Here is a 72089-nt window from a genome sequence, read left to right on the forward strand (position 1 = left end):
TCTAATCCTGACACTGACCTGCCCCAGGTCACTGCCTCACTGTCCAGCCAGCTGCCTGTCCCCAGACCCATCCCTCACCTCTCTCCCATCACCTCCCATGAGAAGGCTTGGGTGAAGAAGACTAAGAAAAAGAGGAAGAAGAGGCAGAGGAATCAGGAGAGTCAGGAAGGTCCTGAAGACAGGCCTCCAGAGTTGCAAAAAGTCAGAACACAGGTGCTGAGACACCTAGAGGACCCTGTAGCTCCTGTGATTCTAGGAGAGATGAGGAGTGAACCTTTACTGTAGTGTCCAGTCAGTGTGTCTGTATTAACCCCTCTCTCTCAGTGCAGTGTTAATGTACTGGAGTGTCCAGTCAGTGTGTCTATATTAACTCCTCTCTCTCAAAGCAGGTCAGCTCCTCCCATTCCTTCACCAAGATGCTGTGCTGTTCCGGGGTCGATGAAGATAAGAGCAACACTACAGAGCTGAAGAGATGGAAGGAGCCGCAAGGGGGCAAAAGGACAGTGGCACCAGTGGAGAAAGTCAGGAATGTCCGGGTTGGGAGGCACCGGTCCCTGAACACCCAGGAGCGGGATAAGGAGAGGAGGCGGAAGCTGGAAAGGTGGTTGATGGATCGGAGAAAGGAGGTGCAGGAGGAGAAGGAGAAGAGGAAGCTGGAGGAGGACAGGATGAAGGTGGAGGAGAAGAGGAGGAAGGAGAGAAGATGGGAGAAGGAGGGAGAGGACAGGAGGAAGATGCTGGAGAAGGAGAAGAGGAAACGGGAGAAGGAGGAGGAGCAGAGGAGGAAGACGCACCAAGGCAGCAGATGCAATTAGGAGGACCATGAACAAGGAGGAGCGGAGACGTGCCCAGAAGGCGGAGGAGAACAGGAGGGAGCAGCAGAAGCAGGAGGTGAGATGGGAGAAGAAGGAGCAGAAGAGGTGGAAGGCCTACGCTCGGGGGCTGGAGAAACGCCTGCAGCAGGAGGAGGAGAGGAGGCAGAAGGAGAAGGAGAAATGGAGGTGAGCTCAGGAGGAGAAGAGGAGGAAGCAGCTGAAGGAGGAGAATAAGAAACGAGCAAAGGAGGAAAAGGAGAGAAGGAGATTTTGGGAAGAGGAGGAGAGGCAACAAGCAAAGGAGAAGAAGGAGAGGAGGAAACTGTTGGAGAAGCAGGAGAAGAAAAAAGCAAAAGAGGAGAAGGAGAGGAGGAGAGTTTGTGAAAAGGAGGTAAAGCAAAGCTGAAGAAGGAGGAGGAAAGGAGGAGAGTTTTGGAAAAGCAACAATTGAAGGAGAAGATGGAGAGGTGGAGAGTTTTGGAAAAAGAGTGTGCCCCAGAGTCCAGATGCTGTCAGGTGAGTTATTATAAATAAGATGCAGGAGTACACCCTGTACCAACCTGGACTAACCTTTGTCATTAGTTTCAACCTAATTTCACACCAGCAAATAAATACTGACTGGGAGAGAAGAGGTATCTGACAGGCCAATCTGTGTCAGAGCCATTACTGACCTGCTCGTCTGTTCACAGGGAGAGTCCTCTCTGATGAGACGCCCTATGGATACAGAGATCCAGTGGACATTGAGGGAGACCCCACTTCAGGTAAAGGGGACTACAGACAGGGGACTCAGTGTGGGTGAGGTTGTTCAGGGATGGGATCCACACTGACACTGTGACCTGAGTCCACTTCACTCCACTGTTTCCACACTGACACTGTGACCTGAGTCCACTTCACTCCACACTCTCCTCAATGTCTGTACCTGCAGCTTGTGTTTTACAAAAGTTAGGCTTGAACATCCCATTTCTTTCTTCTTTCTACAATTTGATGTTTCAGAAATAAGAAATTAAACCATTCCTTGATGTAAATTCTGAATGTAACACTTTTGATGGGAACAATTTTTTATTAATTTTAATAGGTTTTTTGCAAGAAACTTTTTAGAACCATTTTATGTGCTTATAATGTCTAATTTATGATAATAAAACTATCAATTAAAAATGAAGGAGCTCTTGGCAACTCACAATGAAAATATCAACCCCAGCGGAAAGGGAAACTTAAATGTTTGTTATCAATATGTATACATTGGACCACACAAAGGAGAAAAGCCACTGTGGACAAATCCAGACACAACATGAGACATCCTGACTGTTATTTACATTTCCCTACAAATCAAGAGAAATTAAGGGTCCTCGTCCTGCAAGAAGGGATGGCTCGTTGAAATATACAGCATAGCTACCTCACTTAAAACTGCAGAAATATTAACTACAGATTGTTACAAAGGCGTCTGGGTTCAAATGACAGGAAAGATGAAAGTTCAAACAATTCACACTTTGACAGGTGTGACAAAATGACATTAGAAAACTTATGATAATGAAATTCACTTCCTAAAATGATATCATAAAGTTTTTGGACTGTGGGAGGAAACTGAAGCACCTGGCGGAAACTCCAAACAAACATGGGGAGAACATACAAACTCCACACAGATAGAACAACAGGTCAGGAAATAAACACAGAGCTCCAGCACTGCGTGGCAGCAATGTTAACCACAGTTGCACCTGTAAAATAAGTATACTTCCAAAACAGCAGCATATAGTGTATAACAATATTTTATAAACTTTCAGTCTGGATCTTTAAAAATTCATATAATTTTTGTCAGCTGAAAATGTTAGGCTGCCTGCTTTTAGGGGGGGAAATAATTTTTCAAATTTACATGTCGATATTAAAATAACATATTTCCACATATAAATACAATTATAATAAAATATACAAAAAAAGCCTTATTTTCTTTAATGATATGAGTTCTACAGTACTGATACAGTATTGTACAAAATGGTATGATCTGAAGAATCGCCAGAGCACAATGTATCAATTTGGATGATACTAACAAAAGAGGGACACAACATAGAAATCCACAAGGTTTATTTTCAACAACAAAAAATGTGCTTGAAAATAATTTGACAAGGAGGAAACCTTACATGCATGGATACCAGCATTTCCCCAGTAGGTTAAAATGCAGCAGGGAACAGTATAACAGAAGGTCAGTGTCACTTGATATTGCATCACAGAGGCTGATCTCTTCATCATCATATCCACCATTTCCAGAAACCAGTACACATAACTGTGAGGGTTTAAATTCAGAGGGAAAAATAATTCTCTAAATTAAATTTTATGCTGCACAGAGAGCCTCACGTGTATGTGGTCAGGAAGATCAGTTGGATCGAATGTCATTCTAATAACTCCACGGTTGTGGGTTTGATCCCTTACAGGCCAGGAGATCTCCTAATCTTTTGCCAAAACCATTTGATCTTTCAGTCCATGGTGAAATATATTGTGTTGAAAAGATGCCACAAATGCCACTGTAGACAAATGCTAGTGCTGCAGGTGAAGAGGAAAGCATTCAAAGATTTATGAGTTTCTTATGTGGAGCGAAAATAAAGTGTCACCATTTGCATATGTGAGGCTTCTAAATCAGCTGTCTGTAAAGATGCTCAAATCCAGCCTGTTAAGTAAAAAATATTTTAGCTGGGGATCCTCAAATCAGGCGTGTAGAAAAGAGCACCGCTAAACACCATCGGGAGTGCAGAACATGTGATAAAAGTGTTCTTTAAACAAAAAGTGAAAATAGTGAATTTGTCTTTCACTTAGACGTTCTTCGAAAGCTCAGTAAACGATAAAGCGTGTTTACTGAGCAAGAGACTCGTGTTCTGAATTCTCATCAGATTAACCGGTAATACAGCTACTAATAAAGGTTTACATTAATCTTAATTATTAATAAATAACACTTTTATTAATAAAGACATGTATTGATCAAATTCATTGTGAATAGTTGTGGTGTCTAGAAAACAATTTTAGCTAAATATTTCAAGCGAGTGGTGAATACTGTATGTTCGTTACTTTGTGACCATATTATTACCACTACAGAACAGTTCAAAAGCGATCGACTGTTCCACTACTGAGCTACTTAAACCCTGTGAAGAGGTGGTTTAAGTTAGTCTCCTACATCAGTAAGATCTAATGGTCAGCAGATGTTATTTTAGGTTTGTTGCAATTGAGAACAGGTTTAGTACAGAGCTGCTGACAAATTTCAGCAGCCAGGTTTGTAGCAATGACCCGTTGTATGGACATTGCCAATCAGCCACAAGAAAAAAAAAACATCATTTGTGCCTTTATTAAAAAAAAAGAAAAACAGAGTAGTAGTTTATGTGGTAATTTCAGGTACAATGTAAGAACTTAAGTTAACTAGTCCCACAGTAATGTGTGGGGTCCTCTCAATAGAAAAAAAAATACTTGTAACCCGAAAACACAACAACCACAATGCGAGAAGCCTTCCGGGAACCTCGGTAAATCACTGTAGTAGTCTAACGACTACAAAAAATACCATTAAAAAATACTTAACGGAACAACTTCAAAACAAAAATAACATTCAAAACAAATCTGGGAAACAACAAAAACAGAATCTAATGCGAGAGCTTTTTCAAGTCTTCGGTACCCCATTGAACTTGAACTTGAACTTTATTGCCATATGTAACCGGTACTGGTACAATGGAATTCTTACTTACAGAAAGTCTCTCGATTGTAAAACAAGTGTAAAAAACAAGACAAAGTGCAAACAGTGCATCAAGACAATGTACAAACAAACAATAGACAATGTGCAAGTAAACATGTAGACAGTTTGAATGTAAACAATACAGACGTGTAAACAATGACTGGAGATGTGCAATAGATAAGAAATCATAAAGAGGTAGATGGTGATGGTGTACAGTAGGTGTGGTCCGAGGAAATGGCTAAATGTGTTTGCCAGTCTCACTGCTTGTGGATAGAAGCTATTGAAGAATCTAGTGGTAAGTGTCCATATGCTCTTATATCTCTAGCCTGAGGGCAGTGGGGTGAAGAGCTCATGCCCGGGGTGGTGACTGTCCTCTGTGATGGCCAGAATTCTACCACGGCAGCGGTCCTCATAGAGCTGTTTAATCTCGGTGAGACCCCAGCCGATGATCTTCTGGGCCATATTGACCATTCTCTGCAGTGCCTTTTCTTTCTCGCGAAGAGGTGTTGCCATACCACACGGTGATCCCGTTGTTGAGGACGCTCTCGATGGTGCAGCGGTAGAAGTTCACCAACACATGTATTGGCATCCCCCATCGCTTGAGACACCTCCAGAAATAAAGGCGCTGCTGAGCCTTCTTCATGATAGAGTCAGTGTTCACAGTCCAGGTTTGAACTTTAGAGATGTAAATTGCCACACACCGAACAAACACCGGAGCCTTTTCAGCAATTTCAAAAAAACGGGCCTGCTCGCCTGCCCACAAGGCTCCGTCTCTTACCCGCTCTCCAGAGCCTGCTGCCTTCTGTGCTGTTCTCTCGGCAGCGCACACAACTCCTGCAGCGCGGTGATAAAGTTTCCACGCTCCGCCGCAGGGAAGGCTCGCTCCGTGCGCACACGTCCTTTCAATGCCAGTTCAACAAGTGCTCCGCATTAGCAGCGTCGGGGCTCCGGCGTGTCGCACCTCACCTCACCTCGCACAGCCCCCTCCTTGAATGTCTGGTGCTGGGCATGCCCCGCTCTCCTCCACCTTATCTTATCGCGTGTGACCACCGACAATGGCCACAATGCCGGGGAATGGCACCTGTAAAGTGTTAATTGGGGCACAGGAACAGCCCGTCTCGTCTCGGGGGCCGGCTTCAAAGACAATACAGCAAACACAGCAGGGCAGGGGAAGAAGACGACACGATACATGCAGGTACAGTCAGCTCTGGCGGGAACGAGTCATTTGTCGGTCTTTTTCAAGTGCTGGGAGCCGAGTAATCCTTCGCTTGTATCGTTTCTCCCCGCTGACTAGATCTCACCCTGCGACTCTCGACTGGGCTCACCCACGGCAGCCCAGCAGGTGTGAGCCTAGCCGGCACCCGGATGAGAGATTCCCCCCGGAAAAGCTCAGGTTGCTGCTGCTCCTGCAAGAGGTGTGACTGGGACCAGTAGGGAGCTTCTTATGCCCCAGCATCCTGATGGCGACACTCTGCTGCACAAACAGGCGCCGTCCTTCGGGGGGAGGTGGAAAACCGAGGTCCCTACCCTCCTTGTGTCAGTGTCTCAGGGAGAGGATGGGCAATGTGAGACTGACAGTGCTGTCTGGGAGAAGCTCCTCCTACAGGACTAGGCACATTAGAGCTTCACCAACAGAGTCACACAGCGAACGTGATAACCGCTACACTACGGCAACCTGCAGGGGAACGATGGGAACTCGTGTCCAGTGGCCCAGCGCTCCTCAGCCAGTTTGATGATTTAATTAACTGTATAACTGTTATCACAATCTGTTTAACTGTATATTTATAAGACTGTCTGTGAGAGATGTGTGGGAGATGCTGAATCCCAGGGCTGGTGTGGAATCACACACTGACAGATCTTCTGTGTGATCTGAGTCCCACTGCTCAGAGCTAAAGACTGGTCAACTGGTCACTATTGTAGACACAACCATTGGTCTGCTGCTGCTGAGAATCATGATACACTGGTAAGAGTGGCAATACTCACAACCAATTAATTCAACTGAAGAACCTTAGAATAATCGATTAACTTCACTGATTGGTGAGAACAAATTATTTTCCCATTTTGACCCTGTTTTTAATATGTAGAATACAATTCAACTGAAGAACTCAGATTGTCAGGATAAAGAGAAGGATGGAGATGAGCTTCTGTCTGTTCAGGAGGTAGGAGTTTTGGTAAAGTACTGAGGGATCCAATGCTCTGTGTGTGAGTCTGAGCTGTGAATCTGTGAATTTTTTTATTCTGCCTGTGAGAAGTCTTTTCCTTTGCCGATCAATGTTCCATCCAATTCAGATACTCTGCACAGACTGTCAGAGTGAGAGAAAAGGAGAGAGAGATGGACAGATAAGAGCACACACAGCGAGAGAGACAGGAAGTGGGAGAGAGAGGAGAAGGAGCATGAAGACAGCGCAGGTGTTCAACCACACTGTGACCACAGGAGACAGAAGGCTTTTCTCAGCTGCTGAGGAGCTCAGGGCTCATGGCCACTCAGGCTCAGAGGCTCTGGCAGCAGTCAGGTCTGGGAGCTTCTCCTCATACTGACTCTGGAGCTCTGAGAGTCAGCCTCCATTCTGACAGGAATAGCCCCTCCTGTTCAGCCCCTGAAAGACACACTGAGAGAGCTGTTAGAGCCCTGAGACAGCTGTGTGGGTAGAAGACCTGTCACCCTGTAGAGCTCTGAACACTGGGCTCCCCTGTGTGCCTCACTGTACAGGAACAGAGCTCTGACTGGACTCCCTGTGTGTCTCTGTACAGCACTAGAGCTCTGAGCACTGGGCTCCACTGTGTGTCTCACTGTACAGCAATAGAGCTCTGACTAGACTCCCTGTGTGTCTCTGTACAGCGCTAGAGATCTGAACACTGGGCTCCCCCATGTGTCTTCCTGTATACCTCATCACACTGCACTGCACAAACCACAAACTCACTGCACAGTCTGACCTGCAGTTCCAGTAAAGCTCTGTCGAAACAGGCCCATTTCCTAAAGACAGGGGAGTGAAGAGATAGTGCAGTTTTACTGAAGATAATATGTCCCTCTCTAAAAATATGCTGTCATATCATTATATGACATTTTTTCATGCTAGCCCAGCAGGAATTGTGGCCTTAAATCACAGCTGTTCAGCTGTATTAACAAGAACTGATTGTTTCTAGTTAATCATTTTATTGTTTGTATTAATATTAAAACTACCAGTTGTACTCTCACTAATATTAACAGGAATACACTAGCATTAGTATTAGTAGCTGTCCATGACATCACGATAAGTGATCAATAACTCTCCGCAGTGCGCTCCGCGCGCCTCCCGCGGTCTCGCTCTCTGATCCCGGTGCTCTGGCTGGTGTCTCTGACGTCACAGTGCTCTTTCTAAAATATATAACATCTCCAAAAAAAAAAACACACCGGGCTTTGAAGAGAGCGATTCATAACAGCTGGAGAAGGTGTAATATTTGTGTGTGTCAGCAGTGAAACTGCATGTTGATTGATGGAGGGCTGAGCGGGGAATAACGGTTGCTCAGGGTCACAGGCCATAGTGAATTTAGGAGCTAGCTGGTTCGGAGTTACAGGTTAAATAATAAAGAGTTTGTTCGAGTGTCACATCTTCGTCCTGGGTTCTTAATTTTTACACTATACGTGTACGAGAAACAAGACAGTGTGTGTGTGTGCCCTGGTGATTCTGGGAGACAGATCGAACCTGGGCTAAAAGAGAGGGGACTTAGCCCTCTTCCATTTGCTAGTTCAAAGTTGTACAACCCATTTGTATCTGCTAGGCGGCGCAGTCGTCGTGCATAAAGAACGCTTTGAAAAGTATCAAAAGCAAGTCATTCCGAGTTGGTCGTTTGTGTTTTCGAAATGCTGAATTGCTGCGAAATGCTGAAATGATCTCTCGGCTCCTCGGTTGTCATTTCTGCTCCGTAAAGGAATCACAGCACGCGTCGGCTTCCAGCACGGTGGGTCGGGACACGATGCCGGGGGTTGACAAGAGCAATGTCTTCCTCGTTAGTATAGTGGCAAGTATCCACGCCTGTCACGCGGGAGACCGGGGTTTGATTCCCCGATGGGGAGTCACTCTTCTTCTACCTCCTTAGAGAAAGGACTGCCTTTCACTTCTCTGTGTCTTCTTTCACAGCACCGTGCACCTTTTCATTGCTCTCGCTTTCAGAGCCTCTGCACGGCACACGACTCGACATAAGGACGCGCATTGAAGTGAAAGCAGGAAGCGCTCACAAGTGACTCTGGACCTCAACACCTGTTGATGGGTCACCTTTGTCAGACACAGCAGTGGAGCCCAAGCCCACCTATACAAATACTCACACACACTGACAGATATATGCACACACACTCACACATTATCACACACTGAAAGACCCACATCCAAATATTCACACACAGACACTACACACACTCACAGACACACACATAGACACTACGAATACTTATAGACACACATCCACAAACTCACAAACACACACTCACACACTGACGGACACCACACACTCCTCACAAACACCACACACAAACAGACACATACACTCATAACTACAAATACACTATAAATAACACTAATTCAAATACCACTAATATTGCAACAGTAACACTATCACTAAGACTTACACTATCATCCTAACACTGACACTGCTACACTAATAATACTAATAATAACAGTAATGCTATTACTAAAACTAACATGACTACTAGTGTAAATAATCTAACCTTTTCTCTGTAATTATCACTAATATTAACAGGAATACTAGCATTAAAACAATCAATAGCACTATCATCATTAATACTCACATGAAAACTATCATTAATATTAAAACTACCGATTGCACTCACACTAATATTAACATGAAGACACTAATATTAGTATTAGTTGCTGTCCGTGACGTCACACCGCTCTTTGTGACGAAGGCGAGACACCTAGCCGTGGACAGTGACGTGGCGCCTGTTGCTGTGGTTACCATACTGATGATTTGTAAACAGCGGAAAAATGCATTTAAACTGTTACCTATACAAATTTTTAAGCTCTAGCATACAATTGATGAACGACAGAGGCCACTCCGACCTCTTCTCGGTTTTCTTCAATGACTTACTAAGGATCTTCTTCACATTCGCCCATGCAGGGGAAGCCAGTTACACCAAAGCAAACGCAGGAAAGTGCATTTCAAGCAGAGACCAGGAGGCACTTGTTTACACCGAGAGTGGTCGGAGAATGGAACAATGCGCTCAGCCCTGTTGCCGGAGCCGATTCTTGATGAGATCTTGGGCTCACTAAGAGGCCCCCGCTGGATGCTAATCTTTCTGTTGTTCTTGCAGGTCTTGGTACAAGAGTGCATGAAGGCACCAGAAATACACTGGGAACAAATGACCGGTCGCTCAAGACCTCTGTGAACTCAAAAAGAGGCTGTTTCCGCCTGGTTTTGAACCAGGGACCTTTCACACGTTAGGCAAACATGATAGACGCTACACTACGGAAACCTGCACACACCCCTTCTGGTGTCTCGCTTGCGTTTCGGGCTGAGAAAGCTTTCCAAAAAGGGTGAACTATATTGACAATACTACTGACAGCAGGAGGATTAAAATATTCTTTTCTCAGCAGCTTATTAAAAACAGCTCCCATGATGTTCAAACCATCTTTATACACAGAACACTGACACAGCTTTGTGTTCTGAATCTCTTTTTCTCGTGCTTTTATTTAATGTGGCACAATGCACTGGTATAGGGGTATTCTGTTCACAAAATAATAGCATTTAAACCACAGCACCCACAATGCTGCAAGTAAGTGTTTTGCACACTAAGCAGGTCCTCTGACTTTTCCCAGCTTTGTTTTGGGTTGTGGAACCTTTATTTTTTATGATTTTTTGAAGATAACACTACAGGTAATACACTGGGATAGGTGGGTCGTCTTCATGGCTCAATAGCATTTCAAATACAACAGCCACACTGCTGAAACCAAGTGTTTTACACACCAGACAGCCCCCCGAACCTTATACAACCTTGCTGTGGCTGTGGCCCCTTTCTTTATTTTGTAGCACAACAGCCACAGTGCTGCAACCAGGTGTTTTACACCAGACATTTCACCTAACCTTATACAACCTCGCTTTGAGTTGTGGAACATTTCTTTATTTTTTAATGATTTTTTTTACTGTAATCAAGTGATGTGCTCACTAGGCAGGCCTCCTGACCTTTCACAGTCATGCTTTGTTGTGTGCAACTTTAATTATCTTTTTAGGATTTTTTGAACATGGCAACTTCCACCGGGATGGGTGGGGGGTGTGGGGGTGCTCTTCAATAGCTTTTTCATCTATACACACACAAACGGATGTAACCAAGACACTCAGAACCTGTCACGCAGGGGCTGACTGCTGAGGATAGGGATCCAATGCGGTGCCCTTGGTAGGGTTGGCACGAGACGCAGGCGTAGTCGGAGTAAACAGGCAGGGGTCCGAGTCCGGGAAGGCGTAGTACAGGCGTAGGCAAAGAATCGACAGGCGAAGGCGTAGTCGAGGGACTGGCAGGGGTCGGAGTCCGGGAAGGCGTAGAAGTTGCGTCGGTAGACAGAGGCATAAAAGAAGAGACAGGCTTGGGTCAGGATCCGAGAAAGCATAAAACGGGCGAAGGTACAAAATCGAGTGGCTAAAGCGGTAGTCGGAAAAGCGGGGTCGAGGTCCAGGGGAGAAGTCGTAGTAAGGCAAAGGCGTAGTTAGTAGGTAAGCTTCGGGAGAGAATCTCAATTGTGAGCAATGACCGGGGGGCAGATGAGGGTTTAAGTAGAGGACTGATTGACGCGTGCACGTTTGGTATGGGGAGAGCTCGAGGGAATGCGGGAACGCTTGCCTGCGTGAGGGAGATTCGTGACAGAACCAACAAAATCAACCTGAACTCATAGAAAAACAAGAATGCCCCCGAGACACCTGCACCCCCCTCCTGGACCACTCTGGTATCAACACCCCCAAACCCATCCATACCAGCTAACAAGACCCAGAATCGGTGCAACCCTCCAACCTGGACCAAGAGCAGGATTGGACAAGAACCTGCACCACACTACGTACACAGGTTTGTATTTTTGGCTGAAGATGAAAATGTCTAACATAGATTGTTTTGGTTCTAGCAAACAATAATAATAGTTGTTAAAATCCAAACACACATAATGAGATCACTCTCTGTCAGTATGTGTAACATTCTGGGTCTGAGCTCCTCTGTATTTGGGCTAAAGAGAGTTCAACAACATTATTAAATGCACTGACATCATAATCTGACAAGAGACATTGTTTAGGGGAGACTTGACCACCCACTGTCCCCCTGGTATCGTGAAGTTCATTGTCCTTTAGCTTTCCAAAACCAGAATCACTTGGGACTCCGGGGAGATCAGTGTATGCAAAATATGAATTCCTTATGCAAGAAATTGTATATGGTCAATATAGTGATCATATCTTATCAGCAGATGGTAATCTCCAAGGAACAATCTCTGGCCATCACAGAGGACAGTCACCACCCCGGGCAGGAGCGCTTCACCCCACTGCCCTCGGGCAAGAGATATAAGAGCATACAGACACTTATCACAAGATTCTTCAATAGCTTCTATCCACAAGCAGTGAGACTGGCGAACACATTTAGCCATCCCCCTCGGACCACACCTACACCATGACCATCTACCTCTTTATGATTTCTTATCAATTGCACATCTCCAGTCATTGTTTACACATCTGTGTTGTTTACATTCAAACTGTCTACATGTTTACTTGCACATTGTCTATTGTTTGTTTGTACATTGTCTTGATGCACTGTTTGCACTTTGTTTTGTTTTTACACTTGTTTTACAATCGAGAGACTTTCTGTAAGAATTCCATTGTACCAGTACCGGTTACATATGGCAATAAAGTTCAAGTTCAAGTTCAAGTTCACAAGTAATAGGTTTATTCCATGCTGAAAAATGATCAAATGATTGATGAACCCAAGTGATTTGAAAGAAATGTTCCACAACTCAAAGCGAGGTTGTATAAGGTTAGGGGAGCTGTCTGGTGTGTAAAACACTTGATTTCAACAGTGTGGCTGTTGTATTTGAAATGCTATTGAGCCATGAAGAAGACCCACCTATCGCACTGTATTTACCTGTGGTGTTATCTTCCGAAAATCATTACAAAATAAAGAAAGGGGCCACAATCACAGCAAGGTTGTATAAGGTTAGGGGGCCTGTCTGGTGTGTAAAACACTTGGTTTCAGCAGTGTGGCTGTTGTATTTGAATGCTATTGAGCCTTGAAGTCAACCCACCTATCCCAGTGTATTACCTGTAGTGTTATCTTCAGAAAATCATAAAAAAAATAAAGGTTCCACAACCCAAAACAAAGCTGGGAAAAGTCAGAGGACCTGCTTAGTGTGCAAAACACTTACTTTCAGCATTGTGGGTGCTTTGGTTTAAATGCTATTGGTTTGTGAACAGAATACCCCTATACCAGCGCATTGTGCCACATAAAATAAAAGCATAAGAAAAAGAGATTCAGAACACAAAGCTGTGTCAGTGTTCTGTGTAAAAAGTCGGTATGAACATCATGGGAGCTGTTTTTAATAAGCCGCTGAGTAAAGAATATTTTAATCTTGCTGCTGTCAGTAGTATTGTGAATATAGTTGACCCTTACCTGAATGAAAACAGGACGTAAAGGAAGGGTTTCAGAAATCAAACAAAGCTTTAATCCCATGCTTACAGTCTGGGTAATTGGAGACTGCGCTGTTCTGCTTCCTATGGTCATATATGGGTTTTTCGCACGAAGCCGTATTGAACAGTATTTCTCATGTTGTGAACGTGTGCACACAGCGGTCCCCCGGGTTCCAGTTCGTGCGTAATTACGCATCGATGAAAAACCGGAGGTTTAAAAAAAGATAATTAGCTCACTGATAGTTTGATGTAAAGGCTGTGGAAATATCCACAAGGCGTGGTCTTTAAAATGAATTTGGTTTGAAGGCGTTCTGTGCTTCCATTGCGGAGATATGGACAAAAGAATATTCATGCTTGGTAAAAAAATGTCATAAAAACGAAAAAGTAAAGGCTGAGAAAGCATTCACAATGTATTTTTTACACAAAGGAAGTATTCTCGCAACTCTAAGAGGTTTCGTGTAAACGCTACAGGCGTGCCAACATCTTTTTCGAACTTCAAGCTGTTTACCCCGGTTGGCTCTTCTCTCTTGCAGGGTGATGGCAAACTTCTTGAGAGAGGGAGTCTCCTACGTAAGGCTGCTCTTTGTCAAGAGTGGAGACAACAGAAACAGACTTCAAACCGACATTAATTACTGAGAGCAGGCGAAAATGTCTTTGGAAAAGAGAAAATGACTGCTGACCGTAAACAGAGCTCACGCTCAGCTCCGGACAAGTGCTCCTCGTTAGTATAGTGCTGAGTACCCCTGCTTGTTGCGCGGGTGACTGGGGTACGTTTCTGTGACAGGGCGCTGGTTTAATTTTTTTTAATTGTTGAATTATATTTAAATGTTAAACAACTGAACAGCATCTAGCTGTAGACCAGGATGGCCGAGTGGTTAAGGCGTTGGACTTAAGATCCAATGGACAAATGTCCACGTGGGGTCAATCCCCACTCCTAGTAGTGTTGCAATAAGTTTTAAGTTACAGAACACTTTGATGATTTACACTCTATTTAAATATGAATTTACTAAATTTCAGTTCAGTTCTCTTCACTCCCACTCCCTGGCATAACTGAACTCTCACTATCGCATACTGAAGGCTTTACATGCATTAGCTGTGATACAGCTCCCAATAAAGCCGGAATCAAACAGTTTGTTCTGTTTCTCATGGTGATCCTCTTCTCGATCCAAATGAAACGAAATCAGGGCTTGATTTAATATGATGCCTCGAGAAAAAAAAAGGAGTGAATTTCCGCCTGGAATGATTGATGCCCCATCAAACATTTTGTAACATCCCCGGAAGATTATACAGTAGAATCCTGGTTTGTGGCTTAAATTCAAGGTAAACAAGACTAAGGAAACGAGTTGGAAACTTGATGTCGAACTGGAATTTAAGTACCCGGAATATTTCACTACATTTGGCAATATGTGCCAGAGAGGAGCCCTTTAGATCCCTTCAATAGCTCAGTTGGTAGTGCAGCTGACTGTATTAGAAACATTTAGGAATCCTTAAGTCACTGTTTCGACTCCAGCTCGAAGGAAGGTGCTTTTGTGAACTTTAATCAAATAGTTAAAATAGCGAATCTTTTTCACTCAGAAGTTGATCAAAAGCTCAATAAACGATGAAGCAGAGGCTGTTGTTCCGAATTCAGCTAACATCTGGTTGTCTTGTTTTGGCCATGATCTGATCTTTGAATTAAGGGACTACGCTGTCTGATTTGTAATTCAAAAGTAGATACAAATGTCACTGTTTTCAAAGGATAGGTACTTAATTGGCTTTATGATTTGGTATTGTATTTTGTATCATTATATTATTACGTTTGTGCTTTCTGTGTTTTTTACCGTATTCTGAATTTATTTTTTAAACAAATGCTAACAAAGACAAATACAGCACACATCTGTTTATACCAGCGGTGAATTGTACATTTTTATTAAGTACAATCTACTGTATTTTTAGAAAAAAATGGCATACTGTGCACGATATGTTGCAGAAACACAACCTGATATATTATTTTAATCATTTGACAAGTATGAGGTCCCAGATCCAAATCTTCAGTTCTGATTTTTTTTAAAGTGATATCTTCTCTTCCTCTCATGGAAATCACAAGATGTGAGCAAATGTTTTTTGTACTTTTTTTTTCACGTTGCGATCCAAAGAGCCTCAGACGCACAGTCTGACAGTAACCAAACCAGAATGGATTCTGCTGGGAGCCGGACTGAGCTCATTCTCACTCCCTGTGCTGAAAACAGAATCTCTCTTCCCCGAACATCGTCTACAGCTGCTAGATATTGCTCTGCGTCCTACTGCTCCAGCAATTCCTTTGACCAAAGACAGATCACTTGTGTGCTTTTAAACTTCTTGCTGCTACAGGCTCTTTGATGGCTCATGCTGATCATCCTGTGGATCTGAAAGAAAATGTTAAAGCTGGTAAATGTTTGATTGTAATTTGCATCTAGCTACAACGTCCCTGGAAAAGATAATTTATTAGTTGCGTGCAATCGGAATCTTTTACTTCACGTATGGTAGTGGAAATAGTTTTAAAAATGTTTTCTAAAGAAGATTGTATTGCCAGGACCTGCCTTTAGCGCTCAGTAGCAATGATGCTGTTGATATAGATGGACAAGAATTTAAGATGAATTGATGATGTAAGCTAAAATAGCCCTAACACGCTTCCTGTAACAGTGTTTGTATTTATAGCAAGTAATATTCTTTTTCAAACCCGAACGTTGCTTTTGCATTAAGTGTTATGTAACCATTAGCGGTTTCGTAGCTTCTGAAGAGCGCACTTTTCCAAACTGAAGCCTATAAGAACATTATTCAAGATGCACCATGGCCCAGAATCATGCATCGGGACAAGGATTAACATCCATTGAAAGTACTCCCAAATAAAAGATTTGACCGAAAAATTAAAAGAGTAGGCAAGTATTAAAACAACACCATAACTTCTTGACTTCCAATCTCTTTCCTGGTTCAGGCCATGTAAAATGACATATTCAGTGGAGTCATGCCGAAGTTGTGAGTTTAAGCCTCACCTGGAGCAGCCTGGTTTTCTGTCTTTCAGGTAAACAGTGTTTTGTGTTATTTGCTAAATGGAGAGAGGATTCTGTGTTAATTGTGCTCCTCCTGGGAAAGGTCAAGATGAGAAGTTCACGAGGCTGGTGGTAAATATCCTGTCCAGGAATATCGGGGCTGTAGGGGGTCAGATCTATAGATGTAGTAAACACATTAGTGGAGACGATGTGTCTGCTCTCCGTGAGAGAGCCGGGCGGGAAGAATAATCTGTGGTCTGGGAAGAAGAGACCCTCGTTGGAAGAGCGGCGCTCCTCACAGGAGAGAATGAAAACAATCTTTTTCAGGGACGCTGATTTTTCTCTTTGGGTGAATTAAAAACACTAGCCATGAGTGACCTTGTGGTGCAATGGTAGCGTATCTGACTCTTGATCAAACGGTTGTGTGTTCAAATCATGTTGAGGTCAGCTGATGTGGTTGCTTTTGCTGAACCCGGAATTTACACCACGCAGTTGGGTTTTAGCTGTACACCACCTAGGTAATCTGAACAAAATAACAGAGCAGTACAGAACACCCAGTCAGGAGCTTATGCAGCGTTTCATCTTGAACACGACAAGAGAAAAGGCACACTGCACGTCCGCGAAACATCACGTCTGACTTTAGAGACAGTGACATCAGAGAATGGAAGTTTCAGACTGCTTTTTTGTTACAGGTTCAAGCAAACCTGAAAGTTAGGGAGTGTTTGGTCACTTTTGTATGAAAAAGTGTCTGAAGCCTGTAATTATAATTTGCCCTTTTTTAATTGTGGTTGAAATCCACTCCCATGTACCAAGACCTTACAGTATATTCATGTTTACTTAAATTACTAACTATTGGACTATTGGACATTAGTTGGTGTTTTTTTTTTGTAACGATTTGCTATTTCATGCAGGAAAGAAAGGAACCCAGACCCAACGTTTGCTTTCAGGTGCGGTTCATTTACATAATGGACATCTATTTCTGAGGAGCCTGATTTAAATCACACAACCCCGGTAGAAGTCGAATCGACAATCTTATAAACCGAAATCAGACGCGTTATCCATTAAACCACTAGCCCGTCACGTAAATGAATTGCACCATGGTGAGTTCAGCGCTGCTACTAGTAATACCCCACCCCCATCTTAAATTTCTAAGTGAGAACCGTGTTTTCTACATTTTTATCAGTTTTAAAAAATCAGTACTTTTAAGCAGACAAAGCCTTTATGTGTCGCTCTGAATTTCTAATTGATTTAGAATTCCAAGAAAAAAGCGTTTTGTTCCACAACGGCGTGAAATGATCACGTCTTTCACTCTACTTCTCTCTAGTAGTAAAGCTTATCTTGCTAGGTGAGCATTTGCTCCGGTAAATTAGGTCACTTTTCATGTTAACTCACTTCTTCTAAACACAACATTTCCTGGTGCATGTTTTCTCCATGAAAAAATACATTTTCCCTTAGATGATTTCTCATTTAGTTTCATCAAAGAGTACAGAAAGAAGAAAGAAAGGAAAAGTGTCATAAATGAACTCTGTCACCCTTGGGAGATGTCAAGCGCATTGGACATGAAAAGTGCCCAATAAAAGCCATTTCTCTTACAGGGCTCCTGTTCCGTGTAAAGGAGGCAGCTTGCTCAGCCGGCAGACTCAGGGCTTACTGACCGCAGATGGCTCAGAGCGGTGTGTCCAAGCTGCTGTAAAAGAGGAGAATTCTGCCGGCACCGTAGCTGAGTCGGTTTAAGTACCTGTCTCGTTAACTGGAGATCCTGGCTCCACATCCCAGCTGTGACTTTCTTCCTGTCTTTTTGTGCAGAAACTACCATCTTGGACAACCGCACAGGGCTTGATTTAGTTTAATGCATGAATGTATTTCCTTTCTGCAACAACTTGTTTTTCAAGAAATTCATGCAGCTTGTGAAAAATGAAATTTAATTCTTGGCTATCAAAGCAGAAGGAATATTGCCGACTGGCAAGAAAATGCAAGCTATGTTTATTTTTTGACTGGAAAGGTGCGAATGGAGTAGAGCCTTTCTCGTCAGTCTCTGTGGTGCAATCGGTGAGCACGTTCAGCTGTTAACTGAAAGGTTGGTGGTTCAAGCCCACCCAGGGATGTTCTTCTTATTATTGTCAATGTAAACACTGCCTCCGCTAAAGCCGAAACCTTAACCCTCTTTATATTTACCGAAAATGCGAGCCTTTTGCCCGTGTCCAAGAACAACACTTGAGACCGGGGAAGTCCAATAGTGATCAACACCGCAACTCCCCAGACAACCATATTCACCCATGGAAATGTATCTTTGAAGGGCTGGCGGGAGATATCATTTACAGTACAGTAAAGAAAGTAATACTGAAGGGCTGGAAGTCCTGGAAAGGGTTAATAGAAGCTTCTTGCTTCTGCCCTGGAACAGAGCCCACAGCTGCCAGATCAGTGACCCCTGAGCCCAGTTCACAGAGAGGAGAACCACGTGCTCTTTTATGTCTCTAAGAGGGCTGGGAGAAAGGAGAAAAGGGGGAGATGTGACTTGAGTCCAGGCTGTTCTGTCTGATATTGTTCATGTAGCAGCACTGATTGTCTGAATATCTTCTGGTTTTGGATTGTGAGGATAGAGAGCAGAACGGAGATGAGCTTCTGTCTGAGTGTGTCTAAGCTGTGAATCTGACTGAGAAGAGAATAATGTTTTTTTTTTATTCTGCCTCAGAATTTTTCTTCTTTGCCAAGTGGTGTTACATCCCCTTCAGAAACTCTGCACAGACTGCCAGAGAGAAGAGGAGAGAGAGATGGACAGATAAGAGCACACGCAGCGAGAGAGACATATGTATTGATTTACTTTGAAGCAAGTGTTCATTTCCCTTCTGGAACAAGTTGTTTCTGAACTTCAAGAAATTCAAACAACTTATGAAAGATAAAATACAAGTCTTGCTTATCAGGACAGAAGAAATACCGCAGGAAAATGACAGTGATTTTTCTCCTTTAAACGAAAAGTGGAGAAAAACAACGGCAGGTCATTTCCGTCGGCTTGATTTAGCTTAATACAAGTATTCACTTCCTTTTTTGTAGATTACAGCCTGCAAAAGATGAAATAAAGTTATTGGTTATTCATGGTCACTGCAGGAGAAATACTGCTGGCTGGCAGGAAAATGTCAGTATTTTATTTTAACTACAAACGTGCGAATGGCAAGAAGCAATGTGAGTTTGTTTCTGCCCAGTTGTTAAACAAAGGGCTGGTGGTTCAAACCCACTCAGGGATGTGCTTCAGATTGTTCTGCTATTACCATAATCTCTTCTTAAACTTGATGGGATTTCTTTGTAAACCCTCTTGATCTTTGCAGGAAATGTGCATTTTACTCGTGTGAAACTACATGTAAACAATTAAGTACTTAAGTCAATGTTCAAGAGAACCATTTTCACGTGTGGAATTTTATCTTCAACTGGCTGTCAGGAGAATTCATTTATACACCCGTTGTATCCTTAGCAAAAATATTTTAAAATTAGATCACAGATTTGTTGGAGTACTTGGCAATCCTTGACAATCATTAAATGAGCATTATACAAATGTGTATAATGCTCGCTGTATCATGTAGTGGAAATCTAATGAGTTAATTGATTCTTAAAAATGTAGAGAGCTTTACAAAAAATATATTGGTGCTTTTAGATAATATTTCAAGGATATAACTGCTATGCTACAGTACGTGCAGAATTTTAGAAAACAGTTCGTCAACAAAGTACACTGTTTAGGTTAGTTTAGAAGACAATGTACCAAAACAATATATGCTGTCTGGGTCATTAGAATTAGCTGAAAGTAACTGATAAGCTTTGAATAACAAATCTAGTTTTTCTTCTCTCGCTCTATGATGTAATCTGTTTTCTCTTAGAGAAAGGGGAAGTTTTAGAAGGGACCAAGTGCTGAACTTTTTTACAGCGCAACGTCTTATAAAAACCCTGTACTGCTTGTAACAAATTGAGTCTCTGGTTGCACTTGGCGAAGTGGCAGCAGGGCTCCCAATATTGCAATATTGAAATAAAGACCTTACTCAGGTGAGAACTCTCTCTTGTGGCTTCCTTGATAGTTATATTTCCATGACAATCACCTGCAAGTACACAGCCACCACCACACTCATTCAACGCCCCTCAGGACAATTCCGGATCACCCAGACAGCATCTTGTACCTCCAGCAACCTTATTTACTGTATCTCTTGCAGTAAATGCCCAGCCATCTACATTGGAGAAACAGGAAGGAGACTCGGAGACCGCTTCAGAGAACACGTCAGGGCTGTGAAGATTAAAGATCTCTCCAAGCCCATTGTTTCTCATTTCACCTCTGACGGCCACGACCACACTAATCTCTCCGTCTGTGTTCTCAAAGACGGTTTTCCGAACTCATACATCAGAAAGACCACCGAAACTAAAATTATTCTGCAGTTAGGATCACACATTCTCCCTTCCCTTAACGACAGATTACTGTTCTTTTAAATTTTCTCCATTCATTGGAAGTTTAATTTCACACCTCTCTGCACCCATTCTGACTTCACACCTCTTGATTGGCCTCTCTTCCTGTCCCCTGCTCCCGCCTCTCACTCCTCCTCCCTCCCAACCTTTGTTCTCCCGCTACTTTACCTTTGCCTACTGCCCTGTCTCTCTCACACCTGAAGAAGGCTCCACGGCCGAAACTTTGTGTTCTCTTTCTTCTTTTTTCCAGCATGGAATAAACCTATTACTTGTTCCTTTGCAGCCTACGCATGCTGACGCAGCTACCCACCTGAACTACAAGATTATACAAATGTGCATTGATATTTTGTATATGTACCTTAATTGTAATAAATATAAACATAATTGCTTTGATATGGATGTTCATTTGAAGGATTTGAGGAAACTATCAAGGATCTCAGAACAACCAAAGATACATTTGGGCATCTGCTATTGGTAAAGATTAACGAATACAGTAAGTGTGAAGCTTGCACACACACGAGAGAAAAAAATCAGTTTTATTTCACTTCATTAAACTGACGGTGTGTATAGCAGAGGATGGTTTCGATCCATCAACTTCTGGGTTATGGGCCCAGCACACTTCCACTGCACCACTCTGTTGACAGCTGTCATAGTGTGATTCAACACAACTGCTCTATCTTTGCTTTCTAAAAGTGCGCCCGAGATGAAAAGTCTAAACGGTAAACGCAGACGTCACTTTGAGCACTTGGTCTTTCATAGTACAAATATCACACGCTGCACTACATGGGCGCGTCTTCAAGATCGTTGTGAACCAAAGCTTCTGCTTTCCGAGGCAACTGATTCTTTCGTCGTTAATTCCCAAATCTTCAATGACAATCAGTGAAACGAAAACCAAACACATGTACACACTCGCGTCCTAGCCTGAAAGAAAAATTATGGAAGCATTTGAGGAATAACAAGAGTAGTCTGAACAGCTCCAACCTATCAACTGTTCAACAGTGATCGCTCCCTCTACACCCAGTTTATAACACTGAAAATGATTCAGGAAGCACAGCAAGGTTCTAAAACCAGCGGTTGAAAAGCGTCTAGATACATAAGATGACAATTTCTCAAAAGTAAAATCTTAATCTTTTAAATATTGTCATCCATATATTTTCGTTTTTCTCTTTTTTACATAACACGCTTTCGAGAAATAGACTGTCTTGTAATGAAGGCTGCATTAGAAAATGTTTACCTAAATTAAAATCGGCAACATGTATTTTGCGTTATTCAGCTTTCTTAGCGCTTGGGTCTCGATTCAGATATTGCAATGAAAGCAACAGGGGAGTAAGTTTTCCTTTTCTAAATAAAGGTGATCTGCTCACAAGGAAGTATAAAAACTTCAGCGTTTACTTTTTGAAGACCGCAAATTGTCGAAACACTGTTGCTTCATAAGCTAATAAGTAAGGTTTCTGAGCACGCATTGTATTACTAATGCTATTATTAATTAAAAAAAAGCTTAAATTCACATAATGGAATTTGGATGGCTCAAAGTAGTCTATTCCTTGTATAACTTTACTTGCCCGCTGAGTAGAGTTGAAAGCAACGGCAGCAGATGTAGCAGTAATAGCAACAGCGTAGAGCGTCACAATACACTCTATGAAAGAATTGCGGCTTCAGATCGTTTTGTTCTGTTGAAGCTGCCTACAGGCTCTGAACTGTTGACATTGGCTGTGATCTTCTTTTCTCAGGTTTCATGAAATTCTTCACATATTTGAAATATTTCATTCGGGTTCGCCTAATACACGGTGCAACCCGTACCTGCAGCAGAATGCTGTGGCACATGAAGCCGTTTAGTTTAGCGGTTGTAAGGATTGAGGAGCGTACTACAAATCGAGCAAGCGAAAAGAAAATTAAACAGGAGTCACTTTTTGGAGTCACTCAGGAGTCACTGAGTTATGTAGTTTTGAGACTAAATATCTGACTTTCAGTTTGAAGCGGTACAATGGATTCCAGGTCACATTCGTTCTTGATTCAGGATATATATGAGTGTGCTAATGGTTAAAACTATGTTTACATGAGGTACAAGCGGTAACATTTTCATTGCGAGAAGAAAGTCAGTCCGTGCGCATTTCTCAGCGTGCACATTGTCAGGAACACTAAACCCACAGTGCCAGCAAACCTTTCGATAGTCTGTAGGTACTGCCATTGCAAATGTAACAGGTTGTTCATACACACATATGATATCGTTGCTATCTCGAAATTAGGTGATAATTTGGTATTTCTTAATTAGGAGAATTCAAGATTTTTTTCCTTGGTGGCAACAATGCGCTTCCGCAATAAATCATAGACTCTGCTTTTAAAATAGCTGCACCAGGCACATGGACACAGATAAACACTGATTTAAAATTCAGGAATATGAATGGTCAATTGCTTACAGTTGGGTTTTTTACGTTTCATATTTTGCGATTTGTGTATCAATCTTTTAACAATTCATTAAAATGCTAACAATATGTAAAATAAAAATAACAGCACCGTTAAATGCTGGGGAGACGGGTAGTTTTTTTAACAATCAGATTCCAATCTCTAATGCTGTGTGTGAGAGCTTACGTAACTTTCCTTTTCTCACATTTTCTTACAACTATTCCAAAGGGGCACTCTGTCAACTCCTAACACTTTTACAAAATCTGCCTGCGTTTCATTTTTGTCGTTTTATTTTTTTTTAAAGTTCAATATTGATCGTAACTAAAGAAAATAATGATCACGAACAAAAAAAAGGGCTGAAGATGCGAGTCGCTCTTGAATCGGAGCTGGGTGACACGGGCTTCTGTTCTGATATGGTTGTACGAGAAGCAGGAGGAATCGCTTCACTCGTATGGAGGATGAACTGAATCAGCAGCGAGACATGTCAATCAGGCAGGAGTTGAACCTACAATCTCCTGATGAAAAAGCGTTATCCATTAAGCTACTGGCCCTGGTCTTATGACTTAACTTCACCATAGAGAACTCAGCGTCACTACTAGTAATACATCACCTCCAGTCCAAAATTTCTAAGCAAAAAAATATAATATATATATAATTATACGTATATATAATATCTTTAAAAATGTCGCGCTAAAATTCCGCTTAATTTTGAATGCAAATAAAAACCATTTTCTTCCAAGAAATCATATTTTTTTCTCATCCTTCATACTATACGTGTCTCTTGTAGTCGTAAAGCATTTTGATTTAAAGCAGAGCCTGATACACGATACCGTCTGGTTTCAGCCTCGCAAACACGTCCGGACCTCCGCTGAACGATCACCAATCAATAACATTCGAACGCTGATCCTGCGCTCCCGTTCATTTGTGAGAGGAGAAGACACTGAAATAGTCGTGTGAAAGTGGATTGTGCACCTGCGCCACATACAAACGCTCATACTAATCCACCACACGCTGGAAGCTCTGGAAGGCAACGTAAATATTGCTCTGCCAGTTGGATGATTAGGTATACACGCTATATTTTAATTTAAATATAAATTGAACCTATCAAAAAATCGATTTTAGATTCTAAATCGATTAATGTTAAAACTAATAAAGCTAATGTTTTTTTTTCAGGACTATATCTACTTTATTTAAAAGAAGTCTATCGCGATTGTAAAAATTAGATAAGGTGTACCAGCACAGGGAATGAGAATGAGCTCATTCCAGCCCCCAGCAGAATCCGTTCTAGTTTGGTCAGTGTCAGTGTTTGGATCGCAATGTGAAAAAAAATCGCTCTCATCGTGTGACTTCAACTAGAGGAAGGGAAGATATCATGTTTAAAAAAATCAGGACTGAAGATAATGGGAACAGAATCCGGGGCCTCACACTTGTCAAATTATAAAATAATAATAATTAAAATATCAGGTTGTTTTATGCAGCAATTTGTGCATAGTACGTTTATTTTTCTTACAATAAAACAACAGCCTACTGTAGGTCATGCATTGACATATGCACGAACATGCGAAATGTCTCACTCCTGATTCAGCTCATGCTCTGTAGGAGTGAAGAGATTCCTCCTGTTTCTTGTACAGCCATATCAGAACAGAAGCCTGTGTCACCCAGCTCTGATTCAAGAGTGCATCTTCAGCTTTTTTTCTGTTATTTTCTTTAGTTATGATCAATATTGAACATTTTCGAAGAAAAAGAAAAATAATCAAACACACAGGCAGGGTTTCGAAAAGTATTAGGAGTTGACAGGGTGCCCCTTCGGAATAGTCATCAGAAAATGTGAGAAAATGAAAGTTACGCGAACTCTCACACACAGCATTAGAGATTGAAATCTGATTATAAGAAAGTTACCTGTCTCCCCGTCGGTAATCAAACCCCAGTTTCCCGTGTGATAGGCAGGGATACACACCACTTTACTAACTAGGAGCGCTTGCTAGCTAGGCATTTACTCTTAAGGCTGCTACTGTTTCGGATTTCGACTTTTATTTTCATTCCTTCCAGAGGAGCACATGAAAACGAGTTTCCAGCTGCGCCATCCACACTCCTGCTCCGCTATTGTCACAGCTCCTCCTTGTGCACGACCAACACCCATGGAGTCGGTTGTTTCATCTTTACTAATTAGGTTTTCAAAGGCTGGAAGTAGGGCACAAGACACGCGAACCCTATAAGCATCCTTATCTGCTTCCAGCTGCGAAATGTCATTTGTGGATGCTGAATAATTTATTTCCAAGGCAGCAGTTTCAAGCAACTTAGCATTTTAAAAGTAGAGCAGTGCGTTTCCATGTTTATGCAGGCACACGATGACGTAAGGAGATTCCCGTACTCGGCAGGACTTGAACCTACACAGGGAGACCCTGATGGACTTCAAGTCTATCGCCTTAACCACAAAAATACAGCAGAACTCTTCAAACCAGATAAAACTGGCGACTTAAGTGTTCCCATCTGTTTCCACTACAGGCTTCCGCTTTACTAACTGATCGGAGAAGCGAAAGCTTATTTTACAGATACAGCCCAATCTCAAGGTTGTGAATTCGAGCTCCACACTGGCGAGAAATTCCATAGGTAATGATAAAATTTACTTGCATGCTAATCAATAGAAATATTAATAAACTATTCCCGATACCAGTTTCACAGTGACTTTGTAGGTGACGTATTCTTATGAGAATAAGGTTTCGTATGCGATCAATAACAGCACCGGAAAGAAAAGACCTTCCACTAAGGGAATTCACTAAGTGAAGCCGAGACGTAATCAGAAAATAGACATTTAATCACTTTGCATGTTCTTTAGTGTTTTTATATATACATACCGATAGACGTTCAAGGCGTTCTAGTCGCTGTACTCTTCCTAGATTATCTAAACGAAATCACAGTACAGTACAGGACTCACAGTGAGGAGCTCACACAACGACTACTCTTGAACACAACAAAAGTAAAGGCACACGGCACATCTGTGGCACATCACGTCCGAGTTTAGTGACAACTACCTCAGAGATTGTAAGATGGGAAATTTTAGATCACTTTTTTAAAAGTTCAAGCAGACCCGAAGAGACATTTCAGAATCCCAGTCAAATCCAGTACGATTGCTGGATCCTACGAATTCGACTGAACTATAGCACAGATCTGCAGTCCACCATTAGAATACTGTGGGTGTGTTGTATAAGCCATACCGCCCAAAATAGTTCTAAAACAGGAGATGCATCCTCGTTTAGCAACGTGGTATAAAGTGAAATGGTCTGGGAAGAGTCCTTCGTTTGAACAGTTCAAAATAGACGTAAAGGGGTATTTACGGACTCTTTCGAAATGTAAGAACAAGCTGTGTGGACCTTATCTTTATTTACCTTGTGTAATCGTTTTCCAAAAAGTGTAATTGTATTATATCATGTGCCCCTGATGATTTTCTTGATACCTTATATGTGCTCTTGTTTGTATTGTATGTAGTTTTGTTGTTCAAAATAAAAAGTAAAAGACACAACTTTCCGGATGCGGCTGCTGTAAAAATAAAATGACATCAAGGGTAATGTACACAGAGGTCTGAAACCTGCTTCGCAGAAGATCTTTATCCAGAGGTGTTAAAGAAGTCGAGATCTCGCCATGAGAGGGGAAGCATCTCAGAAAAAGCAGGTGCAGTCGATTCCATGGTCATAACGCCACTAAGTCGGGTGACAAGAGCAAAACCCAACCGGCTTCCTCCAGGCAAGTAGTGAGACAAAGAGAGAGGGCACAGTGGGTAGCGTGGCTGAGTGGTCTAAGGTGCTGGATTAAGGCTCCAGTCTCTGCGGGGGCGTGGGTTCGAATCCCACCGCTGCCAGGTGCTTCTGTTGAGACCTCCTTTCAGCTGACTTCAGACGAAAGGGAGGGAGCTGCTTTTTGGCAGTCTCTCGAGAAACTAAGCAAAGTGTTTAAAGATACTTTCTCAGCTTGACATCAAGGCACAAACCAAAATCCTTCTTGCGTCCTCTCAACCTAAATGCGTTTTGCCACTTTTTGCGTTATGCAGGGAACGATTATTAAATTATTATTAAAGGTTCAAACAAACCCGAATACCTTTGCAAGAGAAATTTCAGAATCCCAGTCAAACCCAGTACGTTTGCTGGATCCCTCAAATTCAGCTGAACTACAGCACAGATCTGCAGTCCATGGTTAGAATACTGTGGGTGCGTTGCATAAGCCATACTGCCCAAAATAGTTCTAAAACAGGAGATGCATTCTCGTTTAGGAATGTGAGATAAAGTGAAATGGTCTGGGAAGAGTCCTTCGTTTGAACAGTTCAAAATAGACGTAAAGGGGTATTTACGGACTCTTTCGAAATGTAAGAACAAGCTGTGCGGACCTTTTCTTTATTTACCTTGTGTAATCTTTTTTCATAAAGTGTAATTGTATTATAGCATGTTCCCCTGCCGATGTTATTGATATTTTATATGTGCTCTTGTTTGTATTGTATGTAGTTTTGTTGTTTTCAGCTGACTTCATATGAAAGGGAATGAATTGCTTTTTCACAGTCTCTCGAGAAACTCAGTTTTAATGCCCTCCATTTTAATGTTGGTTGTGCTTGCGTGCTGCTTCTGTCTGTGAAACTTGAATGTTCTGCTTCTTCACACCGAATCGTTGGCAGGGGTTGAGCTTATATAATAATTATAATAAATAACTTTATTTTATATTGCACCTTTAAAGGTGGCAAGCTATATGAGAGCGCATGTAACAGCACAGGACACCCAGTTAGGAGCTCACACAGCTTTCAGCTCAGTGTGCAGCGCTCTCTTGCCTTCCTGAAGATGACGTTAAATTAGTTAAAATCATGTGATAGTTAACAAAGCTTAATAGTGAAACAGCCAGCACAAATGATTGCGTTTGTGATTATGTCACTTCTCTACTACAGCAGTGTCAATAAAAGAAACTCTGAAACCACTAAAGCACTGCACAACTGAATTCGGGAGAATAATATTAGGGATTCTGAGCGATGTCTGCATACAAGCAATCCAATACAGATGCTGAAGTCTTTAAATATTGACTCTCCCTGTTGTGCTGCCTTTTCCTTGAAGGAAAACTATTCAACTGGAAGAATGTTTATCGCAGGTTTAAAACTTGCTGTTGCTATTTGGAGAAATCCACAAACTCGTGTTTTTCTTGTGTTTTAAAAGACAGCCATACCCACTGACAAAATAACGACACTGCTGCTGAGTTTTTCCGGAGCCGAATCACAGTTGACCTTTGTGAGCCAATTGATGAAGCCGACCCAGTGAATACTATGGCAGAAGGTGGAAGAGCGTTCAACTTTATAACTACCGCAACCACAGGAACAACAGCAAGAAGCAGAATCAATTTCCCATTGAATGGTGCTGTTGTTTGAGGTATGCGTTGTGAACGCATGCAGAGAATCCCACAATTTCTTCTAAACTTGATAAAGTATTCCTGATGGAGCGCTGTGTGCAAAGATTTCATAAACTGTACTCCTGCTGACAATTCGGTGTGAAAAAGCAGAGCATTCGAGTTTCACTGACAAAAGCTGAATGCAAGCCAAAAGCAATATTAAATGGAATTGACAGCACACTATGATTCGCACTGACTGAAAAGTTATCTCGGCAGCTGTTGTTCCCTGCATGAAGCTGAAAGGGTCAATGAGCATTTCTGTTGAGAAGACAAATTAAAGCTTTTTTTTGCCTTGATGTTGAGCTGACAAAGACTATCTTGAAAGATATCCCAATCTCTCGACAGACTGTCGAATAAATTCTTAACTGATCATATTCTCATCGGAAGCAAGGTCTTAACATAGAAGAAACTGGCAGCAGCGGAATTTGAACCCATGACTCCAAAAAGACTGTAGCCTAAAACCCAACACCTTAGACCGCTCAGCCACACTACCTTCTGCAGCACATGCCTTCCTCACATTACTCAATTAAAGAACACTGGGCTTTAGCTCTTGTCCAACATGGAAATGACTGTACCTTCGTTTTATGAGATATTTCCTGTCACTTGGTGAAATCTCAACTTCTTTGGCAGCTCTGAATATAGTTCTTCTTTGGAGCAGACTTCAGACCTTTTATTTAATTTATAAAGGAGGGCGCATTCCAAAATGTGTAATTCCTGTTTTAGAAAAGCTCTGGGCGGTGTGTCTTCTTTTAACGCACAAACAGTGTTCTAACTGTATACTGTAGATCAGTGCAGCTATCGTACTGGATTTAGCTGGGATTCTCAAATTGTTCTTAAGAAGGTATTCAGGGTTGCTTAAAACTTGAATAAAAAAGTGATCTGAAACTACCTACTGTACCTTCCAATCTCTAATGTTGCTGTAACTAAACTCGGATGTGGTATTTTGCAGATGTGCAGTGTGCCTTTACTCTTGTCATATTAAACATTACCTCTGTTGTTGGGCCGAGTTGAAGGGGAACAAACTGCACAGAAAATTACGGAACAATAAAATGTTTCTTCACTTCAAAATGTCCCTTTAAAACCCTCCTCACACACGTCGGTGTGGGGAGTGGGCAGGTAGAGAAGTTTTACAGATGCTCATGATATTTCTCATGGGGTGTTACCTGTCGTAGTATCTCTCTCTGCGCCTCTGCGGCTGAAGTGTGAGGTAACGTTTTGAACAGCCTCTTTGTCTTACAAAACAAGAAATGAAAATCAACTGGTAAATTGAACAGTGCAGTAATCAGCACAGTATACATTAGGAAGCAATTAAACAAAAGATTAGCAAAAATTGAAGTTGAGTAGATTGGAGTAAGAAATTAATTCTATTTGTAAGCAAACGAGAACCCACACTGGGCATGAATCACACCAATCTTTCCGCATTTCTGAAACGTTTGATTGAATTGACAAAGAAATCCTCTCCCGATCTTCATCTTTGAAAAGGTTAACCTTTTGAGCCAGCAGGTGTAACACTGCAAAGCTGCCTGTTTCTCACAGATGTTTGAAGCTGTAGATAACATTTCGCATGTTTGGTGCCATGGCTTAGCTGGTTAGTGTGCCTGACTAAAAAACAAGAGATCCTGGGTGTGAATCCCAGTGGTATCTATTCATAAACAGCAGGCCAATCACTGCCAATATTTATGGAGCTCAATTTAAGGATGAAAGGATATGCATATGTTACAGCTTTCTGCAGGTGTTTTATGTTTTAGCACAAGTGTTTGCTCTGTGGCACAATGGAGGGAGTGTTGGACTTCTAGATGTTAATAGAATTAAGTCATTCAAAGGTTGTGGGTTGGAGTCCACCCAGAGTCACATGTTATTTTGATTCAGCCTTTCAAAATCCTCTAGGGATTGGTGTTGATCAAGTCAAATAGAGGACTTCTTCTGAGTCGACAGTCGAAAATGAACAAGCGGCCACAAGGGAGAAATTAGCACTGGACCTGGTCGGTGATCACATTATTCCTATCCTGTAGTCCTTGCACTGGTTCCCTGTCAAGTTTCATGTCGACTTTAAAATCCTCATGCTCACCTATGAGCCTCTCCATGGCTTGGCACCTCAGTACCTGTCTGAGCTCTTATTTCCCTACTCCCCTAATCGCAACCTTGGCTCTTCTAATTCTGGTCTCCTATCTGTCCCCCAAGCCCGTCTACACTCTACGGGTGACAGGGCCTTCTCCGGTTATTCCCCCAACCTCTGGATCTCTATCCCCAAGGATATCAGAGAGTCACCTTGTCTAAACTCCTTCAAATCCAGACTCAGAGCCTCCTTCTTTAGAAGAGCCTTTAATTAACTATTCTTTACCCCTTTGCTCCTACTGTATTTAGTACCACCATCTACAGATGCAGCCATTCAAAATGGGTGAGGTATTTCGCGGCATACCCCGGTGGGTGTGTCACGGTATCACGCGGTATCACGCATTTCACGTGTGTCACGTGACTAACTATCCGGCGTCGCCTTGTAAAACCGCCAGGGGGAGCTTAACCTCTCATGTACAGCATTTGAGCCTTTAATTTTGAACTGTGTATTACAGCATGTTAATCATCAGTCATTAAAATGTTGGTATATTTTATGAAAGCAAGATTGCTCAGTTGGACAAAAGTACACAACCTACCTTTATCAGAAATATTTATGCATCAAAGCCTTTACTGAAGATATTACTAATAGTATTAATAATGGATGACTTTGGACAAGCTGTATACTCAAAGTATAATTTTTTTAGCACATTTGTACAAGCACTTGGAATCTGTCCAAGCCATACTTTGTCAGGCATTTTGTTTTACTTCAACGGACATAAAAACTTCCTTGCTTTTAACAGGGCGTTTCATAATTTCTAGCTACGAAAATGATTTAAAATGCGACACCTATCATTCAACTAGAGCTTAAAATATCACAAGGAAAAATACACACCGGTATTCCATTTCTCCCTAAACATTGTAAGCTTCGAAGTCTTTAACTAACGTGATACCGGAGTCAACAAGCATACTTTTAGAATTTGATTAAAAGGTAATATAATATGGAATCGCGTATCTAAAGAATTTAATAACGGTATGATTATATCCGTGTACTGCGGCAGGGCTGTGTAGGGCTGTTTCGCCTGCCTGATCTTGCGAGCTGTCTTGTAGCCTACTGGTCTAGGTGCGTGACTACCAACTAGCAGGTTGTGTGTTCGAATCCAGCTGGTGCTGGACTTCTCATTTTTATTTATTTATTTTTTAATCGCGTAACATAAACATATTACCGTATGCAAACTGTACTGTATACAATATGTATATGTATATTTAATGTCTTAACTGTGCCCATTTAAGTATTGAATATTCATATCTAATTTTACCACTGAAGGGAAATCTTAACATAAACATACGGTATATGGCTGGTCTCGGTACTTTAAAGAAAAAAATACACACCGGTATTCCATTTCTCTCTAAACATTGTAAGCTTCGAAGTCTTTAACTAACGTGATACCGGAGTCAACAAGCATACTTTTAGAATTTGATTAAAAGGGAATATAATATGGAATCGCGTATCTCAAGAAATTAATAACGATATAATTATATTCATGTTGCAAAAGAACTGCAACGGACATAAAAACTCCCTTGCATGGTTTCATTACGACCAGAATCGGTCTTGAGATATTTTTAACTTGATTTACAGTATTTGAGAGGTATGTCTTAACACCGATACTACAGTGCTTAAGTACTGCTCACGTATATGTTTCTAGGTTTATATTATGCATTTCATACGGTCAAATTACTTTTGAACAACTAATAAGAAGCGCGAAACGGTATGCGTTTTACTTTCGTTTTGTGCTGGGACCCGTGGATTGATTAGAGATATCAAGTACTGTACATACAAGTCATTTTTTAAATGTTGTAGTTCGTCTTGACAAAATGTTACGAGTACATCATCTATCAACAATTACACAGGTTCTGTTTCCATATTGCGGATTTTGGTTACGTAATATTATTTTCTAGATTTCACGTTGTGAATATGATGGGATGTCTGATGGGATGTTTCTAAAAATCCATCCTCTGTAAAACGTCTTCTCTAGTTGTCCTGCATATGTATTCGCTAATGAAGCTGTGTGTTCTGAGCCTGGATCTCTACATTTCTGTATGAACCAGCTTAGAGGGTTAAAGACAGCTTGTGTTTAAATTGACTTGATGTGACTTGTTCTGTGCCAAGTCACATTATTTTATAGCGTTTTTAAAGCGTTATCAAATACGGTGTTACTGTAGTTTACTGAGTCCCATGTCACATGGTCTGTGATTGAAACCTGTAAAACCGGTTTAATTCGTCACAGCCAGCACTCTTCAGGTGTGAGGGTCTTCTGCTCAGAATGAAACGCTAAAATGTTTGTGTATATTCTAATGGTAGTGGGGGCAGGTTGTGTGGGAACAGGTTTGGTTGAAATTGCATTGGAGATCTATGTTCTTCACACCTGAAACATTTTCTCTGAAAGGATTTTCTTCGCAGTTTAACCGATCTTGTTACAGCATGTTACAGTTTACTATTATTAACCATATTAATTTTAAGTGCTTAATGTAAAATCTTGTAAAAATATATTTTCATTGTTCAAATATACATTAATATACATTAAGTCTGACTATCATATAATAAGTTAAATACAAAACTAAAGAAAAAATAGGGTTAAATATAATTCAAAATATTTTGCGAACAATGTTAACTGTTTATGAATAATAAAATGTATTAACTAAGGAGTAGGATGGCACAGTTGTTAGTATGTTTTTTGTTTTGTTTCTTTTTCATAAATACAACAGTAGTACCTGATGTCTCAGTGGCTTTCAAAATTAAATTATGCATGCAAACCTGTGAACTAGAAAGATAACTAAGATATCCATCCATTATATTCCATAATATCCATGAAATATATGGCGCTGAAATACAGTATGTGTGACGCATAAAAGACACCAAGGGATTGGGTGAGCTCCCATCACAAAAAAAAACTGCGAACCTGCACTACAGCGACCATAGTACAGTATGGAGACCAAGACCTTTTACGGGAAGAGACGGGGTGCTTCTGCCACCCCAGCTTCCAAAGAGCGAAGGGTAAGCAAATACAGCAGACTTCATCTGAAATACGCGATTACAGCGCATATTACAAGGTATTATTGCCGTTTTGAATTTTAAATTCAATTATAATTATTTCTTCGTAGCCTGTTCTTCAAGAAAACACCGCACGGGCGAAACGATCTACCACCAGGACAGTAAAAAAGAAAGCGGTAAGACGGAAAAAAAGAAAAGTTTATTTTGACTTCTGTTCCGCGACTGATGAATACTACTGTGTGACTTTATTTCTTACATGAATTATGTTATTTTGCCACAGGCCGTGGGTCTCTGCTCTCGGCCACTGGCCAGGGTGCCAACCTGTAGAAGCAGCACCTGTATGGAGACATTTCGGCAGCAGCGGGAGCATTACGATGCATTACTGGGGAGGATTGGGAGGCTAGAGTTCCAGCAGTCAAACAGTTGAGCAGCTGTCTCCCGAAAAGTGCCTCTCCCCGCCGCGCAGGCTGCAATGCCTGGCGGAAGCTCTGCCCCCCGCAGAGCACACACCGCCTCAGGACACTCCATCCCTGCCTCTCAGTTCACCACCGCGCAGGAATCTGTTGATGCTGTCCCCGCCAGCTATCTCCCCCCAGGAAGCACAGCGGAATTCACAGATGCCAGTGGGATGAATAATTCTCCCAGATGTCCAACTGCTACCCATCACCCAGGAGATGGAGGGGGGGTTGTACTTGCAGTGCATCGGCATAGACGGGAAAGCAAGAGCCGACCGCTACGCCGCCCTCGTGTTTCGAAATCTTGTGACTTTTGAAATTTACTGGGGGTGGACCACGTCTGTAAATTTCGATGGGTCCAGAGGCAAAAGTGCCTTGCCTTGCAATCTCCAGGAAACCATCAGTACGATGGTGAATCGGAGATTCTCAACCCTTGCTGCGTACGACTGGAAAATAATTTGTGATCAGATCAACGAAATGCTTTGTAGGAGGAGGCGGTCTTTTCCTCTTGTCTAACAGTCTGTCCACAAACAAAACATTCCTGTTAGACAAGAGGAATTGAAAAAAAAAACAATTTTGTCAATTAAAACCGGTGTGTGTGTCTCTCCCTGCTGGATGTCCCTCTCACAAACTGCTGAATGAATAAAATAATTTTATTGAAAACGAGTTTGCGATTGTCTGGTCTTTAAATTCTTGAGATACGCGATTCCATATTATATTCCCTTTTAATCAAATTCTAAAAGTATGCTTGTTGACTCCGGTATCACGTTAGTTAAAGACTTCGAAGCTGACAATGTTTAGGGAGAAATGGAATACCGGTGTGTATTTTTTTCTTTAAAGTACCGAGACCAGCCATATACCGTATGTTTATGTTAAGATTTCCCTTCAGTGGTAAAATTAGATATGAATATTCAATACTTAAACGGGCACAGTTAAGACATTAATGTCACGACAACCAGGCAGTCAAAGACAAAGCGTAAGCGAGCTAATCAGACCCAGCAGCGGGTGATTATTAACAAACGCCGCCGCACGAGTTAAACCACCTGCGCACACTCATTGCGGTGCGCACTGCTATTTAAACCATCTGCACCTGCTTCCCACTGCTCGGTATTGAGTCTACTCCTTGAGAGCTCTACCTGGCGTTTTTCTCCGTACCTCGTTTATTCTGGTTTTTGGATTCCCCTTCTGCCTTTTCGACTTTGCACCTCGCCTCTCGACTCGGACTGTCTGCTACCGGTGAACTTCCTGGATTACGACTTGCCTTTTGCCTTTTGACTACGACCTTGCCTCTCGTTCTGGTTTGTTCGCCTGCCTCATCTATCACCCGTGCCTGCGTCTGCACAGGATCCGTGTATCTTCTCACCAGGGATTCCTAACAGAATACCGAGCCAAAAGATGGATCCCGCGGACGCACAAGCTTTTGGCTCACTTTTTAATCGCCATTCCCAAGCTCTCACCCAGCTTCAATCTTCGCTTCACATTCTCTCCAATCACGTCGCTAGCCTTCCGCCCTCCCCTGTCCCTTCGCCTCCAGCACAGACCACTGCTCCAATCCCTGTAACCCCGCCCACCTCTCCCGTAGCCTCACCGTTTGTTCTCCCGGAAAGATATGATGGCAACACCGCGGGCTGTAGGGGTTTTATTGCGCAATGCTCCTTGACTTTCCAGTTGCATCCCGAGTTTTTTTTTTCTCCCCGGGAGCAGATCGGTTTCGCCCTTTCCTTGCTCACTGGCAAGGCTCTGGACTGGGCAGCTGTGTTGCTTGCTAGGGGAGACTTTCAGTTTGCTGATTTCCAGCTTTTTGCTGACCAGCTCCAGGCACGTTTTTCTCCAGTCAACCCGGACCTGACTCATCTCCGGCTCGCCTCGCTTCGTCAGGGTGATGGATCTCTGAATGATTATGTGGCTGACTTCCAAGCCCTCGCCACGGAGTCTGACTGGAACCCTGAAGCCCTGATTTGCCTTTTTTGTAAGGGTCTCTCTGAAGATCTAAAGGACCACCTGGTGCTCTCGCCACTTCGCAACCGCTCTCTCGAATCGACAATCGCTCAGGTGGTTGAACTGGACACCCGCATTCGGCTGCGGAGAGCAGAGAGTCATGATGGAAGCAGTCCTGGCTGTCCTGAAAGTACTACCCCCACGGTGCCCACTCGGCATCATGCACCCCTTTCCTCGGAAGAAAAGGAAAGGCGCCGTCGGGAGGGACTGTGTCTCTATTGCTCTGCACCTGATCACCTTCTCTCTGCTTGTCCCTTGAGACCCCCTTATCCCTCTCGAACCCTTCCACAGCCTACTGTTAGAGTCAGTAGTGCTGTTTTTTCTCAAACCTCATCAGGCCCTTTATTCCCAGCTGAAATTTCTTGGGCTGACGCACAACTTCCCCTTTTGGTTTTTGTTGACTCAGGGGCAGCGGGGAACTTTATAGATGTCACTTTTGCTAAGAAGTGGGATATTCCCCTGGCTCCGGTCTCACCCCCAATCTGTATTCAAGCTCTGGATGGATCCCCGATTGCACCTGGACGGATTACATGGCAGACCGTCCCTCTCTCTCTATCAGTTGGTGCAACTCATGTTGAAGAAATCTCACTCCTTCTCCTGGACTCGCCTGCCTACCCGGTAATCCTGGGTCTTCCCTGGCTCAAGAAGCACGATCCCCACATCTCCTGGGACAAGAACGAGCTCATTGCCTGGAGCCACTCCTGTCATGTCAACTGTTGTCGTCAGCCGGTTAAGGTTGCTGCTGCAGTAACCTTTATGGAGGAGCACTCTACCATCCCGCCCCAATACAGGCATCTGAAACGGGCCTTTGATAAGCAGAAGGCTCTTTCGCTTCCACCTCACCGTACCTGTGACTGTGCTATAGAGTTGCTTCCGGGAACCCTTCCACCCAAAGGACGGATCTACCCTCTCACTCAGGCAGAGAACCAGGCTTTACAAGATTATATTAAGGAGGCTTTGGAGTCAGGATTCATTCGTCCCTCCTCTTCTCCAGCCTGTGCGGGCTTTTTCTTTATTGGAAAGAAGGACGGCTCCTTGCGACCGTGTATTGATTACAGAGGACTGAACTCCATTACGGTCAAACATCGTTACCCCCTGCCTTTAATTCCAGCCGCTTTGGAGTCCGTACGGGGAGCCTCCATCTTCTCGAAATTAGATCTACGGGGGGCTTACAACCTAATCAGGATACGGGAAGGGGACGAGTGGAAGACGGCCTTTATGACCACCCATGGACATTATGAATATCAGGTGATGCCTTTTGGTCTTGTTAATGCCCCGGCTGTCTTCCAGTCATTCATGAATGACATCTTTAGGGACATTATTGGGAATTTTGTTTTGGTTTACCTGGATGATATCCTCATCTTTTCTGCCAACCCTAGGGATCATGTCCACCACGTCCAGGAGGTCCTGACTAGACTCATTAACAACAAACTCTACGCCAAGCTTGAGAAGTGCGTTTTCCATGCTTCTAAAATTCACTTCCTGGGTTACATCATTTCCTCAGTTGGTGTAGAAATGGACTCTGCTAAGGTGGCGGCCATCAATGACTGGCCAGCCCCTCGTAACTTAAAGCAAATTCAACGTTTTCTAGGTTTTGCCAACTTTTATAGACGTTTCATCCGGAACTTTAGCTCCGTCGTGGCGCCTATCATCGCTCTAACCCGCAATCGACCAGGCTTGGGTAAATGGAACCCGGAGGCTAACCAGGCATTTTTACGCTTAAAACAACTCTTCAGTTTGGCACCTTTTCTACGACACCCGGATCCCTCTCAGCCATTCATAGTGGAGGTGGACGCCTCAGCCTATGGGGTTGGGGCGGTCCTCTCCCAGCGCCACGGGGATAAGCAGATTCCACATCCCTGTGCCTTCTTTTCGAGGAAACTCTCCCCTGCTGAGGTTAATTATGATGTTGGTAATCGTGAACTCTTGGCTATCAAGCTGGCCCTGGAGGAATGGAGACACTGGTTGGAGGGGGCTCACCACCCCTTTGTCATTATCACGGACCATAAGAACCTGGCCTACATTCAGTCGGCCAAACGCCTCAATTCCCGTCAGGCCCGTTGGTCTCTTTTCTTTTCTCGATTTAATTTTGTGATCACCTATACACCTGGCTCGAAGAATGGGAGGGCTGATGCTCTCTCTCGGCTCCATGATCCCCAGGTGGACTACACACCGGAACCAATCATTTCACCTAACAGAATCCTCGGGGCGATCCACTGCTCTATTGAAGATCAGATCAGACGTGCCCTCAAGGGAGCTATAGTTCCTGTGTGCTGCCCCCCGGATAAGCTTTTTGTACCGGACAACTTGCGTTCTGCTGTCCTGCAATGGGGGCATGACTCTCGGTTTGCAGGCCATCCCGGGTGCAGACGCACTCTGGACCTACTCACCAGAGATTTCTGGTGGCCTTCCATGCGATCAGATGTTGCAGAGTACGTCCGAGCTTGCCCGGTCTGTGCCAGGATCAAGACTCCGCGTGCCAAGAAGACCGGTCTCCTTCACCCTCTTCCGATCCCACACCGCCCTTGGTCCCACATAGCTGTGGACTTCATTACGGACCTTCCTAGCAGTCAAGGTCATACGGTAATCTTGGTGATATCTGATCGTTTTTCCAAGGCAGCCCATTTCGTCCCCCTCCCAGCATTGCCCACAGCCCAGGAAATGGCATCACTGTTTGTGCAACAGGTCGTTCGGATACATGGGTTGCCCAACGATGTGGTCTCAGACAGGGGACCTCAATTTGTCTCGGCCTTTTGGAAAGCGTTCTGCCAAGCTTTAGGGACCCATGTATCTCTGACTTCGGGTTATCATCCTGAGGCCAATGGTCAGGTGGAGCGGACCAACCAAAGCCTCCTTACCTTTTTGAGAGCCTTCACCTCCAACTCGCAGGATGACTGGTCATCGCTACTTCCCTGGGCAGAATATGCCCGTAATTCTCTTACCTCCTCCTCCACAGGTCTCTCTCCCTTCCTCTGCTCACTAGGTTATCAACCCACTCTCATTCCTGCCAACCCTCCGGACACAGCGGTGCCGTCGGTGCGTCAATATATTTCCAAGCTGCGCAGGACCTGGAGAATGGCGAGGACAGCTCTCACCAAGTCATCCCAGCGCCAGGCCAAATTCGCAAACCGACACCGCAGACCAGCCCCCCGTTTTCGCAGAGGCCAGTTTGTTTGGCTTTCAACAAGGAACCTACCTCTACACCTGCCTTCCAAGAAGCTCGGGCCTAGGTATATCGGCCCCTTCAGGATACTCTCCCGGATCACCCCAGTTACCTTCCGTCTTGCACTTCCCCCCACCCTTAAAATCCACCCGTCTTTCCACGTCTCCCTCCATAAACCCTTCTACCGCTCACCTCTGGCGGCTCCCCAACGTCGCCCGCCACCCCCGCGTCGCATTCGGGGGCACCAGGCATATACAGTCCACAAGATCCTCGACTCTAGATGGAACCGCGGTACCCTTCAGTATCTGGTTGACTGGGAGGGTTATGGCCCTGAAGAAAGATCCTGGGTTCCGGAGAGGGATATTTTGGACCCTGCGCTAATCGGAGACTTCCACAGGGACCGTGAAGGGGGGGGTACTGTCACGACAACCAGGCAGTCAAAGACAAAGCGTAAGCGAGCTAATCAAACCCAGCAGCGGGTGATTATTAACAAACGCCGCCGCACGAGTTAAACCACCTGCGCACACTCATTGCGGTGCGCACTGCTATTTAAACCATCTGCACCTGCTTCCCACTGCTCGGTATTGAGTCTACTCCTTGAGAGCTCTACCTGGCGTTTTTCCCCGTACCTCGTTTATTCTGGTTTTTGGATTCCCCTTCTGCCTTTTCGACTTTGCACCTCGCCTCTCGACTCGGACTGTCTGCTACCGGTGAACTTCCTGGATTACGACTTGCCTTTCGCCTTTTGACTACGACCTTGCCTCTCGTTCTGGTTTGTTCGCCTGCCTCATCTATCACCCGTGCCTGCGTCTGCACAGGATCCGTGTATCTTCTCACCAGGGATTCCTAACAATTAAATATACATATACATATTGTATACAGTACAGTTTGCATACGGTAATATGTTTATGTTACGCGATTAAAAAATAAATAAAACTGGAAGGTCCAGCACCACCATTATGTTTATATGGTTGTTTTTGTTGGTTGGTTGTTATTATGGTTATTAATAATACGATCTATAGTTGAAATCTGAGCCTAAATAAAAAGAAAAAGCAAGTGATTAGGTTTATGAGCAATCTAATTACTTATTCGTTTAAAACGCTATATAAAATAAAGTTTATTATTAATTTGCTGGACAGAGCGGTGAACATTATTATGCATAAGACAAAGATAACGATCCTGATCAGTTTAGAAATCTGTGTACGCTGTAAGGTTTTTACTTCTTAAACTTTTAAAATACACGTTTTGAATAGAAAGAAATCCTCTTCCTGGTATAGCACACCAGCACGTCTTTTTTCTCCAATCAGAGGGGTGTCAGATGGTGTCAGCCAATCACCATTCTGCGTTGGGTAGCAACGGGTGACTGTTCTCAGGCGGAAGATGTAAGCAGCTTAATGTTCGTGTTAAATATTTTTTTTTAAATTCAATTAAACGGACACAGTTAAGACATTAAATATACATATACATACTGTATACAGTACAGTTTGCATACGGTAATATGTTTATGTTACGCGATTAAAAAATAAATAAATAAAAATGAAAAGTACAGCACCAGCTGGATTCGAACACCCAACCTGTCAGTTGGTAGTCACGCACCTAGACCAGTAGGCTACAAGACAGCTCGCATGATCAGGCAGGCGAAACAGCCCTACATAGCTCTGCCGCAGTACACGGATATAATCATACCGTTATTAAATTATTGAGATACGCGATTCCATATTATATTCCCTTTTAATCAAATTCTAAAAGAATGCTTGTTGACTCCGGTTTCACGTTAGTTAAAGACTTCGAAGCTTACAATGTTTAGGGAGAAATGAAATACCGGTGTGTATTTTTCCTTGTGATATTTTAAGCTCTAGTTGAATGATAGGTGTCGCATTTTAAATCATTTTCATAGCTAGAAATTATGAAATGCCCTGTTAAAAGCAAGGAAGTTTTTATGCCCCGTTGAAGTAAAACAAAATGCCTGACAAAGTATGGCTTGGACAGATTCCAAGTGCTTGTACAAATGTGCTAAAGAAATTATACTTTGAGTATACAGCTTGTCCAAAGTCATCCATTATTAATACTATTAGTAATATCTTCAGTAAAGGCTTTGATGCATAAATATTTCTGATAAAGGTAGGTTGTGTACTTTTGTCCAACTGAGCAATCTTGCTTTCATAAAATATACCAACATTTTAATGACTGATGATTAACATGCTGTAATACACAGTTCAAAATTAAAGGCTCAAATGCTGTACATGAGAGGTTAAGCTCCCCCTGGCGGTTTTACTAGGAATTAATTCCTTTTTAGGCCTCTCCTATCTGACAGCTAAGAAAACCAACCAAAGTGCCTGCTGGGTGTGTGCCGCATTACCCAAATATGTACAGGGAGGACTTCCTATGGGGGCCATTCCTTGGCGTCTCGAGGAAGTCATAGGCATGATCATTTGGAGGGATAATTTAGGAGATTTTAATATGACAAACTATGGGGGTTGCCATAACACGACTTTAACCTGCACAACATTACAATATCTACAGGAGCGAGGCTTAGAGCCCACGAGTTTCACAGGCTCTTACGCTCCTAAATATAACAGAAGCCATACACCACCATACCTGACTCTCAATAAGGAACGTGAGGGAAACATATGTTTTCAGCACACTAATGGTCTGCACTTGGTTGGATGGAGTCGTTGCCAACTTACCATTGCTGCAAATATATCCACCTCTACCTTCCAAATTCCAGGATGGGATCGGCACACCCCACAATTCGGTATAAGTTTCTTATTTTCAGAGGCATGGGGAGCGCCAAACGGAACATATTTCATTTGTGGAAAACGAGCCTACCCATGGTTGCCAGCCCAGTGGTCTGGCTCATGTTATTTAGGATATGTGGTTCCTCATATCCGTGTTCAAACCCACAGCCCCTTCGGACCTAACCACAGACCACAAAGAAAATTGGCTGATTGGGAATATTATTTAGGTATAATATTTCCACAAGCCGGCATGAACTTTCTGAGTCGAGAGTTAATTCAAATGGCCTCGACTTTAGAAGAATTAGCAAATTCTACCTCATCTAGTCTGAAGGCTGTTAATGATGAGATGGTAGCCCTCAGAACAGTGGCCAAGCAGAACCTACTAGCTTTAGATTATGTACTGGCGGCCCAAGGAGGAACTTGTGCAGTAATTGGCACTGAATGCTGCACATATATTCCTGATAATTCTGAGCACATCTCAGATCTGGCCCAACACATTTACAATGAGGGACAGAAATATCAGGACTATTATACTGAAAATTGGGGAATTGGGTCTTGGGTAAAGTCTGTGTTTGGGGCCTGGGGTGGAACCTTTTTATAGTGTTTATCTGTAGGAGTAGTATTGTTTATATGTATAATTGTAATCATCACATTCACAAAAACATGTATCACATCTTGCTATAACCGTGGAACGTACAATGTCATGGCAATACATACCTGTTCGCCAAGAAAGGAAAGATCTGCCCTGACATTGTATGTATAAAAATAGGCTACACTGACGTATGCCATATTTTATAAGGGGGGAATGAAGAAAGATGTGAAGACGGGGGTTTGAATTTAATCCTTTCTGTAGGGGGTTTAGACTTCCAAGTCACAAGCAGGGGTTTATGGCAGGAAAGGGGGTTAACTGATAAGGATTGCAGATGCCAGCTAGGAACCCCCCTGGGTGTAATGTTAAACTGACCATTTGCCCAGAACATCGTAAACTGGCCAAATACCATGAACCCCCCTCTTTACCATCATACCGAGTGACGTCAGAAACGGAGAAGAAAACACTATATAACCCAAAAGTTTGTAACAGTACGTTGAACAATACTTCGGTTTTGTTGTTTCTTGCGGGAAACAAGACTTCGGCTTTATTGTTCCTTGCATGCAATAAACTCATCTGTTTCACTTCATCTCGGGATCAAGAACCTTATTTCTTCTGTTACAACAGTCTGTTCTTTTTTTCCAGCATGAAATAGCAAATCGTTACAAAAAGCACCAGCTGCCCAATAGCGTTTTTTTTTAATTACATTTACTTCAAGCTTCAGACACTTTTTAATAAAACAAAAGTGTCCTGAAACTCCCTAGCAGGTTTGCTTGAACTTGTATTAAAAAAAGTTATCTGAAACTTCCAGGATTCCATTTCATTCTCTAATGTAGCTGTCTCTGAAGTCGGACGTGATGTTTAGCAGATGTGAACTGTGCCTTTTCTCTTTTGTTCAAGGGTATTCGCTGTGTGAGCTCTATTTTATTTAGATTATCTATGTGGTGTACACACAGATCTCAACTGCATGGTGTGAATTCCGTGTTCAGGACCAGCAGAACCTGAAAAACTATGAGCTGACTCCGATGTGATTTGAAAACACAGCTTTCTGATCGGGAGTCAGATGCGCTACCGTTGCACCACAAAGTCACAGCTGTCTACCGATTTGAATTCCCCAAAGGAGAAAAATCAGCTTCACAAAAAAAAAAGATTTTTTTTTCCTCCTGTGAGGAGCGCCGCTCTTCTGAAGAGAGTTTCTTCTTCCCATACCATATTTTATTTTTCCTGCGCAGCTCTTGTGCAGGTGTTGTTCTCGATAACAGATCCAGGAACACTGATTGTTTTTCTATTTCTTAATTATTTCTCTAATTAAGTACCCCATGGTGCAACTGTAACACGTCTGACTCTAAATCCCGAAGTTAATTTTCAGAGTATATCGGAGTCAACTGATACTGATCAGGTTCTGATTTTGCTGAACCCACAGCTTTAATCATAATGTCATAATCCCAAAGCCTGCTGACCTTATATGTCCATCCCTTCTCGTCAAAACTCGTATTTTCACAGGGTACCGTTCAGAAATCGCTGTATAGAATGAAAAACTCCAGTAGATGTTTGTGATTTTCCTTTAAAAACAATTGAATCTCCGGAAATTTTACGGAGTGTATCACTTTTACTGAGACCGAGGAGTGTTAAGCTGTACATGAGTCTTTGTGAGTCGGTTGTTAACCAAAAGGGTGGTGGTTTGAGCCCCCCCAGGGACGCTATGAGCCTTTTAATGTACGCACCCTCCTCACTTCATTTCTCCATGGCCGGTCTTGTACCGCAATCAAATACAGAGCCCGTAGGGAGCAGAAGGCTCGCAAAAATAGCTCACTGTGTATATAATGAAGAATCGGAGGTTAGTTTCTTATCTGCCTGTTGCAGAGCCTTACGCAACTTGTACCAACAGCTGGGGTTTGATCCCTGCATGGGTTATAAGTTGAAAGGTCATTGTAAATTACGTGTAACAGATTTTTCCAGCTGGCTTTTATGTTTCACACTAAATTGCGATCTTGAAACCAAAATAATTAGAAATATTGAACACAACCGTTGTTCTCCAAGAAGGAAGGCTGTTTTACACTGATGTCACTCCTTTTTATTTAACCCGGATTGTGAAGACAACTCTGCCCTATCAAAGGAAAATGTTACACAAAAGTCGGAAAGCACACTCTGAACCCATCTGTATATTTGATTCCCGCGATCCGTTCAAAGCTGCTTAGTGCTTCGCAAGCAAATCATTTCTGGGAAGAAACTCAGTTTAGTGAACTACTTGTGTATTTTCACTCATTGAATTTGATCTCAAAATTACAGTTCGGATTTATTGGAAAACTTCGCAAGCATTATTAGGTTAGGACTGTAAAATTGTGTTTTAATATCTTGGTATATTTACCTTCATTTTAATATAGATATAACCATAAAAGTTGTTAAGCATATTGTACCTTTGTCGTACTTTTTAAAACATTTTAGCTGAGGACTCACGGCGACTATTTTACCTTGTGATACATGCAAGACATCTGTAAACGAAGATGTAATTACAATAAAATTGGCAATTAACAGAAAACCACAATTTGTATAATATTATTCCTCGATATCGATGATCAGTTGAAGGATTTGAAGGAACTATCAAAGAAACAGCAGCAATAGCAGATGATTTTGGTTTTGAACCCAACTTTACACCACAATAATCCATTTGTCCTCGAAAAAAGAAAAGACAGGCATGTTTTGAGTCTCATAATTATCCTCTTCTAGATCCAAAAGAAACGTATAAATTGATTGCTTCGTTAGTATTTTGGATTTTCTTACGAAGATCTCACGAAGTATTGCCAGGATCTATATTTAGCGTTTGGTAGCGATAACACTGCTGATATTGATTGAGTAAAAATCTATGATGTATTGACAGCTTTATCTGAAGCGAGAAGTCCTCGAACGCCGCTTATGAAGTGTTGGGACTCATACCAAGAAATACTTTTTGTTTTCCCACCCAAAATGCTGCTATTGCATTACACATTATATTGTAACGCTTACGGCCGACAGGCACTGTGTAAGAGCCGGCGTACCAGAGCAGGTGACGTCACCGCCCTTCGCTGTGATAGTAGGACCACAGCTACTGAGCTGTACCGAGATCTCTCTTTGGCTCACTGGGCTGGGTTGCTGCAGAGAGACGTGGGAGTCGTGGGTTTGAGCCCCTGATGGTGGGGGGCAGACCTAATGTGGCAAGAGCACCCGCTTGCGCCCCCGTTGTGTTACATTATGAACATTACCAGTTGTGGTCGCTTCTGGGTGCGATTTTCCAAAATTTAAACTAATTACAAAATTATTTAAGATGAGCCATGTCCAAAAATTTTAAATCATGACTAATATTAATATCAACTGAAATTACTACAGAAAAAAAGATTTAACCGAAACATTTATAAGGCTATGCAAGCCTAAAAAGTAGAACAATTAATTTCATATAACTTTTATTTTTTTAGAAATGGTGCTCACACACCTGAAGACACTAACGTTTCTCTCCGCTAGAGTATGTGAATAATAGTTTAACCCAAAATGTTTCTAATTGTGATTTTGTTAAAATGCAATAAATCGTCTATCAGCAGTAAGAAATTATTAAGAAAGTAAGAAATTGTTTTATTTCATAAACTGTAAGATGTGAAGATAGTTTACAGTTTGCATCTTTCGCTTTGTCTTTTAACTTAAGCGTACAGGATCGAAGCCCGTGTGCGGACGGTTGTGCTTCTTGAATCTCTTGTAATCATCAAAAGACGTTGTTTAGTCTTTCAGTTTTTTCTCGAGTTGTACCATGGATGTTTTATATGATCCATACTTTTCATGCTCTTTTGAATTTTCCTTCACTTATGGAAAAAGTTCAAAGTCTTCTTGTCGCTGTGCTCCACATCTAGACGAGAGCACCTGTAACAGTACGATGCAGCTTTCAGTTTAGTGCGGAGTGCAGAAGGAGGACTCGCTCGCTGAATGATCTCTCAAGAAATCCCGGGTGAGATTCAACAGGTGGCTTCTTCAACAGCCACGACAAGTCTGAAGACTTTCTCTGAATTTCCTGAATATACTGTAACGTTAAATTAGTTCAAATAATTTGGTAGTTAACATAACTAAATACTTTGGAGGTATATTTACAGCAGAGCAAGACTTCAGGCACTTCGAGTATGCATGAAATTAATTGTGTAAACCTGGATCTATATGAACAAGAGTTCTCTTGTTCATAATATCTTTTTATATTTGTTAATTGAATATATCAATTGAGTAGATCTGTTATATTTTTTAATGGGATAGGACTGTACACTGGTGGTTCCCAGTGGAAAAAAGGGTTATTGAGCCATTGGACATTCAGAGATTATATGTTGTGTGGGCGAATGTAACCGTGTGCGAAAGTAAAAAAAAAATCCTCTTAGATGATCAAAGAATAAGTTGGGTGGGTGAATGTAACTGTGCTCTAACAATCCTCTTAGATGAAGCCCTACAGATGCAGCCCCTGAAAGTGTATTCGACTTACCTGTATAGTACTGCTGACACAAATGTAGCCTCTACATCAGACAGAAAAGGCAATGTGTTCGCTTAATCGTGTGAAGGATCTCCTTGTGAATCTGTCTCATTCATCAATGGAAATAGAAGCCATTAGAATACGATACATGTTCACCTTCAACCCCGCAGCTGCCGGACGTGCTTGTTTTAGGACTATTTGCGATGAGTATCGCATTAGTAGGTATGTGTCCTTAAAAATGTAAGGGACATTCAGTTATATACAGACGGTACAGAGACAAAGTAATAATCCTATTTTAACGTGTCCTGCATTTTAACTTACTGAACAGATAAATCGAAATGTTCTTATTCAGAGCCCCTGCAGTTCATGCAAATTAGAACCACAACAATACAACTGAGTCCTGAGCACCACACTGAGCACACGTTCAACTGGGCTCTTACTTTGTTCAGCACGACTTCTTGTTGCAGTTGAGCTCAGAGCTGGAGATGATCTCCATATTCTACCGCACTAACTAGTCCTAAACGTAGAACACAGTACACACTTTCTTTAAAACAATTTAAAATATTACACAAAGGCTGTAAAGCACACTCTGAATCGATCCGAATATTTGATTTCCACGATCCGTTTAGGCAACAACAGGCAACGTGGAGCTTCTCCAGCAAAGCATTTCTCAGTTTTGTGAACTACTGGTGTTTTTAACAAACTGATTTGCATAGCTTGTCAGCATGGCCGAGTAGTGTAAAGCGCCAGACTCAAGGGCTCCTGCCTTTCCATTGCTTGGGTGTTCTGGTCTCTGAATAGAGGATGGGTTCAAATCCCACTCCTGACAGCTGCTCCCTTTTCCCGTCTTCTTGTGCTCGCTGACAACAACCGGAAGAGGAAAACTGAGAAACCGGTTTGGGGGCACATGATGGGCAGGGAACTGCTTCGTGAATACTTACACGTTATTAGCAGAAAGTCAAATAGGCTTCGATTTCTGCCTTAAGAACTGTTTCGGGTGCCTGTAATCGAGTAAAGATTTACGGCCAAGGTATGCATTGAAAGGTGAAAGACTGAAAATATAAATCCAGAAGAAGATTTATTAAAACATTGTTTTCCTTGCGGTTTCTCCTGTATTTAATTAAATGTGGCATTGTGAAATCAACCTGTAGCCATACGGAATGCAGAGTGACAGCGGCAGGAACAGAGAAGATTATATAAGAAGATCATATAAGTCTCACAGTCTTATAAATTTACAATTAGATGAATTATTGTAACAGTTATACCATTAATTTAAATAATCAGACTACCTATGGAACTGAGAGCAGTCTGGAAATAAAACCAGGAAACACATTTTAACCTCCAGGATCAGGTTCCTGATCCTCCTGGCTTCTATACTCTGATGATTCGTTTAAAACATTTAAAAGCACGTATTACAGGGACTTGTGCTATTTCTCTACTGCTCCACACGGGTACGCCTTGTAACACATTAATCTGTGAAGTAAACAATTTTTTTTCCTGTTTAATGAATTTCATTCCTTGGTTTGTCGCTCTCCTTTTACAACTGTTATGATTCGCTTCTCTTCACAGCCCGGTGTGTTCTTTTTTGGGGGGGATGTTATATCTGTAAGAAAAGCCGCCCGGGCTCCAGACAGGAGTCTCCTCCAGCGGAGATGCACTCTGCTCTGTCAGAAAGAGCGCTGTGACGTCATAGACACCAGCCTGAGCGCCTGGATCAGAGAGCGAGGGCACGCACAGAGGAGAGTTATTGATCACTTATCCATCGAAAACCAATTAATTCAACTGAAGAACCGTAGAATAAACGATTAACTTCACCGATTGGTGAGTACTGATTCTTTTTCCGTTTTTGACCCTGTTTTAAATACCTAGAAAACAGTCAATAAAGACTGTATCCATCAATTACCATAGTGCGTTTAGTGTAGAAAAAAATAGGTAACTGTATCCTAGAGCTAAAAAATTATATTCCAAGTTGATAAATGTATGTAACAGTTTACATGTATTTTTTCCTGTGTTTATAAATCAAAGAGCGATGTGACGTCGTGGGTAGCAACAAATACTAATACTAGTGTATTCATATTAATATTAATGAGAGTAAAACTGGTAGTTTTAATGCTAGTGTTCATGTGAGTATTAATGATGATAGCGCTACTGATAGTTTTAGTTTTAATGTTCATATTCATGTTAATATCAATCATAATTATACTGTTACTGTTATTAACAGTAGTAGTAGTAGTAGTGTTAGTTTTAATAATAGCATTACTGTTATTACTGTTATTATAAGTAGTTTGTGTCAGTGTTAGTGATAATGATAGTGTATGTCTTAGTGATAGTGTTACTGTTGTAATATGAGTGGTATTTGTGTTAATGTTAGTTATCGTGTATTTGTAGATACTGGATGGTATAGCTCTCGGTATAGCCCTCGGTATAGGGATAGCCCTCCTGCACATCAAACAGTCCGAGTGACTGTTAGTGTCAGTTAGTGTTGTCTGACCATTGACAAAGTACAGCTATTTTTTAGGGCGCAAGTTAAGTAAGCAAAAGTGTTCAAAAATCCTTTTGCCCTGATCTGAGGGCCTGTCCCCATCCTATTCCATAATGTAATTATATATAATATAATACCTTACAACAGTGACCATTTCCTTACTAACTGAATGCGTTAAAGTTGTACATTAGCACATAGCAGGGGGCTCATTGCCACAATGTATTATCAATGTTAAATTACAACCGTAATATTGACAACATTAATAAACGCATATATTATTGAAATTGAAAACATATCTAACACAGCATCTTTTCCAGTTATATACCAAAATGCATTGCTGATATTCGTTGGTCGCCATTTTGGTTAAATACTGTCATGTTTTTCAACTAAGGAGAAATCTGCAAAAATCTCAGCAATCCTCTTTTCACAAGTAAGTATAAATAATAATACTATTTTAATGCATCATGTCTTACTTAATATTACTTTGATGAAAAATAGTATGTTAATAAGCAATAAATGGCACAAAAAAATAGTGTTAAGGTGAAAATCACACAAAATCAACTACAAATGTGGGAATTTTAAATTTTTAAGATTATAAATTACATGTAGCACATTAGCAACACTACAGTAATGCTAATATAACAATAGTGTAAGAAAATCCTGACCTAATTCCTTTCAAATGCTGATACAAAATGTGAATGATTTCAGAGTTTCAGAAGTGGGTATTGAGTCTCCTATAGAGATCAGAGATGAATTGAGGCATGTGGGAAGGTGTACAGAACAGGTGGACTCCCAATTCCACATCAAGAGGCTGAGCACAATGGAAGAGTTCTGTACACACAAGCGAGTCTATGCTGCTGGTATGATATTATATTCTCTCTGTGGTGTAGAAAATATTTACTACTAGTATTCTTGGTTACAGATAGGTCATAATATGACAGTCTACATCTGATTAATGGGATCCATCTCTGGCATACTTTCTTATTTTGTGTTTATAATGTATAATCTTGCTTATCTTTTAATGCCAAAATAAAGTGTTTTACAAAAAGCTCTATGTTCTAAAAAGTTACTACAACTTTTGAACTTTGAAATATGGTCACTTTGTATTCTAGGACTGAGCAAATACTGCAAAAAAGTGTAGTTAATATGTGAAAATGTGCAATGGGTATGTCTGATTACTTTATTAGTGAAGATCTAGTAGTAAAAATAACTTCTAATATTATTTCTAATATAATATTATTTCCAGATAAACCAACTTTGGAGAGTAGGCAGCAGTGATGTCAGAGTGTGTTCACAGTGTTGTCAAGGTATTGATTATTGATTTTTTAAATGTTTTTACCTTACATTTTTACTTTGATCAAGTTTAAATATCCACAAAATTTAGCTTAAAGATACCTTGTTAACCACTGAATTTGCAAGGTGTAAAACAGCAAGTGTCTATTTAAATATAAGGATTACAGTAGTACATTCGATCCTAAATATTTGAGTGAATAAACGTTGAGTGGAAACTCACTTGAGAAATGTCTAAGCTCAGTGAGAATTCAGTTTTCAGACTTATGACAAATGAACTGATGATGGAATTCAACTTCGCTGGCACAAACCGGAAAGATCAACGGCAAAAGAGGGGCCTGGGAGACACAAATCTTTATAGAGCAATTAAAGGTACTCTTATTCAATGTTGTACTTTCAAACTTTGGGTACTCTTTAATTAGGACAGACTATTGCTCAATTACTATGATGCAAGTTAAATTTAATGTATTGATTAAGCTTTGAGTTTAGTAAACCTTAATGGTTCTTTTTTGAGATTATATTCAAGAAAATATTAATCATCATTTATTTGAGAACTAATATTATAAAATTTTCTCTTAGCTGCGGTGCTGAAGTCCCATCCAACAGGACCAGAAAAAGAAATAAAGGAGCACACAATGCGTATGCAAGGCAGGGGGGCTGGAAGTCTGGACACTGAAAATGATAAGTTCCTGGTTCTAACTGTTAGGACAATTAGATGGTGTTGTAAATAGTGGACAGTAAAAATCGCCTTAACTTCACATTGTAATAATATTTCCCTGGAAGTATAGAAGTTGTACATTTTAAAACTTATATTTGAATCAAAATGTTGTTTTGATTTAGATATTAGCGTGTTCATGTAATTAGTTTGTGTTTTTAAATATATTGCCATGTTACTAGAATTTGTAGCTGAAGTTTACTAGTTGTGTTTTTGTTATGATTTTTGATGATTAGCCATATGTTGATTACAATATTGTACAGATGCAGCCATTCAAAGTGCGCGGTACAGACATGTACCGGAGGTAATTGGCTACGGCGTCGTGCATCGTGACGCGCGATGACGCAAAATACCGCGGTACATGTTTGGATGACCAACAGGGGCACTCGTGGTCCGTTGGTCTGTCGTAGAAAGACTTACTGTAAACGTCTTTACTGTGCCCGTTGTAGATATTGAATTTTACCACTGAAGGGAAATCTTAGTAGCTGAGCATAAAAAGAATAGGAGCATACTGTAACGCGTGTGAAGGCCATAAACGATATTAATTTTGGAACATAAACATACAGTATATAGCTGGTCTTGGTACTGTAAAGAAAAAAATACACACCAGTATTCCATTTCTCCCTAAACATTGTAAGCTTCGAAGTCTTTAACGTGATACCGGAGTCAACAAGCATACTTTTATAATTTGATTAAAAGGGAATATAATATGGAATCGCGTATCTCAAGAATTTAATAACGGTATGATTATATCCGTGTACTGCGACAGGGCTGTGTAGGGCTGTTTCGCCTGCCTGTTCATGCGAGCTGTCTTGTAGCCTACTGGTCTAGGTGACTACCAACTGACAGGTTGTGTGTTTGAATCCAGCTGGTGCTGGACTTTTCATTTTTATTTATTTATTTTTTAATCGCGTAACATAAACATATTACCGTATGCAAACTGTACTGTATACAGTATGTATATGTATATTTAATGTCTTAACTGTGCCCGTTTAATTGAATTTAAAAAAATTATTTAACACGAACATTAAGCTGTTTACATCTTCCGCCTGAGAACAGTCACCCGTTGCTACCCAACGCAGAAACACAGCCACTAACTAGCAAAGAGAGGACATTAGCTACCCAAAATGATAAAGAAATAAATGATTATTTTGTTTATTTCTTTTGCACATTTATTTGAACATTTCCATCGATTGTACAAGCACTTGGAAACTGTCCAATCCCTAGTTCATCAGGCATTTTACCGGTCTGGCGCCGGTCTTTGTCTTCCAGGATATAATGCCAGCGAACTCTTGTTTTTATGTCCACTATAACAGACAATCTCCTTTGCTTTTAACTGAGCGTTTAATAATTTCCTAAAATGAAAATGATTTACTTTATTTCCCTCACGGGATCAATAAAAGTATCTATCATCTGTCTAAACTATGGGACAGAATTCTGGGGTCTCCCCATACCAGAGATTATGGTAGGGCTTCAGAATGGTGTTTGGCTGACACCATCTGACACCCCTGTGATTGGAGAAAAAAGACGTGCTGGTTTGCTATACATACTGTACAAGGAAGAGGATTTCTTTCTATTCAAAACGTGTATTTTAAAAGTTTAAGAAGTAAAAACCTTACAGCGTACACAGATTTCTAAACTGATCAGGATCGTTATCTTTGTCTTATGCATAATAATGTTCACCGCTCTGTCCAGCAAATTAATAATAAACTTTATTTTATATAGCGTTTTAAACGAATAAGTAATTCGATTCCTCATAAACCTAATCACTTGCTTTTTCTTTTTATTTAGGCTCAGATTTCAACTATAGATCGTATTATTAATAACCATAATAACAACCAACCAACAAAAACAACCATATAAACATAATACCAACCAAAAACATAGATAACGACCACAATACAAAATCAAATAATCAAACCATTTTACTCTCGCAAAGTCCTCCAATTATCATAATCCCGCCCCTTATGCAAAACCAAACCTTCCTCCCATCCCAGTTTATCCTGTTTATCATAAACAAAATCCACCTCAATTTTCAACATAAAGCATTACACAAAATCAATATCTCAACACTCCATACTCAACAACGATAATTCACAAACAGCCAGAACATGTAACTACACATTCCCAAACAGACCTAATTTCCATAGCCCCGCCCCTTATGCAAAACCAACATCCCTCCCCTGTTCTCTCTCTCTCTCCTGGTGGTTGTAATTGTTTTTATTTTCAAATAAATTTTAGCAAAGTCATGTATTTTAAAAATGTTAAGATTTGTATATTTATGTCTTTATTTAGTGGTTTCATTAGTGACAAAGGCTAAACTTTCTTGGAAAAATGTTTTTTATGTAAACCATGTTTGCTATTAATTCATTCAGGGCTAAAATATGTTCATTGTCTTCTAATGAAAGAAGGGTTCCTTTCGCCGTAGTTGGGAGCCTAGCCTTTAACTAGTAAGTACTGTACTTGCTGGGTTTTTGAAGGGGGGGGAGGTGTCTTTCGCTGGAAATCTCACCTCCTACTTTGAAAATACCCGTGAAACCGGTTCAATTCGTCACAGCCAGCACTCCTGCAGAGAGTTGGGTTGTACTTGCAGTGTATACAGTACACGCGTTATGCTCTTCGTTAATGTCTGTGAAGTTTTATTTAATCTCTGAGCCATACTGATTCTTCTGGAAGCCAGTTTCCGCCAGGGAGTAAAAAAAAAAAAACACACTATGGTATTCTCTCCAATGCAGTGCAGTTAAAAACATACCTCTGATGCTGCTCCTAAATGAATATCGTTTATGACCATCAGAAGCTTTATGCTCCTTTTCTTTTTTCCAGTGGATTGAACAGGGAGAGGCATTTCATGATGTACTTTTCACTGATGAACAACAGTGGCTCTGGAACAGTTTTCAACCAAGTCGTTTTATAAAAAGGGGAGATATGTACACGTTACTGAAGCTAAAAGTTTAGCCTTTGTCACTAATGTAAACACTAAATAAAGACATATAGAAATCCCTACGTTACAGACTGTATATGGCTGGTATTGGTAGTTTAAAGAAAAAATACACACCAGTATTCCACTTTCTCCCTAAACATTTTAAGCATCAGAGTCTTACATGTGGTTATTTCGGAAACGTTTGTACGTGCTCCTTCTGACCATGTTACTGTTTACTGTTACTGACCATATTAAGTTTAAGTGCCTGTGGGCACTTTTCCTGTCCGTGGGGGGTGGACCGTCTTTCATTAGAAGGTTAGTCTGTTCTACTCTGAGAATGTAGAGGGGGTGGAAAGTGCCCGCGGTCATTTAATTAGTATTAAAATTCACACTGATTCCCTTGCGAAGATACGGACATAGGAATATTCGTGCGTGGTCAAAAAATGGCATAAAAACGACAAAGTGAAGGCTGTGAAAACATTCACAATGTACTTTATACACAAAGCAAATATACCCCCCCCCCTCTCTCAATTCAATTCAAGCTGCTTTATTAGCATGACAGATGGGTACAATCAGTGTTGGGTATTTACTTTGCTTTGAGATGCCACTTTTAAAGGTGATATATAAAATCAAGGCTTTAACTTGCTTTAACTCCGCAAGTCTGAGTTCTTGTGTCTGTCCTATCCGAACCCGAAAGTATTACAATATGTATCTTTATAGCAGGTGGTGTACAGCTTTTTAGTATAGATTACACTTTTCTAAAATGTATTTAAAAAATAAAAACGATTACAATCTAATCTTTCCACGTTTGATCCCAAAATAAATCTAAACAGGGAGAAAGCTATGCTGAAAATTTATTAAGATACTTAGAAGACAAAGATATCAATTTATGTTGCATTTGTCTGATTGTGAATAAAAAAACACATATATTTAAACCCGCATTTGCGATTTAAATCAAAACGTAATTTAAATCAATATAAATGTTTATATTGTAACGCCTAGGTGACTATTCATTGTTATTAAAATGACTTAAATTCGATCATGTTGTGATATTTAGAAATATAAATTTGTTTGGTGGGAGTGAGGTTTTATTTAATCTGTGACTCAGTGATGGCCTGGCACGGTGAGGTGCGCTAGCAGCTGTGTGGTGTGACGCAGTGGTGGCCTGGCACGGTGAGGTGCGCTAGCAGCTGTGTGTTGTGACGCAGTGTTGGCCTGGCACGGTGAGTTGCGCTGGCATATAATGAATATATTCATTTGCATCCAACACACAGTTCAACGCTAGCAACTACACAAAATCTAAAATATGAGCTCTACTTGCCACTTACAATACCAACAGTACCAGCTAACTTCAGTAGTGACATTTTCATGGATCTTTATAACAATAAAATTTACAACATCAGACTTCAGACACAATTAAACACACCTCAAAAAAGTCTGGTACAAACATTTTCAGCATGGTGAAACATGGTGAACATTTCCACCACTGCGTCACACCACACAGCTGCCAGCGCACCTCACCGTGCCAGGCAACCACTGCATCACACAGATGCCAGCGCACCTCACCGTGCCAGGCCACCACTGCGTCACAACACACAGCTGCCAGTGCACCTCTACATACCCGACCACCACTGCATCACACAGCAGCCAGCGCACCTCACCGTGCCAGGCCACCACTGCGTCACATAGCTGCAAGCGCACCTCACCGTGCCAGGCCACCACTGCATCATACAGCTGCCAGAGCACCTCACCGTGTCAGGCCACCACTGCGTCACACATATTTCAGCGCCATATATTTCATGGATATTATGGAATATAATGGATGGATATCTTAGTTATCTTTCTAATTCACAGGTTTGCATGCATAATTTAATTTTGAAAGCCACTGAGACATCAGGTACTACTGTTGTATTTATGAAAAAGAAACAAAACAAAAAACATACTAACAACTGTGCCATCCTACTCCTTAGTTAATACATTTTATTATTCATAAACAGTTAACATTGTTAGCAAAATATTTTGAATTATATTTAACCCTATTTTTTCTTTAGTTTTGTATTTAACTTATTATATGATAGTCAGACTTAATGTATATTTGAACAATGAAAATATATTTTTACAAGATTTTACATTAAGCACTTAAAATTAATATGGTAAATAATAGTAAACTTTAACATGCTGTAACAAGTTCGGTTAAACTGCGAAGAAAATGCTTTCAGAGAAAATGTTTCAGGTGTGAAGAACATAGATCTCCAATGCAATTTCAACCAAACCTGTTCCCACACACCCTGCCCCCACTACCATTAGAATATACACAAACATTTTAGCGTTTCATTCTGAGCAGAAGACCCTCACACCTGAAGAGTGCTGGCTGTGACGAATTAAACCGGTTTTACAGGTTTCAATCACAGACCATGTGACATGAGAGTCAGGAAACTACAGTAACACCGTATTTGATAACGCTATAAAAACGCTATAAAATAATGTGACTTGGCACAGAACAAGTTTACAGCACAGTACAAAAATAAATGCTGACCATGACTTTAGAAGCATAATTTGCCTTACACTCAATTTAAACACAAGCTGTCTTTAGCCCTCTAAGCTGGTTCATACAGAAATGTAGAGATCCAGGCTCAGAACACACAGCTTCATTAGCGAATACATATGCAGGACAACTAGAGAAGACGTTTTACAGAGGGTGGATTTTTAGAAACATCCCATCAGACATCCCATCATATTCACAACGTGAAATCTAGAAAATAATATTACGTAACCAAAATCCGCAATATGGAAACAGAACCTGTGTAATTGTTGATAGATGATGTACTCGTAACATTTTTTCAAGACGAACTACAACATTTAAAAAATGACTTGTATGTACTTGATATCTCTAATCAATCCACGGGTCCCAGCACAAAACGAAACTAAAACGCATACCGTTTCGCGCTTCTTATTAGTTGCTCAAAAGTAATTCTAAAAGTATGCTTGTTGACTCCGGTATCACGTTAGTTAAAGACTTCGAAGCTTACAATGTTTAGGGAGAAATGGAATACTAGTGTGTATTTTTTCCTTAAAAAAAGGGTCTTTCCAAGACCCGGAAATATATAGCCCAAGGGAAAGAGAAGGACAGGAAGGACAGCAGACCGGAAACTAGGGACAGGACAGAGAAGGAGCGCCCTCTGGCTGCAGAGGGCGTGACAACAGTATGCTCCTATTTTTTTATGCTCAGCTTCTAAGATTTCCCTTCAGTGGTGAAATTAGATATGATAGGTGTCGCATTTTAAATCATTTTCGTAGTTAGAAATTATGAAACGCCCTGTTAAAAGCAAGGAAGTTTTTATGCCCGTTGAAGTAAAACAAAATGCCTGACAAAGTATGGCTTGGACAGATTCCAAGTGCTTGTACAAATGTGCTAAAGAAATTATACTTTGAGTATACAGCTTGTCCAAAGTCATCCATTAATAATACTATTAGTAATATCTTCAGTAAAGGCTTTGATGCATAAATATTTCTGATAAAGGTAGGTTGTGTACTTTTGTCCAACTGAGCAATCTTGCTTTCATAAAATATACCAACATTTTAATGACTGATGATTAACATGCTGTAATACACAGTTCAAAATTAAAGGCTCAAATGCTGTACATGAGAGGTTAAGCTCCCCCTGGCGGTTTTACAAGGCGACGCCGGATAGTTAGTCACGTGACACATGTGAACTGCGTGATACCACGGTGGGCGTGTCGCGGTATGCCGCGACATACCTCACCCATTTTGAATGGCTGCATCTGTACATAATGTACTATAATTTGAACTAGATATTTTTCAGGTGTGAATGATTGTATATTTTCAGGATACATTTCTAAACCAAATCATTGGCTTGATTTACTTGTTTCTATGCCTATAAAACCTATCTTTGATGTATAATAGATCTCTATCCATATGTGTATAATAGTTCTCTATAGTTAATTGTATAATAGAACTCCAACCATATATGTATAATAGTCCGCTAAATTGATCCGTATATTAAAATTCCAACCATTTATATATAATGGACAAATAATCATAGACGTGTAATTGACGTATAATGATATACGTATATTAGAATTTCATTCTAGACAAATTACGGAGCACATTTATACTTCTAAGGTATGCATTTAATAGATGTATATTTTACATCTTTTGCCCACTGGGGAGACACTACAACAGGTAACACCCCATGCGAAACATCATGAGCATCTGTAAAACCTCTCTACCTGCCCGTTCTTCACAGAGACGTGACGAGTGTCTAAAGGGGCATTTTTAGCCGTAGAAACATTTTATCATTCCGTACTTTCCTGTGCAGTCAGGCCAGTTCCACTTCAACTGCTCCCGACAACGGAGGTCATTTTGAAAACAACAAGAGCAAAGGGACACTGCATGTCTGCAGAACATCACGTCTGAGTTTCAGGACAGTAACATCAGAGATTGGAAGCTAGGGAGTTTCAGGTTTGCTTTTTTATTATAGGTTCATGAAAGTCTAAATACCTTTGCAAGAAGTACTCCAGAATCCCAGTCAAATCCAGTACAATTGCTGCACAGATGTGCATTCTACAATTAGAAAACTGTCCGTTTAATCAAACACACCGCATAAAGCATTTCTTAAGCAGGAGATATCGTTTTGGAATGCGTCTTTCTATAAAAATAAAATTACTTCAAGGGCGCTATAAGCAGAGGTGTGAAAGCCTACTCTACAGAAGAACTATATCCAGAGATGCCAAAGAAGTCGAGGTTTCACCACGTGAGAGAATGCATCTCAGAAAATGAAGTTGCAGTCGCTTCCACGCATCATAACACTACTAGGTCAGACAACAAGAGCTGAAGAGCCGCTTTCGAGAGTATTGCGGCCGAACGCTTAAAGAGCTGGATTAAAGCTCCAGTCTTTTCGGGGGCATCTCTTGGAATCACACCGCTGCAGCGTATCTCCTTGTTAAGAATCCCTTTTTTTTTGTTGCTGCCTCCAGATGTAAACCAGATTCAGAAAAGAATAATTTGAAGAACATTATTCGGGTGCGGTGGCCAAGTGGTAAGGTGTTGGTCTTGTAAACCAATGTTTGTGGGTTCAAACCCCACCTGTGCCTGTTTCATTTGTCACTACTTTCCTTGAGTTACAGAGTCTTTAAAAAATTTGCAATGTAGGAGTCTCTATAGTAAGAGAATGTAACTGTTGCCAGTGATTAGTGTTCTTGCATATCATGCCCTGTTTTTTAGTCGACAAAGCCTGTGTTTCTTCACACCCATCTTCCGAATGATCGCCTCAGCATAAGGAAGGAACGTGCGTTTGGTACAGCCCCCACTCCACAGTCTGATCACAAACAGATCGGGTGAGCTGTCAGTCTAGGTTGAAAGTAACGTTCGAAAGCACTAAAAATCTGACTTAGGAACGAGAAGACCGTGTTTTTATAAACAAGTAAACGATAAAATAATATAAGTAATGGGACAGAACATTGCCTGCCTGCAAGACTATGTCATGCTAAATGCCACAAATTGTGTTCGTCCAGTCGTGTCAATTGTCCTAAAGTTAAGGAAAATCAGATTCAACTGGTGCATTCAGCATGCGTTTCTTCAGGATAGTCGAGTGGTTTAAAATAGAAAATTTATAGATTTGTGTCTTTTAAGCTTTGTGCTCCGCTCTCCAAATACAGGCACGGGTTAAAATCCGACTCTTTTTTTACCTGTCTTTACACTGTTTCAGTCTTCTTGTACTCGCTGACAATCACAACAGGAGGAAAACGGAGAAACTGCTTAGCAAGAACATAATGGACATGAAAAAGCTTCATGAGCATGTGAATGTGATTAGCAGCAGTAAGGTATGCATTCAAATGTTGAAACCTCAATTATAAAAACAGCAGAGGAAAGGTGCAGCACAATGCAATTTGTGAGAATTCGCAGGTTTTTATGCTGCTTGGACTTCTTTCAAGCCTATGAAGTGACCCCCGTTTCATTTTCATTTTCAAACCTCAGAGCCGAATAACAAAACAGTTTCATGTGTGACAGCATTCCGTTGGAAATGCCGTTTCCACGATGTATTCGGCGAACCTGAATGAAATATTTTAGTGCTGGCTCAAATGCAAGGAATTTCAGAAAAACCTGGAAAAGCAACGCTTGCAGTAAATGACATAAATTTAAAGCGTGTAGTCGGCATGAACAGAACAACACAATGCTCTGTAAAAATGATCTGAAGCCGCAATTCCTCTTTTATCTAAGGCAGCTCATTCCGATACGATGTTTCTGCATAAGAAATGAGAAATGCCAAACTCCAAACACGTTGTTGCTATTATTGTTACCCCTGCTCCTGTAGTTTTAAACTCTAATCAGTGGGTATGTAATGTTGTAAAGGGGCTGGACTACTTTGTTCCATCCAAATTCCATTATGTGAATTTATTTTTTTGAATATAAGCATTAACAATACAATGCGTGCTCAAAAACCGTTTCTTATTAGCTTAAGAAGCGGCAGTGTTTTGACAAAGTGTGGTATTCGAAAAGTAAATGCTGAAGTGTTTAATGCTTGTGAGCAGATCTCCCACAATTTAGACAAACTCTTGTTCGGTCGATGATTTCAGATCAAAATCTGAATCAAGTGGAAAGAAAGCTGAATTCCGCAAAGGTCATAAGGCACTGGGTATCACTGTTACACCATCAGGTCATGCTAGGAGGATTTGGGGGATCAAACTGACACAGAGGGACACAATGTGGGGACTGAACCCACAGTTCTGAGATTAAGAGATTCATGCTTTATCAACTGCGCCTATTTATTGCTAGTGCTACAGCAGTAATGTTTCTGGGTGTGGATGAACATGACATAGTAGGCTGATAGCAGGAACACATGGCCCACAATCACTGACAATATCACTATCAGATTTGGCTGCAGTATATTGTGTTGGGAGCAGCAATATCTTTCCTGTAGAGATAGGAACATCCAGAGTGGAGACGCCGGCGAATGAAAACGAAGCTTCATATAGTACGTGCGCGCTACCACTGAATTAAACTCCCGATAGTGAACTTTTTCTGCAGGTCTTTAATTGTGTTAGGAAGAGTGAACAGTCAACAGAGCGCATTTTAAAGGCCAAAGCAAGACAATTAGATGTGAAGAGAATTCAGAACAGGAGCCTCTGCTTCTCTGTTTACTGAGCTTTCGGTGAACGTCAAAGTGAAAGACAAATTCACTATTTTCACTTTTTAATTAAGGAACAAGAAAACACCATCCTTCGAGCCGGATTCAAAACAGCGACATAACAATCGCCCACTGCTTTTTTAAACAGTTTTACGCTCTAGCAACTGAGCTATCGAAAGGTCGACTCCAAACGCACACGTTTTGTCATACGCGTAGCCCAATGTAGTGTAGTGTTTCTGTTTATTTAAATCCCAGTTCGACATCAAAATACGCACTCCCATAGTCTTGTTTAGTAGAAGAAATGGACCAGGATTCTACTGAATAATCTTCCAGAGGTCTTACAAAACGTTTGGAGGGACAACAGTGCAGGCGGAAATTGACTCTTTTTCTAGTGGGATCAGTACCATACAAAACCTTTCTTTTGGATTGAGAAGAGGATCATGGTGACACTCAAAACATCCCTGTCTTTGCTTGTTTCGAGGACTTTTGAGCTGCAAACATCGGTTCAAATCAAAACTCTGCTACTGCAGTTGCTTCTTGGAGAGTTTCTTCAAATCTTTCAACTGAATTTCTTGGAATATTGACGATGATACCATACAGATTGTGGTTTTCTTTTGATCGAAAAGTTTATTAAAATATGAGCCTCTTTTACCTTTGTCTTGGGTGTTTCGCAAGGTATAATACTTTCCCTTGCATCCTCAGATAAACATTCTAAATACCACAAAGTAACAATATATGGAATACCATTTATTTTAACATATGTTTTAAAATGTACTCTTATTTAAAGCTACATTTAGTGCTAGGTAAAGATAACGTTGCTAATACTGATGTAGTAGAACTGTAAGATGAATTGATAGCTTTATCTGAGCTAAAAAAGTCCTAAAACGCCTCCTATAACAGGAAAGGACTCGTAGCAAGATTAAACTCCAAACGTTGCTATTACATTATGCATTATGTAAACACGACCCATTTCAGCTTCTGGTGAGTGCAGTTTTTCCAAATGGAATCAAAACTACAGCTCGAATGAAATAAAAAAAGTTTATGTGTCTCCTTGCTGTAACAACTGTGCCAAAACTATTCAGATACATCAGAATAGCATCAAAACGTGACTAGATTTTATTGGATATTAGGAAATGTATTTTTGTGCATTTCCCCCTACGATCATAATACCTTCCTGTTTTCATCGTGTTTATTGTTTCTGCCTGTGATCTCGGAAATAAAGTATGTGTTCACCGAAATATTCCGGGAGTTTGCTGTGGTTTGAGAGGAGTGTATGAAGGTAATAAAGGACCCAGTGGGCATTGATTCGTCGAATATACGTATATTTACGGCGAAATTACGTCTATACGTATATATACGTCGCCTCGACATATAATCAACGTCGAATTGCAACCGTAAAATCGACGACATGAATAAACGCATATATAACGTCGAAAACACATCTAACACAGTGCCTGAGGCTTTTTACTGTATGTATCGTGTGTGCCGCAACTAGGAGTATACGGCACTCTGCACAGTGCACGAAGTAAATTATTTTCACAGTAATTAATTTACACGTGTATAATAAATATAGTAAATATAATAAATTAATTACTGCGAAAATAATTTACTTCGTGCACTGTGCAGAGTGCCGTATACTCCTAGTTGCGGCACACACGTTACATACAGTAAAAAGCCTCAGGCACTGTGTTAGATGTGTTTTCGACGTTATATATGCGTTTATTCATGTCGTCGATTTTACGGTTGCAATTCGACGTTGATTATACGTCGAGGCGACGTATATATACGTATAGACGTAATTTCGCCGTAAATATACGTATATTCGACGAATCAATGCCCACAGCTTGGCATACAAGGGTTTTGCTGAGGGGGTCTTGCCACCTGCCTGAAAAAAAAACAGTAAAATGTTTGAGTGCCTATAGAGTTTCTATTTTTATTTTCTTGAGAAAAGTTGATACCATTTCCTGGACACCCCGTCCCCCATCAGTGCGCGGTGCCCGGGGAAAAATCTGTAGGGGGGCGTCTGAAATTCTGAGGGGGGAGTGATATTTCGGTTGAAACGGAGCTGTACGGTGCAGCTACCCAAATGAAATCTCGCAGCTATGCCATTGATTAGTGCTTCATGATAGAAGATAACGACTAGCAATCTGGTATTTGCGATGAAGTTCAGTTTCACATTTTTTGTCACTCTCACGGTTTGTATTGCCTGGAGCGAAAAGTACCATAAGCATTCATTTTTGCAGCTACATGGACGTTCTGAATCGTTAAGAAAAAAATGTTGTAAATCCAACAGAAAGCACAGACTGCTATAACTAGTCCTAGTTATATAATGATTTTAAGTATAATGATAAACTACTGCAAGGAATCGGTCCACCTGAGCAAACAGGATCGTAATGTTGACACTCAATAACGACACTGATATGTGCAGTTCCTGGACGGATAGCCCTCCTGCCCATCAAACAGACTGAGTGACTGTTCGTGTCATTTAGTGTTGTCTGACCATTGACAAAGTACAACTATTTTTTTAGGGCGCAAATTAAGTTAGGTAAATCTTTTTGCCCAAAACTGAAGGGGCAACATTCCCCCCTCCCCCCGTGATGCCAGGCCTGTCCCCATCCTATTCCATAATGTCATTATATATTATACCATACAACAGTGACCGATCCTTACTAACTGCATGTGTTAAAATTGCACATCAGCTCATAGCAGGGGGCACATAGCTGCGATGTATTATCAATGTTAAATTTCAACCATAATATCGACAACATTAATAAACGCATACATTGAGAAAATATCGAACCCAGCATATTTTCCGGTTATATACCACAATGCATTGCTAGTATTCGTTGGTCACCATTTTGGACACATTTTTCAAACGTAGAACTATATCTGCAAATATCTCAGCAATCCTCTTTTGATGAGTAAGTATGAACAATAATAATACTATCTGAATACGTACAGATCTTTCTTAATATTATTTTGATTAAAATAGTACGTGAATAAGCAATAAAATGGCACATAAAATAGTGTGAATGGGGAAGATGACACAAAATCGTTTTGCCGTTTCTCTTATTCTTATTCTATGTTGTACTTTCAAACTTTGGGTACTCTTTAATTAGGACAGACTTTATTGCTCAACTGCTATGATGCAAGCCAAATTTTATACATTTATTTCAGCTTTGAGCTTAGTAAACCGTTCATTTTTTAGATTATACTAAAGAAGATATTAATCATCATTTATTTGGGAAGTAATATTATATAATTTTCTCCTAGCTGCGGTGCTGAAGTCCCACCCTACATCAACAGAAAAAGAAATAAAGGAGCACGCAATGTGTTACTTGAAGAATGCATATGCAAGGCAGGGGGCCAGGAGATCTGGACTCTGAAAATAATAGGTTTTTGGTTCTAACTGTTAGGACAATTAGACAGGGTTTGCAAATAGTGGACAAAAATCGTGTTAATATTTTTTTTTCTTGGAAATATAGAAGTTGTACATTTTAAAATGTATATTTGAATCAAAATGTGGTTTTGAGTTAGTGTGTTAATGTAATTAGTTTTGTGTTTGTCATTACTATACTGTATATTGCCATGTTGCCAGAATTCGTAGCTGAAGTTTAAGACTAGTTGTGTTTTTTATGATTATTGCCCATATGTTGATTGTTGATTGATTGTATACAATGTATAATTTGAAATACATATGTTTTAGGTGTGAATGTGTATTTTCAGAATAAATTTCTAAACCTAATCATTGGCTTGGTTTACTTGTTTCTACACCTATAAAATCTATCTTTGATGTATAATAGACCTCTACCCATATACGTATAATAGACCTCTAATGTTATCCGTATAATAGACCTCTAACCATATACGTATAATAGACGTCTAAAGTTATCCGTATAATAGACCTCTAACCATATACGTATAATAGACCTCTAAAGTTATACGTATAATAGACCTCTAACCATATACGTATAATAGACCTCTAACCATATACGTATAATAGTCCTCTAAAGTTTTCCGTATAATAGACCTCTAAAGTTATCCGGAACTCCAACCATATATGTATAATAGTCCTCTAAATTTATCCGTATAATAGAACTCCAACCATGTATGTATAATGAACGTCTAAACATAGACGTATAATTGACGTATAACTTTAGACGTATATTAGAATTTCATTCTAGACGAATTGTAGACCACATTTAGACGTCTAAGGTATGCGTTTAATAGACGTATATTATACGTCTTTTGCCCACTGGGGAGGGAGGACGCGTGCATTCCTCACGGGGAGCGCAGAGCAATGAGCCGCGCCTGCAGCTCTCTGAGTCTTTTCTTATATAACCACTGAGTCCGGACACAAAGCGTTTCCAGTCCGTGTTGGAGATTTACAGTTCAGAAAACGTCTGTCTCGAGCAGAAACTGATCTTTCTGCTTTAGTTAAGGTTATCGGAATCGGCAGCTGCTGTGGGGGTATAGCGTTTGTATCTCTCGTCTCTGGCTAAACACTATCTACTATAAAGTATAGAAATAGACAGAAGATGAAATACAGCTACAAATACTTCACTAAGGCCGAGCAGATAGGAAAGTTTAAATCAAATGTTCTATAAATCGATCTGCCTATATTTTCGAACTCCCTGTTCGAGCTCTGATATAATCCTCTCTGCTCCTGTCGTTGTCACTCTGCATTCCGTAGGGCTACAGGTTGATTTCACAATACCACATTTAATTAAATACAGGAGAAACCGCAAGGACAACAATATGTTTTATGAAATCTTCTTCTGGATTTATATTTCGGTCTTTTTCCTTTGAATGCATACCTTGCCGTGAATCTTTACTCGATTACAGGCACCCCAAACAGTTCTTAAGGCAGAAATCGAAGCCCATTTGATTTTCTGTTAATAACGTGTTAGTGTTCACGAAGCATTTCCCTGCACATCATGTGCCCACAAACCGGTTTCTCCGTTTTCCTCTTCCTGTCGTTGTTAGCGAGCACAACAAGACGGGACAAATGCAAGAGAGGGAAAAGGGAGCGACTGTCAGGAGTGAGATTTGAACCCACGCCTCTATTCAGAGACCAGAGGTGAGTTTCCCAAAAGCATCTTAGCGCTAAGAACATCGTAAACTCGCTCTTAAGATCGATCGTTAATTTACGAGTGTTTCCCAAAACCTATCGTAACTAAAGTAGAACGTTAAATCCTTCGTAATATGCGTGCTCCCCGACCCACTCGTTAATCACTAAGTGCTTCTTAAACCTGGCTACCTCTTGCACCAACCTTAGTGACAGAGATCGCCAGACAGAGCACATTCAATTCACGTCATGGGAATTCTCTGGAAATATGGATTACTAAGTGTTTATATTAAGGATTTTGATATTTTGTTGTACTATGTAAGAGTAAATTCGAAAAAATAACATTTATTTATACAGTTATGAATTTATTAGTCATCTTGGGTAAATTTCATATTCATAAGTCAAATGTTTTAATAATACTCCCACTTTTATTACTTTTGATGGGGTTTAAATTGTATTTAAATTCCATAAAGAACGTAAAACATGTAACATTACAATGTAGCGCCACGCAGGGCGGGCTGAGAACGGCACCTGGGGACTACCGGACTGTATATAGTGGGACGGAGGCTAAGATACAGTCTCTTCCCTTCGTGTGTGTGTATGTTAGCGTAGGTGCAGCGCTGTAACCCCTGTCCCTGTGTGTGTACCTTTCCCGATTTGAGTTATTAAATGTGTTGTTCAACCCCATTCCCTGAGTCCCACGCCTGCTCCATTCCGTACCGAAACCCGCGGTTGATACAATATTTTAAGTTCGAATGCCGTTTTATGTTCTGTCTTGATTGTTTACGGTAAAGCTTAGACCTACTTGTTTTTAAATTTGATTATAGGTCTTGTATTTGTTGGGTGACATGTGCCAAGCTTAGTAGTTAATTTTTCCAGATGTCACGTTAATAAGACCAATTAAAAAGGAGTTCCAACACACCCAACAACTTTAAATAACAACAGTATTTTCTTTTGAAACACTGTGATTCCTAACGATGGCAGCGTGACAAAAAATATTGCTTTAAATCAAAGACGTCGTGCAGGACGCATACACTGTTCACACAGTTAAACTTGGTTTTCTTTTACGGCATGTCAGTCATTTATTTTATTTTCTCTTAGAAACAATAAGGGTCCCATTTTGTGCCTATCTATACGCTTTCGCTTAAATGTTTGTTAAATTATGTCATGTTTACTTCATATTCCTTTTCACAAAAGGGGTTAACAAAGAAGTACTTTATACTTGCTCGTTAAATGATCGATTAAGAGGGGTTTTGGGAAACCCACGAAAAAGTAGCTCGTATGTACATCATGAAGTTGCTCGTTAGTCTCTAAGATTCATCGTTTTTGGGAAACCCCAGAACAGCCAAGCAATGAGAAGACAGGAGTCCTTGAGTCTGGCGCCTTAGACCACTCGGCCATCCTGACGAGGTACATAGGTTGGTGTGTTAAAAGCACCAGAAGTTCACAAAAGTGAGAAATGCTTTACTGGAGAAGTGGCACGTTGCCTTTTGTTGCCTAAACGGATCGCGGAAATCAAATATTCGGATCGATTCAGAGTGTGCTTTACAGCCTTTGTGTAATATTTTAAATTGTTTTTTAAAAAGTGTGTACTGTGTTCTACGTTTAGGACTACTTAGTGTGGTAGAATATGGAGATAATCTCCAGCTCTGAGCTCAACTGCAACAAGAAGTCGTGCTGAACAAGTCAGAGCCCAGCTGTACGTGTGCTCAGTGTGGTGCTCAGGACTCAGGGGTATTGGTTGTGGTTCTAATTTGCACGAACTGCAGGGGCTCTGAATCAGAACATTTCAATTTATCTGTTCAGTAAGTTAAAATACAGGACACGTTAAAATAGGATTATTACTTTGTCTCTGTCCCGTTTGTATATAACTGAATGTCCCTTACAATTTTAAGGACACACACCTACTAATGCGATACTCATTGCAAATAGTCCCAAAACAATCACGTCCGGCATCTGCACGGTTGAAGGTGAACATGTATCGTATTCTAATGGCTTCTATTTCCATTGATGAATGAGACAGATTCACAAGGAGATCCTTCACACGATTAAGCGAACACATTACCTTTTCTGTCTGATGTGGAGGCTACATTTGTGTCAGGAGTACTATACGGGTAAGTCGAATACACTTTCAGTGGCTGCATCTGTAGCGCTTCATCTAAGAGGATTGTTAGAGCATAGAGGTGTTCACCCACCCAACTTATTGTTTGATCATCTAAGAGGATTTTTTTACTTTCGCACATGGTTACATTTGCCCACACAACATATAATCTCTGAATGTCCAATGGCTCAATAACCCTGTTTTCCCTTGGGAACCACCAGTGTACAGTCCCGTCCCATTCAAAAATATAACAGATATACTCAATATAGTCAATTAACAAATATACAAAGATATTATGAACAAGAGAACTCTTGTTCATATAGATCCAGGTTTACACAATTAATTTCATGCATACTCGAAGTGCTTGACGTCTTGCTCTGCTGTTTTAAATATACCTCCAAAGCATTTAGTTGTGTTAACTACCAAATTATTTGAACTAATTTAACGTCATATTCAGGAAATTCAGCAGAAAGTCTTCAGACTTGTCATGGCTGTTGAAGAAGCCACCTCTTGAATCTCACCCAGGATTTCTTGAGAGATCATTCAGCGAGCGAGTCCTCCCTCTGGACTCCGCACTAAACTGAAAGCTGCACGAACTCCTTACTGTGTGTCCTGTACTGTTACAGGTGCTCTCGTCTAGATGTGGAGCACAGCGACAAGAAGACCTTGAACTTTTTCCATAAGTGAAGGAAAATTCAAAAGAGCATGAAAAGTATGGATCATATAAAACATCCATGGTACAACTCGAGAAAAAACTGAAGGACTAAACAATGACTTTTGATGATTACAAGAGATTCAAGAAACACAACCGTCCGCACACGGGCTTGAATCCTGAAAGCTTAAGTTAAAAGACAAAGTGAAGGATGCGAACTGTAAACTCTCTTCACGTCTTACAGTTTATGAAATAAAAAAAATTCTTATTTCTTAATAATTTCTTACTGCTGATAGACGATTAGATAGATAGATGCATTTTAACAAAATCACAATTACAAACATTTTGGATTAAACTGTTATTCACACACTCTAACGGAGAGAAACGTTAGCGTCTTCAGGTGTGTGAGTCCACTTCTAAAAAAAATAAAAAATAAAAGTTATATGAAATAAATTGTTGTACGTTTTAGGCTTGCATAGCCTTATGAATATTTCGGTTAAATCTTTTTTTTTCTGTAGTAATTTCAGTTGATATTAATATTAGTCATGATTTACAATTTTTGAACATGGTTCATCTTAAATAATTTTGTAATTAGTTTCAGTTTTGGAAAATCGCACCCAGAAGCTACCAAAACTGGTAATGTTCATATACTGTGTAATGCAATAGCAGTATTTTGGGTGGGAAAGCAAAGAGTATTTCTTGGTATGAATCCCAACACTTCATAAGTGGCGTTCGAGGACTTTTCGCTTCAGATAAAGCTGTCAATACATCATAGATTTTTACTCAATCAATATCAGCAGTGTTATCGCTACCGAACGCTAAATATAGATGCTGGCAATACTTCGTGAGATCTTCGTAAGAAAATCCAAAATACTACAGAAGCAATCAAATGTATACGTTTCTTTTGGATCAAGAAGAGGAGGATAATGATAAAACATGCCTGTCTTTTCTTTTTTCAAGGACAAATGGATTATTGTGGTGTAAAGATGGGTTAAAAACCAAAATCATCTGCTATTGCTGCTGTTTCTTTGATAGTTTCTTCAAATCATTCAACTGATCATCGATATCGAGGAATAATATACAAATTGTGGTTTTCTGTTAAATGTTAATTTTATTGTAATTACATCTTCGTTTTCAGATGTCTTGCATGTATCATATAATAGTCACCGTGCGTCCTCAGCTAAAATGTTTTAAAAAGTACGACAAAAGTACAATATGCTTAACAACATTTATGGTTATGTCTATATTAAAATGAAGGTAAATATACCAAGATATTAAAAAACTATTTTACAGTCCTAACCTCATAATGCTTGTGAAGTTTTCCAATAAATCCGAACTGTAACTTTGAAATATTATTGCTGAGAATGCAAAGAGAGTACAAAGATCAAATTCAATGAGTGAAAACACAAAAGTAGTTAACTAAACTGAGTTTCTTCCCTGAAATGATTTCCTTGCGAAGCACTAAGCAGCCTTGAACAGATCACGGAAATCAAATATACAGATAGGTTCAGAGTGTGCTTTCCAACTTTTGTATAACATTTTCCTTTGATAGGGTGGAGTTGTCTTCACAATCTGGGTTAAATAAAAAGGAGTGACATCAGTGTAAAATAGCTTTCCTTCTTGGGGAACAACGGTTGTGTTCCATATTTCTAATTATTTTGGTTTCAAGATCTCAATTTAGTGTGAAACATAAAAGCACGCTGGATAAATCTGTTACATGTCATTTACAATGGTTTTTCAACTAATAGCCCGTGCAGGGATCAAACCCTAGCTGTTGGTACGAGTTGCATAAGGCTCTGCAACATGCAGATGAGAAACTAATCTCTGCTTCTTCATTATATACACAGTGAGCTATATATACAAGCCTACTGCCCCCTACGGGCTCTGTATTTGATTGTGGTACAAGACTGGTGGAGAAATGAAGTGAGGAGGGTGTGATCATTAAAAGGCTTATAGCGTCCCTGGGAGGGCTCAACCCACCACCCTTTTGGTTAACAACCGAGCCACAAGACTCATTATACAGCTTAACACTTCTCGGTCTCAGTGAAAGTGATACACTCCGTAAAATTTCGGTAGATTAATTTGTTTTTAAAGGAAACTCACCAACTGCGGCTGAGATCTACTGGAGTTTTTTCATTCTGTACTGCGATTTCTGAAGGGTACCCTGTGAAAATACGAGTTTTGACGAGAAGGGATGGACATCATAAGGTCAGCAGACTTGGGGAATTGGACCTTTTGGTGAAGGCTGCGGGCTCAGCAGCAGCAGAACCTGATCAGTATCAATTGACTCCGATATACTTTGAAAACTTAATGTCTGGATTTAGAGACAGCCGTGCTACTGATGCACCATGGGGTCAATGTTTCTGGATCTGTTATTGAGAACAACACCTACACAAGAGCTGTGCAGGAAGAATAAAATGTGTTCTGGGAAAAAGAGACTCTCTTCAGAAGAGCGGTGCTCCTCACAGGAGAGAATGAAATAAAAAATTTAAAAAATCGCGACGCTGTTTTTTCTCCTTTGGGGGATTAAAAGTAGCTGCTTGGTGTGACCTCCTGGTGCAACGGTAGCATGTCTGACTCCAGATCAGAAGGCTGTATGTTCAAATCACTAGGTCAGCTATACGTTTTTCAGGTTCTGCTGGTACTGAACCCGGAATTCTCACCATGCAGTTGAGTTCTATCTGTACACCACATAGATAATCTAAACAAAATAGAGCTGTTCAGGACACACAGTGAGGAGCTCACGCAGCGAATACCCTTGAACAC

At 40.9% G+C, this 72089-nt stretch overlaps 4 non-coding genes across 4 annotated transcripts; all 4 read left to right on the top strand.

Annotated features, from left to right (window-relative positions):
• Positions 1–14018: 14018 nt before the first annotated feature.
• Positions 14019–14101, top strand: trnal-uaa (transfer RNA leucine (anticodon UAA)). Its single transcript has one exon. It is a non-coding gene; the product is annotated as a tRNA-Leu (tRNA).
• A 4099-nt stretch (positions 14102–18200) lies between these two features.
• On the top strand, positions 18201–18274 carry trnan-guu (transfer RNA asparagine (anticodon GUU)). The gene has a single exon. It is a non-coding gene; the product is annotated as a tRNA-Asn (tRNA).
• An 8512-nt stretch (positions 18275–26786) lies between these two features.
• trnal-aag (transfer RNA leucine (anticodon AAG)) lies at positions 26787–26868 on the top strand. The gene has a single exon. It is a non-coding gene; the product is annotated as a tRNA-Leu (tRNA).
• Positions 26869–59397: 32529 nt separating this feature from the next.
• On the top strand, positions 59398–59469 carry trnat-ugu (transfer RNA threonine (anticodon UGU)). The gene has a single exon. It is a non-coding gene; the product is annotated as a tRNA-Thr (tRNA).
• The last annotated feature ends 12620 nt before the right edge of the window (positions 59470–72089 follow it).

The sequence above is a fragment of the Lepisosteus platostomus genome, chromosome 5 (genome assembly GCF_059453375.1).
Source record: "Lepisosteus platostomus isolate fLepPlt1 chromosome 5, fLepPlt1.hap1, whole genome shotgun sequence".
Taxonomy (NCBI): domain Eukaryota; kingdom Metazoa; phylum Chordata; class Actinopteri; order Semionotiformes; family Lepisosteidae; genus Lepisosteus; species Lepisosteus platostomus.